The following is a 72,089-nucleotide window of genomic DNA, read 5'->3' on the forward strand; positions in this document are numbered from 1 at the left end:
CGAGCGCGCACTGGGCGTGCACTTGGAGCAGAACACTGTCAAACATGCGCGGCCACATGCGCGACCACCTGCCCAGGTGCTCGACCGCGCACGTCTGGTCCGAAAAATTTCCCAAGCCTATTTTTGTAATTTTGGAGGCGACTCCTCTTGACCTATATGAAGCCCAGCTCGTCTAAAAGAGGGTATCTGGGATTTGGAGAGTAACTTTTGGGAAAGAAGAAGGAAGGAAACAACGGAAACGCAAAATACTTGATCCAATTCATTCAATACGGAAGTTTGTTTGGATTTGGGAATTGTAATGTCCTCTTGTTCTCCTAATACTCTTGTGATGAATACTTATTCCATTATGGAGTAATCTTGCCTAGGGTTATTGACAGATTGATGTTTGGCTATAATTCCATATTTTTAGTACATTACTTAACTTATATTTTAGGTGCTTTAATACTAAACTATACTATATTTATGCTTAATTGAGTCTATTTTATGTGTAGGTACATTGGAGATGAAATTGGAGCAAAGTGAATAGTTGAAGTGTAAATCATGCTCGAAAACAATAGGAAAGAAGAAAGAAAGAATTGAGCAGAGGGAAAATAAAGCAGCAGGCGAAGCAAGCCCAGTGGCTCGCATTAGAGCAGGCGAGGCGAGCTCTTTAGCTCGCGTAGAAGCACGCGACGCAAGGGTTATGGCGAGATTGAAGCGCGCGACAGGGCTTGCACCGCACATTCTGAGGCGAGGTGAAGCTCGCGTTTTGCCTCGCAAGGCGAGATTCGTAGCGAGCCTTATCCGGATTTTAAAAGCCTATTTCGTCTCCTTGTTGGACTTGGACTTGGGCTATGTTGTTTAGGTCTTTTCCTACACATATAAATAGTCATTAAACACCACTTTTGAGGGAGTTTTTGCGACCTGAGGCAAGAATAGCTCGTGGAACAATTTTTGGGGGAAAGAATCATCGAGTTCTAAATTCCTTCATCTTTTCTTTGTAATTTATTTATGCAAAATACTTGGAAATTTGTTACTATGAATATGAATAGGTAAACTTCTAATCTAGGGTTTTGATGGAACTTATTGGAGGATGATTTTCCTATTACGTTTAATATAGAGTTGTCGTAGTTTTTTTTCTATTTGTTCAACTACGTTTATATTGTGGTTGATTGTATAGCTCTCAATTGACTGTGCCTATTTAGTGTGTATTGCTCGGAAGAGAATGCATATTTAGATAGTTTTTGAATAACATTACTCCTAACGTATGTGAGGGATCAATACGGAGGGTTTAAAGGTGGGATTAGGAATAACGAAACCTTGGTGCAATCTGAGTGAGCCGTGACTTAGTGCCAGCTAGCGTAGTTCGGAAGAATATGTCTAGTAAATTGTGGTAGTTACTCAGAAGAGAATTACGACACTCAAAGCGCTCATGATCGGTAGAGAAAACTTAGATAAAATTATAGAAAACGTGGCGAAAAGGATTCCGACAATAGGGGAAATCATAACCTTAGATCATTCCAAATATTGTCTACAAGCTGTTCGTCGTTAGTTATTAATTACTGTATTTTCATTACTTTATCTTTAGTTAGTTAACATCCAATTTGTTATTTAGTATTTCTAAAGATTAATTGCGTGAATTTGTGTGAGTCTAGTAGATGTGCTTAGTAGGTTAATTCCCTGTGGGATTCGACTCCGGACTTGTTAACCAGATTATATTTGCGACGACCGCTTAGTCCTTTTTATAAGGCAAAGTTGGGCGTGATCAAATTTTGGCGCCGTTGCCGGGAAATTAACGATGTTATTAATTGCAGCTAAAAGAAGTGCTAGAATTCTTAGTGTAGCCAATTTTCTTCATTTTAAACTAAATACATTGAAATTCTAACGTTTGTAGTCTTGGGTGTTATAAGTGCTTGCCTAGAAACTCCTCAAGAACTGGTGAATTGTTCGAAGCATTATCAGATCGTGAGAAAGTTTTCAAGGCGTTGAATCGTGCAAACAAGAAGGACAAACAACAATAGAACTCAACAAAACGAATCGAACTAGACATGGATGACGTAATAGAAAACCCAAACAACAAAAATAATGCGAATGACCCGAACAATTAGGGTGTGGTGCCTCTTGTGCCAGAAGCATCCTTGTATGATTGGGCACAATCCACCTCCGAAAATTTGGCAACCGCAATTATAGTCCCTCAAATACTAGCGGAATCATTTCAAATCACAAATAACATGATACATTTGTTGTAGAACAAAGGACTGTTCTCAGGGTCTTATATTGAAGATCCTCGGTAGCATCTGAAAAATTTCCTGTCGATATGTGTCACGCAAAGGCAACCAAATGTGACGCCGGAAGCAATAAGGCTATTGTTGTTTCCATTCTCAGTGACGGGAGAGGCTCAGACTTGGCTCAATTCACTCCCAATAAACTCCATCACTACTTGTGAGGAATTAGTCAAGCAATTTTTGAACAAGTTCTACCCACCTAATAAGACTGCCAAATAAGTTGATGAGATATTGAGCTTCAGGCAGAAACCAACTGAAACACTGCAAGAAACGCGGGAGAGGTTCAAAGGTATGCTGGTTAAGTGTCCACATCATGGCATTCCAGATAAGATGTTGGGGCAAAGGTTCTACATGGGATTGGCAGACATCTTGAAGGCCAATGTTGATGCTTCAGCAGGTGGAGCATTTTTGAGCAAATCATTCAGAGAATGCAAGATCTTACTTGATAAAATGGCTCAAAACTCAGGATGGATGACAAGAGACTATACAATCACTCCTATCGTTCACTCAGTAGCTTTGGACCCAAACAACTCCATAGCCGAGAATATGGCCACTCTGATGATGCAAATGAGTATCCTCACCAAAAAGATTGATGAATAAGACAAGAAGCAGGTACACATAGTTGATGTGGGGGCTTATGTACACCATGCATTAACCAACCATATGTATGCTCGTGGAGTGCTGAAAGTGACAACCAGAACTATCAGGAAAATATGAACTATGTGGCTAACTATGGAGGACAGAGGCAAGGTGGTCAGAATTGGGGGCAACAAAATAATCAATATAGACCAGCACAACATCAGTACAATAATAGCAACAATCCCGGGGCTATGTGACCATAGGGTCAAGTTGTGCCTTACCAAAGGCAACAGGGATACAACCAGTAAAATTAGCAGCCAACTTATCAACAGCCACAACAACAACAGATAGTGCGACAAGATGATGGGTTGTTTGAAATTAAAGGAATGTTGCAACAACTCATTGGGTCCAGCGGGAAAATGGAAGAAAAGGCCCACCAGATGCAAGAAAAGGTAGTATCGCACGACTCAACTATCAAAGGCATTGAGATTCAACTAGGACAGATATCGATGGCTCTGAATAATCGTCCCCAAGGGACGTTACATACGGACACCCATGTCAATCCAAACGAGCAGGGCCAGAAGCAGCTTATGGCGGTGAGTCTAAGATATGGTAGAGATCTAGATCTAGAGCAAGAAATTGCTCGCTAAAGCCGACCAACTGAAACACTTGTGCCAGTACCCTTTGAGGTAGATGATTCAACATGGTTAACTGAGGTAACGATACAACATACACAAGAGAGCACAAGCAAAGAAAAAGAGGTTGCGAAGGAGATTGAGGTAGTGCAAGAAACGAAAGTAGAAGTAGTGCCCGAGCAGGATCAAACTAAAATCATAGGAAGGAAGCGACCTCTAGCACCCTTCCCACAGAGATTGGCCAAATATTAGAAGGATGAGCAGTATAAGAAATTCATGGAGATGTTGAAGCAAATCCAGGTGAATATTCCACTGATTGACGCCTTAAGGGAGATGCCTGGGTATACTAAAATGATAAAGGATTTGATGTCTCACAAGTTCGACTTCCAAGACTTGGCCACTGTTACACTAACCCGGACTTGTAGTGCTGTTGTGACGAGACCCATAGCCTAGAAGTTGTCAAACCCAGGGAGTTTCACAATCCCATGCACAATAGACAGCTCTGCTTTTGCTAAAGCATTTTGTGATTTAGGGGAAAACATAAACTTGATGCCCTTGGCTATCTATAAAAGGTTAGGCATTAGAAGAGCAAGACCCACATCCATGTTACTACAGTTAGCCGACCGGATAGTGAAAAGGCCATCAAGTATCCTTGATGATGTACTAGTGTAGGTTGGAAGGTTTGTGTTTCCAGCATTTTTTGTCATTCTGGACTGCCGGGTTGACGAGGAGATTCCCATAATTTTGGGAAGACTATTCTTGGCCACCAGGAGAGCTCTAATTGATTGTGAAACTGGAGAGCAAAAAATGAGACTGAACGATGAAGAGATAACGTTCAATGTGCAGAAGTCTATGCGGCGACCAAGTGAATTACCTAACTGCTCTCTGATAGAAGCCGTGGATGTAATTTTGGAGGAGGAAGGTGAGGCTCTGAACGCTAAAGACCCCTTAGCAGCCTGTCTCATGAACTTAGAAGAAGTAAATGGAGAGGACTTGGCGGAGTTGGTGCTGGCTCTTGAAGGCCAAGGATTCTGGAAAAGAGAGCTCGAATTTGAGTTTTTGCACTTAGAAGAAAGAAAGACTCCTCCAGCTAAGCCATCGATTGAAGAGCCACCACAGTTGGAACTGAAATCGCTACCACCTCACCTCAGGTATGCTTTCTTGGGACCTAAATCAACTTTACCTGTTATTATCTCATCTGGTTTGTTAGATGTGCAGGCAGAACAACTTTTGCAGGTATTAATAGAGTGCAAAACTGCAATTGATTGGACCATTACAGACATTAAGGGTATTTGCTCGGCCTTTTGTATGCATAAGATTTTACTGCAAGATGGGCACAAACCTTCTAGAGAACATCAAAGAAGGCTTAACCCCAATATGAAAGAAGTCGTGAAAAAGGAGGTGATAAAGTGGTTAGATGCGAGAATCATTTTCCCCATCTCCGACAGTAACTGGGTTAGCCCAGTTCAATGTGTTCCAAAGAAAGGTGGAATGACTGTAGTGCAAAATGAGAACAACGAGCTGATCTCAACAAGAACAGTCACGGGATGGTGAATTTGTATGGACTACGGAAGATTGAACAAGGCCACCTGAAAAGACCATTTTCCCCCGCCGTTCATTGATCAGATGTTAGATAGATTGACTGCGAGGTCCTACTTTTGCTTTCTAGATGGATACTCGGGATACAATTAGATCTCTATTGCCCAGAAGATAGAGAGAATACGTCATTCACCTGTCCATATGACGTCTACGCTTTTCGAAGAATGTTGTTCAGCCTATGCAACATTCTAAAGGTGCATGATGGCCATCTTCACAGCTATGGTAGAAGACATAATGGAAGTCTTCATGGATGATTTCTTAGTGGTGGGAGACTCGTTCGATGACTGCCTTAAGAATCTGAAAAGATTGCTGAAAAGATGTGTGGAGACTAATCTAGTACTTAACTGGAAAAAGTGTCATTTCATAGTACAGGAAGGGATAGTCTTGGGGAACCAAGTGTCAAGTAAGGGCCTTGAGGTGGATCGTGCAAAGGTTGATGTGATAGAAAAGTTACCACCACCTACTTCCGTCAAAGCAATAAGAAGCTTCCTTGGCCACGCCAGTTTTTACAAACGGTTTATAAAAGATTTCTCCAAAATTGCTAACCCCTTGTGTAAACTGCTTGAAAAATATCACCCTTTTGTGTTTTCTGATGACTGCGGGGTAGCGTTTAAGGAGTTGAAGAAGAAACTAGTGACTGTCGACTGGGGACAACCTTTCAAGCTGATGTGTGATGCAAGTGACTATGCTGTGGGAGCAGTTCTTGGGCAGCGAAAAGATAAAGTCATGCATTTGATCTACTATACAAGCAGAACCTTGAGCGGTGCCCAACTGAATTACACAGTGACAGAGAAAGAGATGCTAGCTGTAGTGTTTGCATTTGATAAATTCAGGTCATACCTGATAGGCTCGAAGGTAATTATTTATACTGACCATGCTGCCCTCAGGTACCTAATTGAGAAAACAGAGTCAAAGTCGTGCTTAATTCGATAGGTGCTACTGCTACAAGAATTCGACTTGGAAATCCGTGACCGAAAGGGAACAGAAAACCAAGTTGCTGATCATTTGTCCAGGCTTGAAGGAGCGAAAAAGAAGGTTGAGGTGGAATAGATCATGGAGACTTTCCCAGATGAACAACTTTTAGCCACGAGCCTTGAGGCTACGCCATTGTATGCGGATATTGCAAATTACCTGGCAAGCGATATTGCTCCCTATGACTTGTCTTCTGTGCAAAAGAAAACATTTTTTCGTGATTGTCGCATGTATTTCTGGGATGAACCATATTTGTTTAGGATTTGTCTTGATAACATGATCCGGAGATTCATTCCCGAGATAGAACAATCTTCTGTTTTGCAGGCATGTCATGCTTCACCGTATGGAGGTCATTTTGGAGGAGTAAGGACAGCTGCTAAAGTGTTGGAGTCGGGCTTTTATTGGCCGACGCTGTTTAAAGATGCACACTTCTGGGTGAAAAGTTATGATGAGTGTCAACGGACGGGGAATATTTCCCGTCTACATGAGATGCCCATGAACCCAATTCAAGAGGTTGAAGTATTTGATGTATGGGGAATCAATTTTATAGGACCATTTGTTAACTCATTTAATAACAAGTACATACTTGTAGCGGTGGACTATGTCTCGAAATGGATAGAAGCCGTGGCACTTCCAACAAATGATGCGAAGGCAGTTATTGGTTTCTTGAGAAAAAATATCTTCACCCGATTTGGTACTCCAAGAGCGATCATCAGTGATGGAGGCACTCACTTCTGCAACCGAGCCTTTGCAAAGTTGTTGGAGAAATATGGCGTTCTCCATAAAGTTGCTACTCCGTATCACCCACAAACAAGTGGACAAGTGGAGGTGTCAAAGAGAGAAATCAAGAGTATTTTGACCAAAACTGTAAATGCTACTCTGACTGATTAGGCGAGAAAATTGGATGATGTGCTATGGGCTTACCGCACTGCAATCAAAACTCCAATTGGTATGTCACCATATAAATTGGTGTTTGGAAAGGCATGTTACTTACCGGTGGATTTAGAGCATAGAGCCTTATGGGCGTTACGACAATTAAATCTGGACTTGGAGGGTGTTGGAACTAGTAGATTCATAGAGCTGCATGAACATGGCGAGTTCCGTTACCATGCTTTTGAGAGTACAAGGTTATATAAGGAAAGAATGAAACTGGTGCATGACAAAAACATTCTTGAGCAAAATTTTAAACCGGGAGATGTGGTATTAATATTCAATTCGAGATTGAGGTTGTTTTTGGGTAAATTGAAGTCAAGATGGTCAGGACCATTCCGTGTGCTAGAGATTCATCCCACCGGAGTCGTAGAGATTGCATCAGAAGATGGCTCTCGCAAGTTTAGAGTCAGTGGTCACAGGTTGAAATATTACTTGGGCATGGATGAGACGAAAGTAGTATCGGTGACTGATTTGCAAGAGCCAAAAATTTTGAGTGAGCCTTAAGTTTGATTGTCTGCGTCGTGCCGTGACGTTAAATCAGGCGCTTCATGGGAGGCAACCCATTGTAATGTTGTATTCGTCGTGTCGTGATGTTAACTAAGGCGCTCGTTGGGAGGCAACCCAATTCGTAGTTGATTATTGGCATAACTAGAATTTTTTCTTTTTGTTTGTAGGCACTAACATATTTGTAGGCAGTACCAGTGGACCGTGCACTAGACCTCGCGGCGCTAGGTCCTCATCGCGCTTGTCCAGGTAGAAAGTCTCGCGTCGCCAGGTTTGTATTTCGCGTTGGAGCTCGCTTCGCTAGGGGTATAGCGAGGTGCATCTCACGAAAACCCTCACATCGCACGCCCCATAACTCGTGTTAGAGATCACTTCGCAAGGGATATAGCGAGTCAGTAGCCTCGCGTCGCCAGGTAAGTATTCTTTTTTTTGGGGTTTTCTTTTAATTCCTTTTGTTTTGTTTCTTTTAACCCCTTCCCTTAAAACCTAAACTAAATGCCTCAACCACACTGCCTCATAACAATCTCACACGCTCACACCTAAAGAACACACTGCCAAAACCCTCTCCCTCACAAACCCATTGAAGACAAGTATTCTTCTACTCCTTCCTTCACTTGCAACATCAATTCAAGGGCAATACCTCCTCCTAAACATCTAAGGTATGGTTTCTACCTCCATTCTTTGACAATTTCGAATCGGGTAAATGCATGAAATCAGATAAAAATTTTGGGGTTGTTCTTCATAGTATCAATGTGTTTGTGTGTCCCAAACCCATAAACCCCATAGGAATGGTGTTGTTGTTGTGTGCAAAAGTGGTAGCATGGAATTCTCAAGCCGATTTGGGAGGGTGAGACAATCCATCATTCCAAAAAGCACTCCCATGGGACTAATGCATGCTAAGTGTTTGTCAAAATGCCGCAAGGGCATTCCTTGTCCCCATTGGAGCTCGAGTCTCCGGGATTGTAATATTAGTGCTATGTCGTCGTGCACCACTTTAAAATTTTAAGTGTGGGGTGACTCACCGGTATCCCGATGCTTCGAAATTGGAGGAAACATCCTTGTGTCATTTCTTGATTCTCTTGCTGAAATAACGAGGTGAAGTCTGAGTAACCTTGAAAATTGTTGAACATCATATGATGAACTCTTAAATATGGGGTCGCAAGACCATGTTTTGAAATGTTGCAATGAGTCTTAAACTGACTAATGCTCACTTGTGTAGGTACGAACATGCCTCCAAGGAAGGACACCGGTAAAGGTAAGGGCACAACCACTGCTCCGTCCAAGGCTAAGGCTCCCTCCGCGCATCCACCGAAAAAGAGAAAGGAGGGGGGGGGGAGCCACTTCAAGTCAGGTTGAAAGACTGCAAGTAGTGGCAGCTATAGCAACCACTCGTCCACAACCTCAGGGACAACAGGAGTATGGAATCAAGAGCATACCCCCACATGTTAAGGACTGGTATAAGCATTGTCGGCCGAGACATATACATCCGGATCTGCTATTCATGAGCGTCGGCTACAGACCAAGTACCAAGCAATCTAGAGAGGTATTAATGATTTGGGGTTGAGCTATGTGTTTAAAAATATCGGGGATATCAATGTCAATATGGTTTGGGAATTTTATGTCGGTTTTGATCCAAAGGACCCTGAGCAGCTGGTACCTATTCGGGGAAGGTTGATCGATTTTTCAGCCTTGGCAATATATAATTTCTTAGGTGCTCCGGATGTTCCTCGGGAACCCTTGGACAACTTCATCGCCCGTCCTACATATCGAGAACTGAGACACACTCTTTGTGGTGTGAATTCTGTGGTGGCTTGGGTTCGGGACAAGAAAACCAATCGCCATAAGTAATTCCCTAAGAAGAAAATAAGGGCAGATGCTCAAGTGTGGTTGAAATTGATTAATACACGGCTCCTACCTTACAACCATGACACTTTTATTAGCCATGAGAGGACGTGCGTGTTATATTCCTCATGACTGGCCAGAGGGTGAATGTGGGCCACTTGATCCGCTACCAGATGACTCTAGTTAGAACTAGCAAGAGAATTGATTGAATGCCCTTTGCAAACATGTTAACTCAGTACTTGAGACAAGAAGAGGTTGAGGAGGAGACAACTTTCGATCACATCATTGCTCAGCCCCTACGACTAATGGAGATTACAAGCATCCGAGTTCAGGAGGAGAATGTTATGCCATCAATGACAGGTGCCGAGCGCAATGCTCGCGATGACAGTTTTATGGCCTATTTATATGGGATGATGGACTTGCAGCTTCGGATTGGGGGATGACCGGCCACTACAGAGGAGAGGGCCATCTTGGAGGAGCGTTTCCCGCTCAATACTCATACTCAGCAGTTGGTTGGGCTTGGTGATGGCTACAGACTCCCATAGGATGAGGATGCCAACACACCAGAGAAGTCTGAGCCCGAACCGGAGCAGTCAGAGGATGATGATGATGATGATGAGGAGGAGGAGGAGGAAGCATAAGATGAGTAGTGGGCAACCTTCGAGGATGAAGGCGATGACGAGGCTTGATCAGGGAGATTTCATACACCCTACTCATTTTGTTTTGCTTTGTCAGTTTGTGTATGCACTGAGGACATTGCATGATATAAGGGTGGGGTGGTAACTTGTAAATATTAGTCTTGTTTTATTTTAGTTAGTGTCGTCTTAACCTTTAAAAAAAAGTAGAAAAATGGGACTCTTCCCTACGATGGATCTCCTAGACAGTTTTCTTGAGGGAATTAAGTCTAAAGAAAAAAAAATTGTAGGTAGTGTAGTAATTCTCTCTTGGTTTTTCTTTGTGCCGCAGTTCTTTTTCAAGGGTTTTGGTAGAACCGGGTGTAGTTAGTTTTATTTTTTTAGGAGTTGGAGCCATTGTGAGATGAATTGAATCGAAGCAATATCTCTTGACTTTGTTATGCCTCAAGAATAGTGAGTACTTTGGTTGTGACGCTTAGGCTCAGTTTTTGACTCTTGTTTAAGTACCTTAAATTGTATAATCTTAAATTTTCTTAATTGCTTTGACTAGAGTGTCTTGATGAATCCAATCCTCAGTGAGTTATGTGCCATGTATGTGAGAGATTTGTGTGTTATTCTGTGCATTACATTTGATGTCTAGAACTTGCCCCGTGTGTTTTCAAAGCGAAATAGTAGTCTTGTTTAGTCTTGAAAGTGATATAGGCATTTCTTTGTTGAGCCAGATATATATAGATTACTCGCCTAATTTCTATGTAACGTAGTTAACCCCTTTGATCCTGTAATCCTGTTTCTTTGGCAACCACATTACAAGCCTTACCCCTTTGTTTGAATTAACCATCTATCTGAACCTTTTCGCCTCTCATTAGCACTTGAATTATTATGAACTTTGTAAAAGTTAAAGTGTGGGGTGGTTGGTTTGGCTTTCGAGTGGAACTAATGAAATAAGGAGAAAGGTGCACTGTTTTGAAAAAATAAAAGCCACTTGAATTGAAAATAAAATAGTTGTATTGCTGTGAAAAATATTCCTTGATAGTGGTGACTCTTGATATAATTGTGCTTATAGAAGTATGGAGTTAATATACATTGATGTGAAGGTGGAGTTATGGTTTGACATTAGTATGGGCTTGAATGTTAAAGTATATGTATTAAAGTGCTTAGGGAGGTGTAGTCACTCTTATATCCAAATGTATCCTACCCGACCCGCAACCTACACTACAACCAATTAAAGTCCTACTTGATCCTAGACTGAATGAGCTCGATTAGTAGAGTAGTACACTATGGGCAAGCCTATGGTGTATCTTTTGTAGCATATGAATGTTATTTCTGAGAGAGAGTGAATTCTTTCTATCTTGAGTTCCTAATTGTTCTTAAATTTTATTGTGTGTGGAACTAATCTCTTTTGTTGTGTGAGGGCACTTGATTCATGAAGGAAAGGTAATGTCATTGACCTATGTGTTAGAGTAACTGAGTGAGTTGTGAATAATGCGTGGTACTTGTGAGTCAAATCTTGAGGTGAAGATGTTACACCCTTGTGCTTAGTCTATTTTAAAGATTCTTGGTGTGACGAGTTAAGAGAATTGCTTAAAAAGGTCGTGTCTATAAGGTGTAGTTTGATTGCTCGAGGAAGAGCAACGTTTAAGTGTGGGGTAGTGATGTTTGGCTATAATTTCATATTTTTAGTACATTACTTATCTTACATTTTAGATGCTTTAATGCTAAACTATACTATATTTGCACTTAATTGAGTCTATTTTATGTGTAGGTACATTGGAGATGAAATTGGAGCAAATTGAATAGTTGAAGGGTAAATCATGCTCGAAAACAATAGGAAAAAAGAAAGAAAGAATTGAGTAGAGGGAAAATGAAGAAGCAGGCGAAGCAAGCCAGTGGCTCGCGTTAGAGCAGGCGAGGTGAGCTCTTTAGCTCACGTAGAAGTGCGCGACGCAAGGGTTATGGCGAGATTGAAGCATGCGGCAGGGCTTGCGTTGCAGAGTCTGAGGCGAAGTGAAGCTCGCGTTTTGCCTCGCAAGGCGAGATCCGTAGCGAGCCTGATCCGGATTTTAAAAGCCTATTTCGTCTCCTTGTTGGACTTGGGCTATGTCATATAGGTCTTTTCCTACACATATAAATAGTCATTAAACACCACTTTTGAGAGAGTTTTTGTGATCTGAGGCAAGAATAGCTCGTGGAACAACTTTTGGGGGAAAGAATCATCGAGTTCTACATTCCTTCATCTTTTCTTTGTAATTTATTTATGCAAAATACTTGGGAATTTGTTACTATGAATATGAGTAGCTAAACTTCTAATCTAGGGTTTTGATGGAACCTATTGGGGGATGATTTTCCTATTACGTTTAATATAGATTCGCCGTAGATTTTTCTCTATTTGTTCAACTACGTTTATATTGTGGTTAATTGAAGAGCTCTCAATCGATTGTGCATATTTAGTGTGTATTGCTCGGAAGAGAATGCATATTTAGGTAGTTGTTGAACAACATCACTCCTAACGTATGTGAGGGATCAATACAGGGGGTTTAAAAGTGGGATTAGGAATAACTAAACCTTGGTGCATCTAAGTGAGCCGTGACTTAGTATCAGCTAGCGTAGTTCGGAAGAATAAGAAAATTACGACACTCAAAGTGCTCATGATCGGTAGAGAAACTTAGGCAAATTTATAGGAAACGTGGCGAAAAGGATTCCGACAATAGGGAAAATTATAACCTTAGATCGTTCCAAATCTTGTCTACAACCTGTTCGTCATTAGTTATTAATTACTGCATTTTCATTACTTGATCTTTAGTTAGTAAACATCCAATTTGTTATTTAGTATTTCTAAAGATTGATTACTTGAACTTATGCAAATCTAGTAGCTGTGCTTAGTAGGTTAATTTCCCGTGGGATTCGACTCCGGACTTGTTAACCGGATTATATTACAATGACCGCTTAGTCCTTTTTAATAGGCAAAGTTGGGCGTGATCATGTATGTTGTGATTTGACTATTATTTTGGGTTTTACTTTCTGTTAATTGCCCGGATTCATTAAATGAGTTATTAATTGAATTGCAAGGCCTATTGTGGTTTTACTTTAATCGAAAGAGAAGTGTTGCTGCAATTTGCAATGTGCCATATTGTTTAGGTTGATTTTACGCCTTTTCTAGGTAATAAAAAGAGCTTAGAGAGTTATCAATTAACCAAGTTCAGAAGAATAATCGATTTCTTCGAAGGATCATTCATTCACTGTGTTTGGGCATATGTTCATAGGACCTGCTATTAGGTGGATTAAGGGAACTCTCATTCATTCGCAAGAAGAGTTTGAATCCCTAAGGTAGCCTAATCATCTGTTGAAATCGAATGAGATGAACTTTACCCAGAGTTACCCGGAATAATAGTTGATCACATATCTTGTCACAACCCTTACTTCTCACCATGTTATTAAATCACTGCTCCTTAATCATTAAAGTGTCATTAGTTTCTTACAATAGATAATCTTAGTTTTATTTGTAGTCGATAATAACATTAATCAAAAATTTATTTTCCTGGATAGTGTTGAGCTGAAGATTTATTAGAACATTATTTAAACCTATTCCTGTGGAGACGATTCAATACTATACTATCTTTGACTAGCGAGCCTTAGTTTTATATACCGGTTTTGCACTCGTCAAATTTTGGTCCATTATTTTTTGCTCGAACTATACATACATATATGATTAATGTTTAAATGCACACATATAAATAAGATCAATTTCTTTCTGATACCCATTAATTCTAAATCTTGAATTCATCTATGTTGATATCACTACTATTTTAGGTCACAATTTAACGCCCTTGCCAGACAAAATCCTATAATTTGGATCAGAAACCCTAATTGAGGTTTTTGTTCTCCATACAAGTATTTTTTCTGAGGGACTGCACTTAATTTAAAAACAAATAAAAACACAATGAATCTATTTCTTTCTACCATATACAATGTATCTACTAAAATTCTGCCGATTCTAGTTCACTCATTTCATTTAAGACATGAAAAAGAAAAAAAATTCATTTTATTTCGTCAATTGTGGCTAAGAAAGCATAAGTCAAGTTCATTCAAATTAGTTAATAATTAATTGTTTTGACGTATAATTTTTACGTAAATGATAAGTAGAAAAGAGATAGGAACTAGAATAAATAGTGAAGTAGCAATAAATGCAAGAATATTTACTTTCATAGTCTCATCGGTTTTTTATTTCACAATAACTCAGAATTTAATCCATATAGATGATAAATCTTTAGCTGGTAAATTCGATGAATGAATATTTACCTCTCAATGATCTTGAATCGGATCAATATCATGAATAACAATATCTGAACTATCAAGATGTATGCAACTAATTAACACAACATTGAATTAGGTTCCATTTTTATTTTATTTTTGTGGTGGCAAGCAATTAAAAGTTAGTATAAGGTAGCAATAGAAACCATCATGTCGTGTCTTAAAACTTTGTGAGCATCTAACACTTGAAATGTTTATTAGGTACATGTGGAGTTGGTTAGCTGTCTGTATGGCAAAAGAGTGTGTAGACACCGTCAAAGGATGTGGTGTAGCGGATGAGGCTGCTCTTCCCTTAATTAGAGGTCTCGGGTTCGAGTCTTGGGTATGGAAAAATCCTTGGTAGGGAACGCTTCCCCCGAATGAGGCCCTATGCGACGCGAATCTGGATATAGTTGAGCTCCAATACGGATACATGGTGGGAAACAAAAAAAAAGTGTGTAGACAACTTAGTCGTGGGATGTATCTGTAAGATAGTTTGTTATTTTGGAGTTGGAAGTGGAATTGTTCCCATATCTGAAGAGAGAAGGCTCTTTTGGAGCCTTTTAAGCACTTGTCCCTTTCATGTCTTTGATTTAGGACGTGCAATTATGTACACTATATATTTATATATTATCAAGGACTTGGACATGGGAAAGAAAAATCAATTTATTTGAATTTTAAATTCAAAAGTCCAATAAATACACAAGAATTTCCAACGAAGTGGGATAGAAAATTATTATTGCAGGATTTGTTGTATATTTCCCTAAATTAGTATACCGATAACTCTTGATATGGTGAAATTTCAAACAATCGCTTTGATGGAAGAGAGACAAGATGATATTCTTGCTGTCTGCTCTCAATATCTACTATGTTCTTGATGCCTGAGCCCTGCGATACTATGTTCAAGGAATTAAAGCTCGTGTGCTATTTGCGTGTGTGAAGGAAGCTCGTGTAACCCTGAAACAATAGAACACCTATATTTTGAATGTCCATTTTCAGAAACATATCTACAGATCACTAGGACTAGGAGTAAAACGTATCTTTTCATGCTCATCAAGTTCCAGATGGAAAGTTTAACATACACCCACCCCACCTTAGGCAAGAAGCAAAAACAGAAATGAATTTGGTTAACAAATGAATGTTAATAGAGCCAAGCACGGGATAATATATAAAGTTGATACTAGAAAATGACTGGTCCTGTACAAATGTTTTCACTATATTTTCTTCTTAGACTGATGAAGGAAAAGTAGTACTGTCAAATTCTACACTAGACAGGCATCTTTCCTTTCACCAACTTAGCGAAGAGCTGGAACAACTTACATATTTTTACCCAAATCCTGACAAAAAAGTTGAGACAAGATAATCATACATATTAAGTGCTGATCATGTACCTTTGACTTGTATTAGAGCTCTGCATTTAAGGAGGAAAAATAACTTTTACACATCTCAGCAAACATATCAAAGCTCAACAGTGAACTTGTGGACAACCTCCTCCTCCTTGCTCAACTCACTCGAAAAAGGAAAAGAACAAGATTATATGAATTGCTATTGAGATGAAGCTTCAAGCAATACATGCACTACAAAATCTTCAACCAAGATTGGTTCATATTCCGAAAGACTATGCACATACACGCTGACATAGCTACGTTTCTCTTAGTTGTTTGTCCCGATTTTCTTACCATATTTAGTTTTTCTATTGTGAGCACCTAATTTTTTCCCCCACATAAGAAATTACTTACTAAAAATAGTCCAAAAATAATTTTAATTATTTTTATAGAATTTTAGAAGTTTTTCTTTTATTTGTTTTGCATTTATTCGCATTGTTCATGTATATTTAGAAATGTTTTAAATCATAAAAATCATCAAAAAATAGTTTATCTTTCATTTAGTGTGTTAATTGCATTTAGGAATTAATCATAGGTTAAGAACATAATTAAAATAAAAGTCATTTGATTAATTGTCCGGCCTCCTAACCTTGACTTTCAGGCACCCAAACGACGTAGTATCATATCAATACTACGTCGTTTCTTCTTCTTCGCTTACAAATAAGAGTTCTAGGCTTTTATTTGGTTTTTGCGCTGCTGTTTCCCTGCTTTAGGTATGTAAATCCTCACCTGTCCTTTTATTTCGAATTTATGGATAAAACTTTGTTGTATTCCTGCTGATTTAGATCTGGCTTGCCTAAGCCTCAAATTCTGTTTGTTTCTCTCTTTTCTGATCAATACCTAATGCTGAATGTGCTTCCATTAAAGGTTCAAGTGTTAGTGAGCTATCGATTATAATTGAGTAATTTGAAAGTTTGTTTGGTGCTTTTGTGAATCTATGAAGGCTGGTTGAAGTTAGCATATTTGAAAGGATATTTGTGTTGGAGGTCGGGTCTGGCAGATTTAAACATCATTCAAGTTGTTTCAGTCATTCAGCTATTCCCTGTGGTTATTGTAGAAGTTGTTGGATTTTGGAATTCATCTTATAATGACATGAGGGTTCATAATTAATTATTTGCAATGTTACAGCCTGTATTTCTAATTTCAGTAGCTATTGATCTCAAATTTGCAATTAATTAAAACTTCCTCCCTATGAGTAGTATATCGTGATTTATGAATGCACTGTTCAATTAATTTAGTTCAAGCTAATATCACTGCTTCAGATGGAGTGTTAATGCAACGAATTAGTCCTATAATATGTTTATTCATATCTTGATATTTGAACCTTGTATAATTGTTGCTAATTGTTGTTACTTAATTACTAGTTTTCAAACTCACTCTTGGTTTGTCCATGGTAAGAATTTGGTAAATACCTATCATGTTCGGTCATTTGGTCGTAAACAGCGTGTTGGATATATCTATCTGTTGCGCCTAATTTTATATGGGTTATGGAAATCTTAGAATTATCCGGACCACAAAAGATGAGCCTTGGCTTAATCTCTTGAAATAATATGACTGCTACGTCCTCTTTTATTAATGAAACTTCTTAAAATGCTAGCTTTCATTTAGGTTCAAGTAATGGAGTCCGTTGGGAATCTCAAACACCTTACTAAGCCTTGAACATTTCTGGTGATTTGGTCATCACATTTAGTCCATAATCTTAACTTTCACATGCGATCCCAAATAATAGAAAAAATGCTTATCAGCACTTTTTATCAAACATTTCAGCACTTTCATCCAAATTGGTGAATCGGAATGACGTCCAAGCCCAACAAGTAAAACACCCGTATTCCCTGGGGACAATCATCAGCAAATCGGTTCGCCGCTATAGATGGAGCGGGAAGTGATAGAAGCAGAGCTAGTACTGCCAACTCACATGACATTCAAGAAGATTCAGATGTACGACAAGTACCCTAAAGGACAGGCTAGAGGCCGTCATTGGAAGCATCTCAAGCAGATCATTCAAGCTGAAAATTACGAAAATTATCCTCCTGACTTACCTACTTGTGAGTCTCAATCTTTCACCTATACCCTATTTTTTGCTGTCAATTAAGCTTTTGCAACAAATATCTAAGGTTGAAATCTCATACTTGAATTGTTTTTCAAAGGTTGATTTCATTAATTGAAATCTCCAATCTCTTAGTTCAAGTAGGTTGTTGTGTTATAATGTACTGACTCAAAAATGCTAACATACCTAACGTTTATGATTAGCAAAACTTTTTTGCGCTGCTGCATTTTCATTTTCCGTCATTAAGCGAAATTGTTTTGAGTTTATTTCGTGGGCATTATGAGATTTGTGGCATAAGCAGACTAGGATTACATCGTAAATTTAATCTGGAATCATGCATTTTGCGTTTCAATTCCTTTGCCTGTAATGTAGAATAGGGCTGTGTTCTAGTTTTTTGCAAGATATAGCTATACTTATTCAGTTTGGTTCATTTGCTGAGTCTTAATTCTGTTGGTATCCAAATATTTTAGTTTGCTTAAAGAAAAAACTGATGTGTAACCAAACTTTTGTTGGTTCGGTTTGATTCAATCTTGAGGTTGATCGGTTAACTTGGTTTGAAAATTTGGTTTATTGTATCCAATGAGCATATAGACAAGAATTAGATGTAGCATAAACTACTTTTGATGAAAACATCTTAGATCCAAATTGAAATGCCCAAACAATTTCACATCGAATTCTTGTTGTGCCTAACTTGATAGAAAGTTAAGTTCAATTTCGTACTTATTCGATCACGACAATCAAATTACTAAACCATTCATTGATACTTCTTTTCCCACCCAAAGGTTGTTAATGATACTTGATGGCAGTATTGTTATATCTGCGAGAGAGAGATATTTGGGGTGGTGGTGGCGGTAGTGTGACGGATCTTCTACTTCTTTTGAAGATGGCAGACAAAGACAGAGTGTAGAGAACAAGGAAAAAGGCGGCCTAAGTTGATTTTGTGCGGAACATATAATATGAGACCTCGATGTCACACGTCATGCATTTATTGGGCATGCTTGACTTCTTGATTGTTATTCATATCATTAATTCTCCAATGGGTGTGCTTGACTTTTTGAGCTTTTATCTATATTGTTAATAATTTCAACACTCCTCTTTAAGGTGGAGAATAGAATTTTTATATACTCCAAGTTTGTCATAAATATACTGATTGTGTGGTCCTCTCACGGCATTTGTGATGTTTACTAGTTGGTTATTTTTTCCAAATTAAAGAATGCTAGTTGGTCCAGTGTGCTGACAAATTCTATCATATCTTCCTTGGAAAGAGCTTTCTTTCAAACGACAATCTATTTTTATACTCTGAGTTACTTCACAAACACTATGGTGGAAGCTATATGGAGTGCTATGATTATCTCACTATATTTTTTTATCTCCAAATATCAATTCTTGAGGCAATTGTTTTATTTGTATGAGTTCCCAAGTACTTGCAGTGATGGTTCGACATTTAGCAACTGCTCTAAGATCAAGTAACAATGTTCTGGTTTCTAGTTTTCATGATACAAGATTTTCATTAAAATAAACATAGTCTTCAGAGATAGATGACTGATCAACTGGTCTGTGATCCAATCTAAATTAGAATATTCTATAGTTTGATTGTTTCTTTTTTTAGTAAACCTTGACTTGGTGAATGTCTAATATATAGCACTTGGAGCATTGAAGATAACCCCATGTCCACATTTATGTACTTGACAGTCACAATGTGCTGAAGCCACTAATATATATGAGACATATGGATGGATAGGCTACCTCCATCCTTGACCAAAGGTAGGGAGCGCTCCCCCTTTAATGGGTTTGACGTCACAGGAATCCAGATTATTCAGGGCCCCAATGTGGGTACCAGACATTGGGTAGGAATCCAAAAAAAAAAATACATAGGGCAAAGGATGAAATGGAAATTTCAAAGTGGTTTGAAAGCATCGTGGAGTTCATGTAGGAGTCTACTTGACCCAATGGTAGACCTTTGATAAAAAGAAGATAGAGGACTCTTTCTGCTCTGATACCAACTTGAGAATTTATTAAGAAAGACATAAGAGCGCTTGACATTAGACACAAGAGTAAGTTTTTCGCTCAGTTCAGTGGCCTATTCTTGAGAACCGCAACTGAACCTCCTAACCAAGGTCAGTCCGGTGCACTAAGCTCCCACTATGCGCGGGGTCCGGGGAAGGGCCGGACCATAAGGGTCTATCGTACGCAGCCTTATCCTGCATTTTTTGTAAGAGGATGTTTCCACGGCTCGAACCCGTGACCTCCTGGTCACATAGCAGTAACTTTACCAGTTACTCCAAGGCTCCTGCTAACCAAGTTTCTTAGAAATGTCAAAAGAAACTGACCGAAACCATATTAATAGAACCACTACAGCTGGAATGAATGCTTCTATCTGACTTTTTGGAATAATGAATGCCTCTGACTGATTGCATCATTTCCTTGACTCAATACACTGCATTTCAACTTCTGCAAGATCTAGGAGTTGAACAACTTCCTGTTCAGTTCTGGATGTTGGTTAATTTTCTTTACTAGTGCATATTGAGTTGCAAATCATGTCATCAGATTTTATTCCCCGTTGCAACCACTTTTTCCTGAGCATGTAGTAGTAGCTCTTACCCAATTTGTTTGAAGAGCTTTCAGGCAGATATTGCTTCTACTTACAGTGATCTGGCATTTTTTTGGTTGCTAGTAGTTGACAAAGCATATGTGGTTGCCAAGATCTATCAATAATTAGGTTGTGAAGGTAATGATTCCCTAGAAAACTCTACAATATGGATGCATTTTCCTGGCATTGCACCTTTGTTGTCGTTGTGGAGTCTGATGAAGATTGCCTTGAAATTTGCTGCATTTTCCAGCAACATCACTAAACATTTGCTAACAGTCTAAACCCCAGACTTTTGACTATCAGTTAGAAAGTGATTAAAGAACAGTCCATTTTATTTTGAATTAAATTGCAGATGGGGAAATGATATCTTTCTTGTTTATATGCTGAACTGTTATCATCAATCATCATACAAGTTGAACATTCAAAATATGCTTTCATGAGCAACAGTCTATTTATTTCCCAGTGTAGGGACATTATTTTGCAGATATTCCTTTTAATCATTCGTAGCTAAATGAGTATTTCAAAGTTTTGACTTTGTTTGCTCAATCCCTGTAGATGTTAACATTGAATCACCACCTTCTATGCATCCATGCAAAAAGATATGCGACGTAACAGGATTCAAGGTACCTTTGCCCCAGAGTGCCTTGAATGATATGGTCTAAATTTCTGCTTGCTTTCCTGTGCTGTCTTACTGTCACATCTCTGAATAGGGGTTGTGTGCATTCTTAGTCCTTTATGCCATCAGAAATTATTTTCCAGCACAAATATTTTTGGATGGTAAAAAATTCTTATGTTTGACATGCAGGCACCATATTTTGACCCACGAACTAAACTCCGTTATGCTAACACCGAGGTTTTCAAGATAATAAGATCGCTTCCTAATGACTATGTTCAGAGGTATTTGGCTCTCAGAAATGCAGTTGTTATTTTGAAATAGGTGCAGTACGAGAAATAGATAGTTGTTAACTTAGGTGGAAAGTAGAGTACGTTTGAAGTTCTAGTTTCTGAATGCTCAGTGCATAAGTGTATTTTTAGATTTGTACTAAAAGAAGAAATCAAAAGGCCTAGTTTTGTTAGATCTCTTAAATTTGTTTGCGATTGTGGCGTTTTATTTGTGTTGAAATCAATCTTGTTTCTTAGAGGATTATATGGAGTATTACTAGAAGGTCCATCTATTTCTTTTTGGTCGTGATGTTTGATGGCAATGTCACTCGTGCAACTCTTAATGAGGTTAACAGAGTTTCTGCTTTAGAGCAAGTTTCTCCCTTTGTTCTCGCCCTAAACTATCTCCCTTAGACTCTTGTGTATTCGGTTCTTCAATTAGAAGTTCAACATTCATTTTTTGTATGATCCCATAAGTAATATTCATGATGTGAAATTATGAGTGGATTTGTAATTAATATTCGGTTCTTCAATTAGAATCTTATTCTGTATAACAACACAGGTGGCCTAGCATAATCTGAATGATGTATTTGGTCTGAAATTTGGGAAACTTGAAATTAACATCAGGCGCCACCTCAGAAAGATATGAATCCACCAGATTTGCCACCCTTGTTATTGAAGCCAAAGACTGATTGCCTTCTACCAAATTGATTTTCTTCCATTATACATGGAGATGCAGCAGCAGAAGCCTGGTCTAATAACAAGAAATGGTCCAGAATACGCTGAAAACAGTCTATATCATATAAAGTCTCAACTGAGTAGCCACTATTTGGTATCAGCAAATCATCAAGTGTAGCTTGCAACATCATAGCAGTACGGAGCAACCTCAGAAGAAACCTAGTCTCTGTTACTCCTTTCTGTTTTGGTAATAACTCCACGATCTCTTCAAGAAGCGCCCTCTGATCTGCCTCTGATGGCGTGGATGCGGGTTTAGCATGGCTAGTGTCCTTGAGGGATATGTTTCTTTGCATAAAACACGAGGGCGCCTGATATATTTTCAGGCCTCAATCATCAGCCTGAATTAAACGTTTGTAGAGGGATATGTTTCTTTGCATAAAACGTAAGCTGAGGAATGACACATCTTTGTACCACCAATCATCTGTCATCGGCTGTGGCTTCGTTCCAGTACTTATACCATTCCATACATCAGAACCCGTGTTATTATCATTACCATTCTCCAATTACAGGCCAATTAAGTAACTTCGAATCGCTACAAGCTTTCATCGCCAACGAGATTATGCGTCTCGACACAATATGAAGCTCTTCAGCATGCGGTAAAACTTCTTCACAGGTTTCTAGTGTTTTTACTGTGTCTGACCAATTTCCAAATACATCATTCAGAAAAGCTTCAGTTTGTGTAACTAGATTTCCTTCCCTTATTCGTTGGTCATTTGTAAAAACTCAGATGCACATCTAAGACTCGCTACATTTAGAGGTGTAAGTTCAAATCTAACACCATTACAAAATTTGGCTACTAACTCAAATGCTTTAGCTCCACCAGGTATATCAGTAAGCTGCAGAACGCATTCCGATCCATCCTCTTTTGTCGATTCGCTCATAAGCTTTTCTAGAAGTCCACTTCTTGAGAGCAAAGGGAACTGCACCACAATTAAGTGAGTTGTTTTAGATTTTGTTTGTGAATACAACAACAACGAAGACATATCCTATATATTCATACAATGTGGGGGTCTGGGGAAGGTAATTTGTGTGCAGAACTTACCTCTACCTTGTAGAGGTAGAGAGGCTGTTTCCGATATACCCCCGGCTCAAGAAAAGCGATTCACAACAGGTTTGAAAAAGAAAAACAGCAATGAAGAAGCCAAGTTGAAAATAATGAAGGCAAGAACAGTAACTGTGGCAGTATTTTCAAAAATTAAATAGCCATGTGTCTTTCTATTTTACAAATGTCCTACCTATTTCCAAGTGGCTATGAATATCTACCATGTGACCTTTTGCATGAAGATATGAGGCCAAATTGCTAAGCCAAAAACAAGTGGCAATCATCTTTCATGCAATTAAACACTTGGCAATTTAAGAAATCCCTAGTATCTCTATAAATAGCCTTCTTGCTTTGTTACACTTTTCTTAGCTAATCATTGCTTTTTTCTTTGGCTAATCATTACTATAATTATTATTCTCACTATTGACCAAATCATTATCTGTTGAAATTATTTCTTCCCTCCGGCTTATTCCAAAATTTGTTGGTATTATTTAATTTTGCTGATTCCTATATCCTCTAAATAAATAGAGATGAGCTTGTTTAATCCTGGAAAAATATTTCACATTGCTGAAATAGTTTCTTAGGACAGTGCCCAGCACGACTCAAGCCAATTCATGTATCTGCTTAAAAATAATATTATTGTAGTATTATTATCGTTATTTTTCGGTATCATTTTCCTACAATCTAAGAAACTATGTCAAGTAATACCACTACGAAAATTTTTGATAGTGCTACCAATTTTGGTGTTGACTCTACTGCTACTATTCCAGTTGTCCTTCCAGATATCCACGGTGTTGCAAATACGTTATTGCATCCACAACTTTGGCAGACACTAATGTCAAAATACAGGTATGTGAATAGACATGGTTACATATCCAATGCTAATATTAAAACCTTCAAGAAAAATGCACCTCAATGTAATAGAAGAGTTGGGATAAATGATAATCTCGCTAAGTCAAAATTAAATTTGACTAAAGCAGATAATATAATTGTTACGGTCATTTTCCAAATTAATAATGTGGCCAATGTGAGAGATTGGGTAATAGACTCAAGTGCTAGTAGGCACATTTGTGCAGACAAAAATTACACCCAAGTTGAGGAAGGAGAAGAAACTACTTATCTTTGTGACTCAAGAACAACTCGCGTTCTTGGGAAAGGAAAAATTCTTCTCAAACTCACATATGGTATAACTCTAGCATTGAGTGATGTATTACATGTCCCTAATATCCCAACCAATTTGGTTTCTATGGGGTTATTAGAAAAAGTTGGAGTAAAGGTTTTCTTTGAAAATAATGAGGCCGTATTGACCAAAAATGATATTTTTGTGGGCAATGGATATTATAACCATGGTTTATTTCTGCTTAATATTTCTAATACTAGCAATGAAAATGCATCTTCTTCTGCTTATATGATTGAATCTGTTTCTTTATGACATGCTAGACTAGGACATACTAATGTCGCGTATATAAAAAAAATGCAGTCACTAGGATTAATATCTGGTTTAGACTCAAATAATATTGACAAGTGTGAAATATGTGCTGAAGCTAAAAGTACTAGAAACACTTGTTTTTCTATAAATAGAGAAACTGAATTGTTATCCTTGATTCATACTGATTTAGGCGATTTAAAGCAGACTATGACTAGAGGTGGTAAAAGATATTATGTGACTTTTATTGATGATTTTTTTTAGATATACTAAGTTGTATTTGCTTAGAAATAAAGATGATGCTTTTAATGCTTTTATTTCTTATAAAACTGAGGTTGAAGATCAACTTAGTAGAAAAATTAAGAGAATTAGATGTGATAGAGGTGGAGAATATTTGTCTTTAAATAATTTTTGTGAAAAGAATGGAATTATTCATGTAGTAACTCCACCTTATTCATCTGAGTCAAATGGAGTAGCTGAAAGGATAAATAGAACATTGAAAGAGATGATGAACTCTATGTTAGTTAGTTCTAATGCTCCTGATAATTTGTGGGGTGAAGCTATTTTATCTGCATGTCACTTACAAAATAGAATACTACATAGAAGAACTGGCAAAACTCCGTATGAATTGTGGAGGGGTTATAAACCTAACTTGAAATATTTAAAAGTGTGGGGGTGTCTTGCTAAAGTTCTTTTGCTTGAACCTAAAAAGAGAAAAATAGGTTCTAAAACTGCTCATTGTATGCTTATTGGATATGCTGAACATAGTGTTGCATATAGATTTATTGTTTTAAAAAGTGATGTGCTTGATTGCAATATTATAATTGAGACAAAGAATGTTGAGTTCTTTGAATATATTTGTCCATTGTCTGATAAAATTTCTCATATATTTGTTAAAATAAATAGTAAAATTACCTCTAATGAGGAACTGAGAAGGAGCAAAAGGCTTAGGAAAGAATATTTTTCTTATGGAAATAATTTTCTAACTTTTCTTGTCGATAATGAACCATCAAATTATTTTGAAGCTATATCTTCTTCAGATGCTAAATATTGGAAAGAGGCAATAAAAGTTGAAATCAATTCTATTTTGAAAAATAACACATGGATTTTAACTGATTTACCTCCTGGTGCAAAGCCTATTGATTGTAAATGAATTTTCAAAAAGAAATTTAATCCTGATGGATCTTTAGATAAATATAAAGCTCGGTTAAAAGCAAAATGATTTTCTCAAAAATAAAATATAGATTATTTTGATACATTTGCACAAGTGACTAGAATTTCTTCTATTCGAGTTTTAATTCCCTTAGCTTCAATCCGTAAGCTTTTTATCCACTAAATGGATGTCAAAACTGCTTTTCTAAATGGTGATTTAAAAAAAGAAATTTATATAGTTCAACCTGAAGGCTGTGTCATTCCTGGACAAGAAAATAAAGTTTGTAAATTAATTAAATCTCTTTATGGCCTTAAACAAGCTCCTAAGTAGTGATATGAGAAATTTGAACAAGTCTTACCGAGAGACAATTTTTCTTTAGTGAAGGTGGATAAATATGTTTATACTAAAGTGGTAGACAATGATTATGTGATAATATGTCTATATGTTGATGACATGCTTATATTTGGTACAAGCTTAAATATTGTGCAAAGTACTAAATTATTTTTGTCTGCTAATTTTGATATGAAATATCTGGGTGAAGTAAATACAATATTGGGAGTTAAAGTTATATGGAGTGAAGATGGAATAATGTTGTCACAAGAACATTATGCTGAGAGACTTCTTAAGAAGTTTGAATATTTTAATGTCATATCTGTGAGCGCTCCTTTTGATGCTAACTCTCAGTTGAAAAAGAATAATGGTGACCCAGTTGTTCAGTCTAAATATGCGCAGATTATTGGGAGTCTGATGCATTTAATGAATTTTACAAGGCCTGATATAGCTTATGCTGTATGTAAACTGAGTAGATATACTCATAATCCCAACATAGAGCATTGATCTGCATTAGATAGACTAATGAAATATTTGAGAGGAACCATGAATTATGGTATCCTATATAGTGGATTTTATTCTACTTTAGAAGGATACAATGATGCAAACTGGATCTCTGATTCAGATGAGATAAAATTTACTAGTGGTTATGTATTCACCCTTGGTGGTGGTGCAATATCGTGGAAATCAACTAAACAGACGATTATTGCTAGATCGATTATGGAATCAGAGTTTGTAGCTCTGGAATTAGCTGGTTCTGAGGCTGAGTGGCTAAGAAACTTCTTAGCTAATATCCCTTTAATAAAGGACGTATTGTCTCCTGTGTCTATGTTTGTGATTGTCAAGCGGTAATAGTTATTGCAAAGAATAAATCTTATAATTGTAAAAGTAGACACATGAAATTGAGACATGATAACAACTGTTTAGAGATGCAATAATTTTCATTGACTATGTGAAGTGAGAGATAAATTTGGCCGATCCTGTGACTAAACCTGTGGGAAGAAAATTAATTCTTCAAACCTCAAAAGAGATGGGGTTAAGGCAGACATGCTGTCAATAGAGATGGTAACCCAATCTATGTGATTGGAGATCCCATGAAGTAGGTTCATATAGGTAATAACAAATCGATATTGGCACTGAAGCACTAAAAGAGAGTGCTTGACTGCTACCAATTGAGAGGTTGAGTTATAACTCTTAATGAAATTCATAGTCCGTATGAATGGTGTATTTAAAAGCGGTATACACTTGATGAGTTCACCTATATCAGAGTGAAGTGGGCCGCTCCTATGAGATTTTGGCATAGTCTCTAGAGCTCTCATGAATAACCAGGCACGCGCATGGCCTATTGGGCGCAAAACAGCATTGAACGGCAAAATTAACATGGGTTAAAATGTGATTGATAAAATCTCTGACTTATAATAAGAATTATTGGTTCATACAAATACTATACTTCACCAGTAATTCTGTGAGTTAAATTTTATTGGTCTAAATTTGGTTCATAGTCCAGAAGATACCAAACCTATTACATTTGGACCATCCAAATCCAACAAGTTGTTAATTATTTCATTCCTTTATCTTTTTCCTATAAGTTTTTGAAAATATGTGGGAATTGTGGCGGTATTTTCAAAAATTAAACAGCCATGTGTCTTTTTATTTTACAAGTGTCCTACCTATTTTCAAGTGGCTATGAATATCTACCATGTGGCCTTTTGCATGTAGATATGAAGCCAAATGGCTAAGCAAAAAATAAGTGGCAATCATCTTTCATGCAATTAAACACTTGGAAATTTAAGAAGATTCTAGTATCTCTATAAATAGCCTTCTTGTTCATCCGTAAGAGATATCAACAAAAATTGGTCTTCGTTACACTTTTCTTAGCTAATCATTGCTTTCTTCTTTGGCTAATCATTACTATAATTATTATTCCCACTATTGGCCAAATCATTATCTGTTGAAATTATTTCTTCCCTCCGGTTTATTCCAAAACTTATTGGTATTATTTAATTTTGTTGATTCTTGTATCCTCTAAATAAATAGAGATGGGTTTGTTTAATCCTAGAAAAATATTTCACATTGCTGAAATAGTTTCTTAGGATAGTGCCCATCACGACTCAAGCCAATTTTTGTATCTGCTTAAAAATAATATTATTGTAGTATTATTATCGTTATTTTACAGTGTCATTTCCCTACAGTAACAAAAATAAAATAACAATGCAATAAGAAAATCGACACAAGGGAAACTCAGGTAGTAATAGAGATCGAAGCCTAAGATTAAACACATAATACAAACCATATATTTTGTTTGTGAATATCATCTTGAATTAACCATAGATTACAAAAAGGAAGAATTAAGACAAGTATATGTTGATTTCCGGAATGGCGTTAAGTGCATCAGCAAAGAAGATACTACGAGAAATGCTAACAACAACAACAACAACAACAACAACAACAACAACAACAACAACAATAACTATGCCTTAGTCCCAAACTAAATTGAACTTAAAGAGAATAAGAAATCAAAGTGTAATGACCGAACCAGTCATTTTTATTTTTAGAACCCCGTTTCCTAAAATAAAACTCTCCGAATGTGCTTTTATTAATTTATGACTTGCGGGGATGGTTGGTTCGGGATTTAAAAGTGTTTGGGTTGAAATCAGAACACTTGGTTCCTTAAGTTAGCCTTAAAAGTCCAAGTTTGAATTCGATCAACATTTTGAGAAAACGATATCGGAATCGGGATTTGACGGTTCCAATAGGTTCGTATGATGATTTCAGACTTGGGTGTATGTTTGAATCGGGTTTCGGATAACCCGGGAGCGTTTTGACGCTTAATAGTGAAAATCAACTATTTGAAGGTTAAAAGTTCTTTAAATTTGGTTTGGAGTAGGTTTTTGAGTAATTGAAGTCCGTTTGGAATTCTGAATTTGGGAATAATTCCGTATAGTAATTTAATATTTGTTGCACTTACTGGGTACATATTGTTTACGTACTCATACTACATTTGCTGCACTTTTTGTGCAGGATCTGAGACAGATACTAGTGGAGGACCTATCATCGCACATCTTCATTATCCAGGGGCGTAGTGGTGAGATGCCTTGCCATCCTACAGCTACCAGTGCCTCTTCTTGTATTATTTTTATTCTGTCTATTTTCATTTCAGGCAGTATTTAGAGTTTTGTATAATCTACTAGATGGTCATACACTTGTGACACCAGGTCTTGGCACACACATTAGTAGAATTTGGTGTCTTATTATTTTTTTTGGATTTAAATTTAATTTATATATGTTTAATTTATTAGTTGGCTTGCCTATAGGTGAAATTGGGTCATAACAACATGGTATCAGAGCACTAGGTTCACGTAGGTCTCACAAGTTGTGAGCAGGCCTAATAGAGTCTTGCGGATTGGTACGGAGACGTCTGTACTTATCTTCGAGAGGCTATAGGGTGTTAGGAAACTACCTTTCTTCATATTCCACCGTGAAATTGATGTAGTACTAAATATCCTTCTCTTATTCTCTCACAGATGGTGAGAACACGCTCTAATGAGGTTCCAGACCAGGGAGGAGCTAATCCCCCAGTTGCTAGAGGCCGAGGGAGGACTCCAGCCCAGTTGCTAGAGGCCGAGGGAGGGCTCCAGCCCATGGTAGAGGTAGAGGACGTCTCAGCAGAGGATCCCATTATTGAGGAGCAGGGTGAAGTGCCTGTGGCAGAGCCAACTCCGGTGGATTTCACATCTGCACCGGGATTTCAGGATGTTATGGGTCGTATGCTGCGATTCATGGACACTATGACTCAGGCCGGTTTATTTCCGGTAGACCCAGCCATATTTCAGGCAGGCGGAGGAGCACAGACTCTGACTGCACAGGCTCATGGACAGGCAGCTGCTGTATATCAGACCCAGGGTACACTACCTGTGGGTGGAGCCCAGCCAGTGACAGCAGCTACACCTGAGCTCAGGCTAGCTGCAGCCGCTGATTCACAAAAACTATTGAACAGATGGACTAGACTACATCCTCCTGCCTTTGGGGGTGAGCTACACGAGGATCCCTAGGATTTCATTGATCGGTGCAAGGATATACTGTACAACATGAGGATATTGGAGTCTCATGGGGTAGACTTTGCTACTTTTCAGCCAGAGGGCAGAGCCCGTAGATGGTGGCAGTCTTATGTTCTTGGCAGACCGACAGATTTTCCTCCCATGACTTGGGACAGATTCACCCGTATCTTCCTGGACATGTATATTTCACCCTCCCAAAGGGAATAATTAGGGTTTCAGTTTGAGCAACTCCAGGAGGGTCAGATGTCAGTGACCGATTACGAGGCGATGTTCTCTGAATTATCTCTCCATGCACTTATGATACTCCCTAATGAGGCGGAGAGAGTACGGAGGTTTGTAGCTGGTTTACATACTGGCATTCAGGCCACTATGGCTCGAGAGGTTGAGATGGGTACTTCTTATAAGCTAGTCGTGGAGATAGCCCAGAGGATTGAGGGTGTACGTCAGCGTAGCCGAGAGCAGGTTACGAGAGATAAGCAGGTTAGGTATTCTGGAGAGTTCAGAGGTGCTCCGTCTGGGAGCAGAGGTCAGTTCGTGAGGGGGCAGTCCAGCAGACCCCCATATCCAGCACCACCGCCTCCTCGAGGTGCTCCAATACGACCTTTTTTCAGTGCTATACTAGAGAGTTCTTATCGTCCACCAGCTATTCAGAGTTCTTCCAGTGGGTATTTAGGTCCCCACGGCCAGACTTCTAGTCAGTGGCTTATTATACCGCAAAGTTGTTATGAGTGCGGGGATCCCAGTCACATACAAAGATTCTACCCCAGGTTGCGGGGTAGACCAGTGCATCAGGGTCAGCAACCTATGCTTACCGGACCAGTTGATCCACCAGTAGTCCGACACCAAGAGGTGGAGGACAGTTGGGTAGAGGCCGTCCTAGAGGTGGAGGTCAGCCAGGTGGATGCCAGCCAGTTTGCGCTCCAGCTCGGTTCTATGCTTTTTCGGCCATACCAGATGCAGAGGCCTCAGATACCGTGATTGCAGGTATTATTTCTGTTTGCAGTAAAGATGCCTCAGTATTATGTGATCCGGGATCTACGCATTCATATGCGTCCTCTCTATTCGCTCCATTCCTGGGTGTTTCTCGTGAGTCCTTGAGTACTCCTGTTTATGTGTCCACTCCTGTGGGCAATTCTGTTGTTGTGAACCGGATCTACCGGTCTTGTATTATTATATTCTGTGGTTATGAAACTAGAGCAGATCTCTTATTGCTCGAGATGACCAATTTTGAAACTATTCTAGGTATGGACTGGTTATCTCCATATCATGCTATTCTAGATTTTCATGCCAAGACTGTTACCTTAGCTATTCCAGCATTGCCTAAGCTGGAGTGGAAGGGTTCGTCTGTTAGTTCATTTAATCGGGTTATTTCTTTTATAAAGGCTCAACATATGGTTGAGAAGGGTTGTTTGGCTTATCTAGCTTATGTTCAGGATAATACTGCAGAGACTCCGTATATTGATTCAGTGCCTGTAGTCTGGAAGTTCTCTGATGTATTTCCTTCAGATCTTCCAGGTATGCCACCTAATCGCGATATTGATTTTTGTATTGACTTGGCTTCAGATACCCAGCCTATATCTATTCCACCGTATCACATGGCCCCAAAAGAATTGAAAGAATTGAAAGAACAACTTGAAGAGTTACTAGCCAAAGGGTTCGTCAGACCAAGTGTATCGCCTTGGGGTGCACCGGTATTATTTGTAAAGAAGAAGGATGGCACAATGCGAATGTGTTTTGATTATCGCCAATTGAACAAAGTCACTATTAAGAACAAGTATCTGTTGCCGTGTATTGATGATATATTTGACCAGTTGCAGGGTGCTAGGGTATTCTCTAAGATCGACTTGAGGTTAGGGTACCATCAGTTGAAGATTCTGAATTCGGATGTTCCGAAGACTGCTTTCCGGACTAGATATGATCATTATGAGTTTTTGGTGATGTCTTTCGGTTTAACTAACGCCTCGACAGCGTTTATGGATCTCATGAATAGGATATTCAGGCCATATATTGATTCGTTTGTCATTGTCTTCATTGATGACATTTTGATCTACTCGCGCAGTAAGGAGGAGCATGAGCAACATATGAGAGTGGTGCTTCAGATATTGCGGGAACAAAAGCTATATGCTAAGTTCTCTAAGTGTGAGTTTTGGCTAGAGTCTGTAGCATTTTTGGGACATATTGTATCGGGCGAGGGCATTAAAATTAATCCCAAAAAGATTGAGCAGTTCAGAATTGGCATCGTCCCACTCCGGCGACTGAGATCAGGAATTTTCTGGGTTTAGCAGGTTATTATCGTCGATTCGTGGAAGATTTTTTATCTATTGCAGCACCTTTGACTAAATTAACCCAGAAGGGTGCTCCGTTCCGATGGTGCGATGATTGTGAGGCGAGCTTTCAGAAGCTCAAGACAGCATTGACTACAACACCAGTATTAGTATTGCCTTCCGGTTCGGGGATGTACACAGTATATTGTGACGCTTCACGCGTTGGTTTGAGTTGTGTATTAATGCAGGAAGGGCGAGTTATTGCATATGCTTCACGTCAGTTGAAGTCCCACGAGAAGAATTATTCGGTACATGATTTGGAGTTAGCTGCGATTGTTCACGCTCTTAAGATTTGGAGGCATTATATTTATAGGGTGTCTTGTGAAGTTTACACTGATCATCGCAATTTGCAGCATTTGTTCAAGCAGAGGGACCTAAATTTGAGACAGCGCAGATGGCTTGAGTTACTAAAAGATTATGATATTACTATCCTGTATCATCCCGGCAAAGTAAATGTGATTGCAGATGCCTTGAGTAGTAAGGCGGAGAGTATGAATAGTTTGGCTTTCATTTCAGCTGAGGAGAGGCCATTAGCTTTGGATATTCCGTCCTTGGCCAATAGTATTATATCCATATTTCTTTTTCCTGTACATAATATTCTTATTTTTTGTTATTTTTAGTAGAGTTTAAATAATTGATTCAGTATTCCCAAGTGTATTAGTGTGTTAATAAATATAAAATTCCAGCTTACTTTTGTATTAGCTGATTAGTGGTCAAAGATATACATACCATTAGATGTTTGATTTAACTTTCATATATTCTAGTTGAAGAATGAAAGGAACGAAGATATGGGGGCGTTTTGGTTTTGGTTTTGATTATGTAACCTAATGTTGATTATATGGATATCTTATTAGTAGATAATAAGTTGATAAATAACCAGTACCTATCAAATACTATCCAATAATTTGTTGAAAGTCTTTTTTTCAGTTGATTAAGCTAACATCAACAGTGAATTTATGAAACTTATGCGTAAACTCTGTCAGGCGTTGTAAATCAGGACTTCCAAGTGACATTACAATTGAAATTGGAGAAATGTCCTTTTATCTACACAAGGTACACTCTTTGTGTCATGACCCAATTTTACCTATAGGTCGTGATGGCGTCCAACACTATAACTAGGCAAGCCAACTAATAAATTAAATATATATCAATAAAATTTAAATCCAAGAAAAATAATAAGACACTGAATTCTACCAATGTGTATGCCAAGACCTGGTGTCATAAGTGTATGGGCATCTAGTAGATTATACAAAACTCCACATACTGCCTGAAATGAAAATAGACAGAATAAAAATATACCCCCTAACTCCCATCTGATATGATGGAGTAATGGAATAGAAATAGACCAACTAATAATTTTGTGGAAGTGCAATCTAGATATGATGGAAGTGCCAAGACCTCTATCTAATATGATGGAGTAAAATTAGAAATAGAAAACCAATAATTTTGTGGAAGTGCAATCTAGATAGTTCAATCATGCGCAATGGAATATATACCCCCTAACTCCCATCTTAGCTTCCTGTGAATTCGACCCTGACTCTTAGTTGGATTTCTATAATTGCAAATGACCGTTTCATACCTCTTTTGAGGTGTGCATTTGGACGCGATCAGTATGATCCTACTACGTCTGAGGCCTGTGAGGGGGAGGATGAGGGCGTAGACTGGCTTGAAGAGGGCGCCTGGTACGATACCGCTTATCCTGAGGGCGAAGGCGACGATGATGGGGGGGGATCGAGATGGCAAAGGTATCGGTGGCCAAGGTGGTGAAGGCACTGAAGATCGTGATGGTGGCGATCAATAGTTTTATTTTTGCCTTGTAAATTTTTGTCTATTTTTATCGGCGTCTTCATGGGCCTTTGTAAAATGTTTAAGTATGAAATATCAAAGTTATTCTATGCATCTTTTTCCTTTCATGTGGTTTACTTTTTGTACTTGTATGTTTTTAGTTCTATTGTTTGCCTGTTTTGCTCTTTTCCCTTATTGGTATTGTCTTAGATGGCCGTGGCCTTGGAGCCGATTACATATTTTTTTTTGTGTGTTGAGAAGTGGCCGAGGGCCGATAGGTGTTTGCTCGGGTGGGGTCGAGCAGAACATTTCATTAGATTGTGGCCGAGGGCCGGTAGGTGTTTGTTCGATCGAGGTCGAACATAACCTTTCATTAAATTGTGGTTGATGATCGATAGGTGTTTGTTCGATCGGGGTCGAACATAACCTTTCATTAAACTACGGCCGAGGTCCGATAGGTGTTTGTTCGAGCGGGGTTGAACACAACCTTTCATTAGATTGCGGCCGAGGGCCGATGGGTGTTTGTTCGATTGGGGTCGAACATAACCTTTGATAAACTACGGCCGAGGAACGATAGGTGTTTGTTCGATCAGGGTCGAACACAATCTTTCATTAGATTGCAGCCGAGGGCCGATAGGTGTTTGTTCGAGTGGGGTCGAACATAACCTTTTATTAAATCGCGGTCGAGGGTCGGTATGTGTTTGTTCTAGCAGGGTCGAACATAACCTTAATACGAAAAAGGTGTCTTGATAAACGTAAAGTTTATTTCTTTGACATTGTTGCATACTTGGAGAAATTTACAGATTTTTGAGTATTGGCTGGCGTTCCAGTCCCAGTCTATCTAGTCCCTTCATTGGTCGATCTGGAGAGTATTGAGAGGTTGAGCAATGAAATAGCAACCACGGCCCTACCTTCGCGTACTTCGACTCAAAGTGTTCCCTTCGCCGCCTCGTTAAAAACCTCCTTGAGAAAACCCAAATGGGACAAAACTCAATTGAGAGAAAAAGGAGTACGTCTTGGTAGACGTTTTTTCTCTCAGAAGTTGAAGTATTTGAGGTAGCTGATATTCCAATTGTTTGATAGTAGCTTTCCTTCCATTGTCTCTAGTTGGAACAAACCCTTATTTGCTTCTGCTGTGATTTTGTACGGACCATCCTAATTTGTTCCCAACTTGCCTTCCCTGGGATCTTTGCTCGCTTGAGTTTTAGCTTTCAGTACATAGTCCCCGACTTTGAGAGGTTTGAGCCTTGCTTTCTTGTTGGAATAGTGTTTTACTTGTTGTTTTTGGGCGACCATACTTATGTAGTATAAGGCCCCATAAAATCTTTCCTAAAAACTCGGATTCCGTGATGCCATAGTAGGCGTATAAGTAAATAATAGTAGAAATTCTTCGCGGTGAGATTGTGAACCGCAGTTCAGACTTTTTGGATTGAACAGTGTGCTAGGGAGTTGAAGGAAAATGTTGGGCAGAAGTAGACATTTCTGCGGCCCATTCTGCAGCCGCAGAACCACTCTGCGGACCGCAGACTAGTCGCAGAGTGGGACAGTTTTTTGGGGAATTTTTGTTGTCAATTTCGCGGCCATTATACAACCGCATAACCGTTTCGCGAGCCGCATTCTTGTCGCATATCCCGCCTTGGGATTTTTCGGAGGGAGGTTTTGCGGTGCACTATGTGACCGCAGAACTGTTCCGCGGTGCACTATGTGACCGCAGAACCATTCTGCGGTGCATTATGTGACCGCAGAACAGGTTTGCAGGCCACATAGTGACCGCAGACCGGTCAGTTTATTTTTCAGTTTTGGCACCCCAATTTCGCTGTCATTTCGCGGACCGCATAACCATTATGCGGTCGCAGAACCTATTCCGAAGCTTTATTTTTGAGGTTTTTAAACCAGACCCTATTTCGTTAAAACACCTACCTTGGACTATTTGATCATATTTTCTGATATTTTTAGAGTGAGAAAGAGGGTCCTAGAGGGAGAAAGTAATCTTATTGCTCTTCAATTCTCACTTAAAACCTTAAAGATTATCAAGAGAGGCACTTAGGTCTTCTTTCTAAGAGGTAAGATTCTATCACCCAAACTCTTAATTTCAAAATGTAACTAGAATGGGCCATTAGTAAGGTAATTCATGGGGATGAGAGTGCTTACCTAGCATGCATTTATCCTTGTAGTACGTGAGAAGATTGTGAGCTAAAAGTGATAGAGAATGGGTTGGTTAATGATGGATTCTTCCACAAAAAGGGCCTTAAAACATTGATGCACACCTAGTGTTTGATAATATGCTCAAATGAGCTAAAACCATGTTCATCTTCCTAATTTTGGTCTAACTTGTTATATTTTTAAAATAGATTGAAATTGCTAAGAATTCCGGGTCATTTTAGAGTTTGAGAAGCTCAATTGAGGTATGGTGGCTAAACCCCCCTTCTTCTTAGAATCGAATCCCATGGTGTTCATGTAATTGGAGTAAGTCCTTGATCATTATTGAATTGGCTATTCCTAATGTGGTTGTGTTGAAGGATGTTTGTTCAATGTTTATTCTAAATGCTTCATCATGTTATCTTGTCATTGAGGATGTTTTTACAAATGTGGAATATGTGTTAGGAATGTTAAGACTTCATGTCAAGATCGAAATAAAGGTTGTTATGCCAAATTGTATGAAAAGCCTCTATGTGCCTAAGATTCCCAAATTGCTCATATGTGAATCTAATGTCTTGAATGGGAAGCCTTATTGTTGTGGATAATGATAATGATATTTGAATGTGAAAAAAGGGACTGAAACTATGAAATACGACCAAGTACCGAGAATGACTTTGTAATCGTAATCACTAGTGCCAATGAATTGAAAGTATATGAAATAAGTACGATGTGAGATGATTGACTGAAAAAGGTAAAGTCTCAAATGAGATGGCCTAGCCGATCGGGCCGAGATCGGACTCCGTGTAAGAATACGGTGGTATTGTGGATGAAATTGTGAAAATGGTTGATGTCTCAAATGAGATGGCCTAGCCGATCAGGCCGTGATCGGACGCCATGCCGCACACATGGTGGTACTGTGCTGGAAATTATAACAAAATTGTGGTAATGTCTCAAATGAGACGACCTAGCCGATCGGGTCGAGATCGGACTCCGTGTAAGAATACAGAGGTATTGTGAATTGTGAAATATCGGTACTAAAGATCACCCAACCTAATAATATGAAAATTGACTTGAAAATGTATATGATCCTTAACTTGTTGTTCTAATATTATTTGAAGCCCTTATTGAATTCTTGATTGTTCCTCTTGTATTATTATTCATTCTATTGAGTTGGTGTTTAGCTTTACATACTAGTATTATTCGACGGTACTAACATCCTTTTTGCCGGGGGCGCTGTATATTTAAATGGATGCAGGTGGTTACATAGCAGACAATGTTGATCACAGATAGTGCTGCATCCTCTTCTCAGCGGACTTGGTGAGCCCCATTTCATTCCGGGGTCATGTATTGTACCTTTTGTTTATATTGTGGTCACTTTTTGAGGTATAGTCGGGGCCTTCTTGCCGACACCATGTTTACTCCTTTTTGTATCTTTAGAGGCTCTGTAGATACTATGTGGGTTGTATATGGGTATTGGGAATGTTAAACAAGTATATATTGTATTTTATCACTTGTTCCACTCAAACTATAAGAATCCATGTATTTTGAGACTTAAAGGCAAAATAGCTAAGAAAATGGGTTAATGTTGTATGTATGAACTTCCTTCTGTCTAATTAATGAAATCGTGTCTTTTCTTGATAATGGGTGAGTTGGGTAGAAAGTATCTAACAGGCTTGCTCGACCGGATTCACTCGGTTGAGCGTCGGCTGCGCCTCCCGAGGATGGGGCGTGACATGTAGGCCATATCTCTTCGTCGAGTTCCCGCCTTCTGCTTTCGTTGTTACACGTGCCGCTCTCATGGGAGTACCTTAGGCTGAGTTGTTCGACCTCGACTAGTATTACTGCCTTGGTCCCGTAGACCAAAGAGTAGGGTGTCTCTCCTGTGCTCGTTTTCGGAGTTGTTCGGTAGGCCCATATTACTTCTGGTAGTATTTTCGGCCACAGTCCCTTGGCATCTTCGAGCTTTTTCTTCATGATGTTCAGTATTAACTTGTTGGAGGACTCTGCTTACCCATTACTCGTGGGGTGATATGGGGTCGAGAGTATCCTCTTGATATGCCATTTCTCGAAGAATTCGGCGGTTTTTTTCCCTATGAACTGAGGTCCATTATCACAACTGATTTCTTTGGAAAGGCCGAACCGACAGATAATGTTTCTCCATATAAAGGTGATTACCTCATGTTCCCGTATTTGGGAAAATTCTCTTGCTTCCACCCACTTAGAGAAATAGTTTGTTAAAACCAAAAGGAATCGTACATTACCTCGCCCTGCTGGGAGGGGGCCCACAATGTCCATTCCCCATTTGATGAACGACCAAGGGGAGGTGACCGAGTAGAGGTGCTTGCCCGCTTGGTGAATCATTGGGGCGTACTTTTAGCATTGCTCGTATTTTCTCACGAAATCTGGGGTATCTTTTTCATGGTGGGCCAGTAGTATCCCGCCTGTATGAGGCATCTGCCCAATGCTCGATTGCCGAAGTGAGCTCCGCAATGGCCTTCATGGACTTCTCCGAGGACGCTCTAGGTTTGGTTCGTTTCCAAGCACTTTTCCAAAGGGCAGCCGTAAGTCCTCTTGTAGATGTCGTTATGGAGGAGGTTGTATTTGGCCGCCTGCATTCTTAGTTTTTGGCCTCTTTTTTTGTCGTCTGGGAGTGTGTCGTTTTGCAAATATGCGATAATACGATTATACCAGTCCCAAGTTAAGTTTATGATTCTTACCTCGATTTGGTCTAGTGATGAGTTGAGGAGGTGGACTACATTTTTATCTTCGGTCATGTTTTTGGTCGCTGCGGCTAGTTTGGTGAGGCCATCTGCCTCGGCATTCTGTGGTCGTGGGATTTGATTGGGAGGACATTCGTCTAACTCAGGCAGTAGTTTTCAGATTTCGGTTTGGTGTTTTTGCAATCTTTGTCCCTTGATTTGGACAGTCCCTGTGACTTGGTTGACTACAAGCTAGGAGTCACATCACAATTTAACCTTTTCACTCCATATTTGAGTGCTAGCCTTAAACCTGCAATTACGACCTCATACTCGGCCTCATTGTTAGTCATATTCGGGCACCTTATGGACTGGCGAATCACTTCGCATGTTGGGACCTCGAGTACGAGTCCCAGTCCGAACCCTGACGCGTTGGATGCATCATCGGTGTATAGGACCCAGAGGTCTTGTGTTTGGAGGGAATTTTGGATGGCTTCCCTTTCGACTTCAGGCATTATTTTTGCGCTGAAGTCAGCGATGAAGTCGACGAGCACTTATAACTTTATCGCCGTTCGCGGCTGGTATATGATGTCATGCTCACTTAGCTCGATGGCCCATTTGGCCAGCCTTCCCGATAGCTCGGGTTTATGCAAAATGATCCTCAGGGGGAAGGTTGTGACAATCGAGATGGGGTGACATTGGAAATATGGTCTAAGCTTCCGTGAAGCTACGTCCAAGGCTAGAGCCAAGTTTTCGAGGTGTGGGTATCTCGTCTCGACGACGACGAGCATTTTGCTAATGTAATAAATGGGAGATTGCGTACCTTTATTTTCGTGGATCAAGACTGTGCTTACTACTACTTCGGATACGGCTAGATAGACGAGGAGCGCCTCTCCAGGTTTGAGTTTCGAAAGCAAGGGCGGTGATGACAGGTATACCTTTAGTTCTCGTAGATCCTGGATGCACTCGGTAGTCCATTCAAGGCCATTATCTTTCTTGAGTACGCCAAATAATTTATGGAATTTATCCGACGGCCGCGAGATAAAACTTGATAAGGCGGCGATGCGACTAGTCAACCTCTAGACTTATTTTTTGGTGGTCAAGAGTGTTGGTTTCCCTTTGATAGCTTTGATTTGGTTGGGGTTGACCTGGATCCCTCGCTGTGACACCAAGAAAGCCAAGAATTTTCCCTAGCCTATGCCAAACGTGTATTTCTCCGGGTTCATCTTCATTTGGTATCCTCTGAGTATGTCGAAAGTTTCCTTCAAATGATCGATATGATCCTCTGCCCTTTTGGATTTGACCAGCATATCGTCTAAGTATACCTCCATGGTTTTGCCAAGCTGGTCTTTGAACATCCTCGTTACCAATCTTTGATACGTAGCCCCGCATTATTTGGCCCAAATGACATGACCTTATAGCAATACGTTCCTTGATGGGTGATGAACATGGTCTTTTCCTGATCTTCCTCTTCCATCAGGATCTGGTTATAACCCGAGTAAGCGCCCAAGAAACTTAATAATTCGTGACCGGTCGTCGCGTCGATGAGTTGGTCGATATGAGGTAATAGGAATGAATCCTTCGGACATGCTTTGTTCAGATCTATGAAGTCCATGCACATCCGCCATTTCCCATTTTTCTTTTTGACCATTACTACGTTGGTGATCCACTTGGGGTACTTAGACTCCCTGATGAAGCCATTCTCTAACAGTTTTTCCACCTCCTCGCACACTGTGTCGTTAATTGCGGAGTTGAATTTATGCCTGGCATGTCTCACTGGGGGTGGAGTGGATTGACATTTAATTTGTGCGTGGCGATTTCCTTTGGGATGCTCAGCATATTTGCATGGCTGAAAGTAACCAAATCTGCGTTAGCTGTTAAGAATTGACTGAATTTACCTAATTCCTGAAGTTTGCAACTGATATAGGCCTTCTTGCTATGGTCGTTAGGGTCCAATTGAATGGGGTCAAGGTCTTCTATGGTCGATCATGCAGCTTCAATCATGTCGGGGTCTTTGATATCGTCCCCGATCTCGTCGTGCTCCGACCTCGACCCTGCTGATTAATATGCCTCTTTTTCTTTGTCCTTTCTTTGTTGGGTGGCCGTGCTGTCTAAGGTAATGTGGTATCATACCCGGGATATGCGCTGTTCTCCGCGTATACTGAATATTCTCCATGGAGTTAGGAATCTAAATTACTTGGTATAAGCTGGAAGGGATAACTCTTATGGGATATATCTATGGTCGATCCACTATGGCATTGTATGCGGTGGCCTGATCCATGATGTGGAATATTTTCTCTAGAGTTACACCGCCGGTCAAGACGAGGAGTGTAATTTCCCCCGATGTTCGCTCAACTACATTGTTAAAACCGGTTAGTGTGATGCAACGCGACACTATCTTATCCTCGAGCCTCATTTGGGTAAGGAATCAGGGATAGATAATGCGCGCACCGCTTCCATAGTCCACCATGGTGCGCTTGACATAAGTATCTAAAATGCGTAAAGTAATAACAAGGGCATTATTATGAGGGAAAGTCAAACTGTCTGCATCTGACTCATCGAAGATGATACTCTCGTCAAGTCCGTCATACTGTTCGCAGGTGATCGACCGCTTGAGTTTGTGAGTGGTGGTGAACTTTACGTCGTTGACAAAGGTATCGTCACCGCTGCTGATGATCATGTTGATGGTACGAGCTGGTGATGGCAGTTTTGGAGGGCCATGATGTTCATGCCCTCTGGCGAAGTTGGTCCTCTCTTTATCGCTTAACTATTCTTTGAGGTGCCCTTGCCGTAACATGTTTACAACTTTCTGTCTGAGGGCGATGCAATCTTTGGTTTAGTACCCACGTTACTGGTGGAACTCACAGAGGGTGTCATGGTTGAACCGGACGAGGAAGTCCCTTAGTCCCCCACCCAAGGATTGCCTGATAGCAAATATGTCGTTTGCTCTTGCCTTGGCCTTCTTGGCTCCGGCATGAGCGGCTACGAACTTATCAACCATTTCTTCAAAAGTTTCTATGGAGCGGGTTGGTAGCTGCGAATACCATGTTAATGCCCTTCCTGTGAGGGTTTTACCAAATTTCTTCAGCAGAATGGAGGACACTTATTCTTTGGCGAGGTCGTTGCCTTTCACAGCGGTGACGTAGTGAATTACATGATCTTTAGGATCGGTCATTTTGTCGTATATCCTGAGGTAGGGTGGCATTTTGAGGGTCTTTGGTATGGCATGCGGGGCTGCATCATCACTGTACGACTACTCTATGAACCTGCCGACATCCCATTTTGGTGGCAACTTAGGAGCGCTTGGTATCTTATCAACCCGTCCTTGGTATTCTTTCATCTGGTCTCGAAGTGCCTTATTTGCATTCTCCATTTCTTCCATTCTTTTTAGAATGGCAGCGAGGGCGTTATCACGTGCACTATCAGTAACCACTACAAGAAAAAGATGTTTTAGGGACCAACATTTAGGGACGATGTATGAATCTGGTCCCTATAAGTAACTAGTAAGGACGAGAATATACACCGGTCCTTAAATCTCTATTTTTTTGTTAAAATATTAAATAGAAATAAAATTTGTTCTAATGTATGGTCCTTAAAATAAAAATTTACCGGGAGAAAGTGACGCCATACCAATATTGGAATAAAACATAATAAAATTTACTTAAAAAACTCTAACTTTTATCAAACCTAAATCTACCGTCAAGTCTCATCTCCCTCGCTCCTCATAGAAGTAAAAACCCTAAATCCCCTAAATTTCCATATTTCTCTCAAAGGCATTTTCTTGGTATGTTAAGAAATTTTTTTCTTGGTATGTTAAGAAACATTTTTCTTTTGTCTCTCTTACGATGGGTTTGCTAAACTCATTTTTTGCAGGTTTGGGGGGAATATCAAGCTGAAAATCTGCTACTCATCTCACCACAAGTAAGCACACTTTCTTTCTCTATATATCTTCTGAGTTAACCTTTGTTTATTATTTCTCAACAACCCATTTTTGCAGGTTTGTGAAATCTTAATTTTTTAATTTTTTTTGTTGGTAGAAATTGGTTGCTGCGCAACAAATATTTTTACAATCAATTTCTTTTCTAGATTATATTTGATTGGGTGTCCCTTTGTGAATTGTTTGTAAAAGCCTATGCTTTGTTTGGTTTTTTTCCCTTCAAATTTGTTCTTCCTCTGCTATATTCTCTGTTCTTATATTTGAAACTTACGCTTAGAAGAATTTTTGGTTTTATTCAAGTTGGAGTAAGGATTTGTCTGCAATTGTTTATTTTCCATAAAAAAAATTATCTTTACTTCATTTTGTTTAGATTGTTTGTGAGTGTATTTCTATGTTTCAGTCCCTTTAATAGGAATTTAGTATTAGATTTTAGAGAATCTTTTCTCTTTAGCAGTAAATATTTGAATACAGTACCCGATGCCTAGTGTTGTGCTTCTCTTTTAATTGGAATGATGTGTTCTATCTTGTTGTAAAACTATCCTAGATGAAAAGTTTTATTGCTGTTGCAAATATGAATGACATTGCTGCTACTAGTAAAATCTCTCTTGCAACTAATGTGTTACTTGGCTTAAAAGTTGTGTTTTAGCTGCAACTAATAGTGAGACTGCTGCAACTAGTCTCAACTAGTAAATATCACTATTACAACCTCTAAGACTTCTCTCAATGTGCGAACATCTAATAATTAGACCACGGCAACTAGTAAGATCATCTTAATATAATTTACAGTTGTTGGTTTACATTTGTGTTTTAGCTTTTCACTGTAAGTGCTATATAAAATTTTTGGTCTTTATTGGATTGAAGAGGTACAAATTGCTTAATGTGTTAGTAAGTTTCAAAACTTGTTTAATGTAATATTTAGCCAGTTTTTTTCGACTTCTCTAACTTTTAGTCAGCTAGTCTAGCATGCATTGGTTTACTTTTAGAATTCTTGGCAATTACTTTTTATTGTATTCAACTTCTGGAGTATTTGTGGCTCATTTATAACCCAACAAAGTGAGAATTAGAAACTTTATTTTCTATCAATTTCTGGAGTATCCGTGCTTCTCTTTTAAGTAGAACGGTGTGTTCTATCTTGTTGTAAAACAGTCCTAGATGAAATGTTATATTGCTGAAAGTAGTAAAATCCCTCTAGTCTTTTAGCTTTTCACTATAAGTGCTATATTGAATTTTTGGTCTTTTTTGGATTGAAGAGGTATAAATTGCTTAATGTGTTAGTAAGTTTCATGCTACTATAACAGCTAAAGAAGAGCTTTTTAAAGCTGAAAAATCTCCCAGTAGTATTCCATTTAACTTGTTGATCAATGAGCTGAATCAACAAGGAATACCATTGACAGCAAAATGCAGCTCAAACCCCACCCATGATGCTTCTTAAATCCTGCACCAATTGTCTTTTCTTAATTTCAATTTCCCCCATGCTCACCCAGCGTGTGTTACCAAAGAGTTCCACCCAATCGACGTGGAATGAAATAGGTCAATTCCACTATATGCAAATAATATGGAGGGAGACAATCTGCCTCACTAGAAGATGAGTTCAATGCATATATTTAAGAATGCTTGTTTTACTATATTTGCTGGTGTAAATTTCTTTTTCTAATTGATGTACCTTTGTGAAATCAATGGAGTTCATGGACTATTTACATGTAAAAAATATTTGTGGAGTCGCTAGAATTCATCAACTTATTTGTATGGTGTTGCATTTAAAAGTGGGTTGGTACTGTATGGTGTTACTTGCTACTTGTATGGTGTTGTATTGATTTTGTTTTTGCTGTGAGCTTTTTCATGAATGTCTGAGTGGCGACAATTTATTGAGAGGATTGATATAATCGACCTCAATTTGTTTGGAATTAAGGCTTAGTCTATTATTGATGGCGAGCTCTGCACTAAAGAGCTTTCTCGTGTATTTACTATGTAGTATATGACAATTGCTGCAATTAGTGGTTTCATCTGCTGGTACTTCAAGAAAATAAAATATGCTATAGCTTCCTCCACATTGCAATGGTCTTATTTTTTCATGTTTAGCGATACAAGAAACTTCCACAATTGCTGTGATAAGAGCTTTTGATAAGTTACCCACAAGTGCATCATTTCTGCATGAATACCTACCAAGTTAGATGCATAAAAGCTATCAAACTTCAGTAAAAATAAAATTCCTTATAGCTTTACTGCTTTGATGTTTCAGATGTGCCTTGTGGATATACACTATTGTTTAGATTTTCATTAAGTACATATAAACTATTGTCTAGATGTTCAACTTGAAACAAAATTTGTTGTTCTTGGTTGAGGATTATCCTTCTAGGTTTTCATAAATGACACAACAGTTATATAACATAGTTTTTTTAATTCATTTTTTTTATATTCATGCAGCCTCGTTTACATTGCTATTTTATTTTTGAAGTGTATATATACTACACTTGGTGAATTTGGACACTTTTCAAGGTGAGAGGTCAAATTATTATTAGAGTAAAATTGAAAAAATTATTTAATATAATTTTCTAGTGATATTTACAATTTCTTATTAAAAGGATTTTTTGAATATTTTTACAGGTTTTGGAGGCTAAAGTTTACAAATATAGATGCGGGTTTTGAAGACATACAATCAGTAGACTTTTGCTTTGCTAGGAACGTTGGACAAAATATCATATTAAGTTTAGGGATGTTAGCTAAAACTTTAGCTGAAGGGTAGTCCAAAAAATATTTCACCATGGTTGTACAGTGCCACTAATTTTGTCAGTAATTATTATATATGAAACCTTATCTATCATTATATTATCTTTTTGTGATTAAATTTTCTATTTGTAGAATGAATATATCAGATTTGAAAATTTATGAAAAATTAGAATTTTGACCACACATGCTTGGTCCTAAATAAGATTAAGGATCAGATCTTCTTGTCCTTAGAGCGTTTTATGACCGGTAAACTCGTCGCTAAATGTTTAAAGGCACTAAATATTATATGACATTGATTTGCAGTAAACACCATATTTCTGGTCCTTAAAAGCAGATTCCAACTAGTTGTTAATACCTTTCAAGGACCAAGATTAGTCTGGTCGCCAAACACATTTAGGGACCAGATGTAAAACCCATCGTTAATAACCTTTAACGGCGGAGGATCTAGCGACCGGTGACGACCAGTTTTAACCGGTCGCTATAGATATTCTAGGACCAGAAATAAGCTTTTAGGGACCATTATTCTCGTCCCTAAAAGTCATTTTCTTGTAGTGAACATTGTAAGTTATACCTGTCGTTGGAGGGAGGGGTTGGTTGCACTACTCGTTTGTTTGTTGTATCGCGCAAGTCCCCGCGGCTTCTGCAGTCGCGCCTGGAGCGGATTTGTTGAGGATGCTTGTTAATGAGTCAGTTAGCCATGCTTCGAGGAGTTTTTTCACAGCTGGGGGTGTCCCTTCCTCTGTACACGTGGAGGTCCCTCTCCCATTGAGTTTTGTTATGCTGCAGTGTGGGGGCGGTGCCTGCTCTCGCCTAGGGGACGCAGTGGGCGTCGTGTCCTCACTTGCCGTTTCACAGCTTTCGTTGATGACGTTTAAGAGGTTGGTTAGGAAGCCACATGTTATCCTCGTCCTTTCCACTCGGTTACCTGCCATATAGGGTTTTGCACACACAAAGAAGGGAGATCTCGGGATTTTTTGATGTTAGTGACTTGCATCAATTGTAGATCTAGAAGAAACTAAAAAATTACCTAAGAAATTCCCACAGACGACGCCAAATTGTTTGACCAAAAAATATAAAACTTGGTTCAAATAATTAAATTTGTAGAAATAAGGGCTAATCTTCGCAAACAATAATATCCCTAGACGGAATTTTTAAAGAAACAACAAATATTACGTAGATCTGGTCGAATAGTGGCGATAACATGCAATAAATACTCTAGAAACCAGATGTAATAAAATAGCATTTAATGATAAAGAACATCATTAAATGGCATTTTAGTTTTTGATTAAACATTTAACTGAATTTTTGAAGATGAATTTCAAATTTGAAAAAGTAGTTTTTACCTCTTTTGCAAGTAAATAATATTTCTCTCTCACAAAATTGCAATATTTTTTCAACTAAAATACATGTCTAAACATAACTTTAATTTTTAAATATTTTTTTTCAATTTAACTTCAAAAAATATTTTTTTTCAATTTAACTTCAAAAAATATTTTTTTTTCAAATCTCTGATCTTTATGTTCAAACGCCTACTAAAGATTCCACAAAATATCACTCACCGGGCGTGTTTCATTTTCTTTTTCGAAATATTCATTTTTAGTTACTTTGAAATTGTTCAATTCATGGCAAGGTTTCTATTAAGCTATTAACATACATCTACAAGTACAACGATGAAATTAACTACAAATATATGTAATCTTAGTTTTGCATATTGATCAAAATCCAAAATCAAGTATTATGACACCTCTGATTTTCACTTTATTAAAACTTAATGATCCTTTTTATAAACGGGTCGATTAGGTCAGTTACAATCATTTGTAGCACTAAATTGTCAAATGTCTTTGAAGGGAGTTAAATGCTAGTAGTAATGCAGTTTATTTTTTTTCTCCCCGGGGGAGAGACTACAATTCAGTAAATATTATATTTGTTACTTCTAGCCGTAAAAAAATAGTTATTCACTCAACCACTTAAACTAAACAATAAATATAACTAGTGGATGCATAATTTGTATATAATCAGTGTATAATCTTTGTATACTACAGTCAGACATTTCTATAACAGTTATTACTATAAACGCCAATCTTTTTATGAAACTAATTTTCATGCTATATGATAATATATGTTTTCTATAACAGCAAAAAAATTTAAGAATAAATAAGCTTGTTTATATAGAGGTTTAATTGTGGCTAGAAAAAGTAAATAGTAAATCCGATAGAACTATTCGGATAAAGATCCCTTACCAGCATTACTAAAAATGAATTGATTTTGGCACCTAAAGTATAGCACGTAGACTAAATCCACACCTAGCTAGTGAGAAGTAAGAGGAAAGTGAGGACAGTTTCAGCAACTCAGTAACCGATTTTCTCTCTTTTATCACTTAAGACTCGGGACTTATTCACTCACAAACTTTACTTCTACTTACAACAAACTACACCAAATTCCTATTTCCTTCTTATTTCTAAATATAGTTTTTACTGTATTTGTCTTATAACCTGTTTGGTCAAGTTTCTTAAGAGGGTATTTTTTTTTTTTCAAAAATATTTTTTTTCCTAACTTGAGGTGTTTGGCCAAGCTTTTTTGGGGAAAAAAAAATACTTTTGGGAAGAAGCAGAAGGAGAAGCAGAAAAAAATAGTTTCTTTCCAAAAGCAGAAGCAGAAGCAGAAGCAGAAGTAGTTTTGACTTTTTTTCTTACCAAGAATACCCTTAACAAAATATAGTGTATACCAAAATAACCATTAAACTTAATACTTAGGATATTAATGTATACATATTTTTTATTACTTTTAGGATAACTTTCTAATATATAGTGACTTTAGGGGTGAATGCTTTTATATTTGTTGAATAATTTTTAATACATTTAACTTATATTAAAGGAATTAAGTACTTTTAAATTTTATTTTCATATTTTACTTAAATAAAATAAAAAAATTTAATTATTGCCTGTAATAACAAAATTTTGAGATTATTTATTTACTTATAATATTAAATATTAAGTAAATATATTCATGTCCTTATTCGTAATTTGATACTTAAAAGCACTTTCTGAAAAGTTTGGCCAAACACAAATTATTGCTCAAAAGTGCTTTTCAGAGTGATTAGCCAAACACAAACTGCTTCTGTCCAAAAGTACTTTTTAAAAAAGCATTACTCAAAATAAATTGATTTCTCCTTCTTAGCCAAAGATTCATGCAAACAAAATGGCACTTCTGAAGCTTGGTTCTACATCCGAAGCCTTCTGTTGTGAAGGCCAGATTTGGTAATATTTTGCTGTAATTTATTATGGGGAGTTTTTTGCAATCTTGGTTATATGTAACATGTTTAGACTACTACTTGTTACGTTCCTCTTTTTTATACCAGTAATATTACAGTCAAACATCTCTATAACAGTCTTATTTGTTTCGAATATTTTTAGATGTTATAGCGAAGTATTATTATAGAAAACATATATTATAACATAACATAAAAATTGATTTCGAAAAATTTGGCTTTTATAGAAAAGTGTTGTTATATAGGGATGTTGTTATAGAGAGGTTTAACTGTGGTATGTATTCTCATATTTTTCTATTCTTAGGATTCAATTACTACATGTTCTTTCTTTCGTTTCAGTCATCTTATTGTCTTGCTCTTGTTACTGCTTATTTTTCATGGCTTCTACACTATCATTTTTTTCCCTTACCGTTGTGCTTATATGTTCCTTGAGCTGAAGGTCTATTAAAAATATCCTCTCTATTTCCACATTATAGGGGTAAGGTCTGCGTATACACCATCCTCCCCAGAGTTTGTCCTGTTGAGATTATATTGGATATGTTATTGTTGTTGTTGGTTATATATAACATGTTAGTCTATCCATCCTTATTATTTGAAATCTTGTTTTTTCACACAACTTAGATAAAATGGCAGGTTCCTCTGTGTTTTCTTAACGCTACATTTTAAGAAGTAATTTATGAGGGAAATATTCTTGAGTTACATGAGCTTATATGCATAGGTGGTTCAATCCATGTATTGTCAAAACCGTTTTCAACCTTCGTACGATTGGTGAAGATGGACCGAAGAGTATCTTCGTAATATCGAGGTAAGATTTGAAGAAGGCACGAACAAATTTCGAGTTTCAGAGTCAGATTAAATACCGAGCTCGACGCCATTACCGAGCTCGAGTCCAAATCAAACTATACTGAGAAGCGACGGAATCGAGCTTAAGAGCCAGAGGCCAACCAATACCGAGCCTAAGTCAATACCGAACCCTGAGTCGGCATCGAGCTCAAACCCGCATCGAGCTCTAAAACTGGAAACCGGCCAATACCGACCAATACCGAATCCGATCAAGATCGAGCTCATAGACAAGAGCCGTTACAGCCGCACTAAGGGAGAGAATCTCAGCGGGAATTAGGAAAAAACTGATTTATCATAGGTTTCCCACTATGTATTTTTAATTATATCTAAAGTAGGATCCCCCCACTATAAAAGAAATGACTATATTTCTGTAAAAGCATCAAGTTTTGCATACATTGTAACTAAGATATCATACACTCCCATATTGAAGAATTATCCTTTTTTTAGCTTCATAAATTGATTCATCTTGTTTAATCCATAAATCATCCTCATTTCAACCCGATTATTTTTCATCTTTTATAGTCAATATTCGATATTTCTATTTACTCTTACGATTTGTGTCAAGTTATACCACATACCCTTAGAACTACGTACAAATTCAACTCTATCCGTTTTTCGGGTAAACAATCCATTCCATTTTATGGAAGGGAACCTTGGAGCAACAGTCAAGTTGTTTCCGTGCGACCTATAGGTCACAGGTTCGAATCGTGGAATCAGCCAATGATGCTTGTATCATGGTAGGTTACTTACATTACACCCTCTTGAGGAGCTGCCTTTTCCTGGACCTTGCGGGAATATAGGATGCTTTGTGCACCGGACTGCTTTTTTTCCAAGAGTATGAGAGTCAGATCACTAAATTTTTTATGTGAACATCTCCAGTATTATATTCATATTTCTTTTTCCTGTTCATAATATTCTTATTTTTTGTTATTTTTTAGTAGAGTTTAAATAATTGATTCAGTACTCCCAAGTGTATTAGTGTGTTAATCTGAGTAATATAAAATTCCAGCTTACTTTTGTATTAGCTGATTAGTGGTCAAAGATATACATACCATTAGATGTTTGATTTAACTTTCATATATTCTAGTTGAAGAATGAAAGGAACGAAGATACGGGGGCGTTTTGGTTTTGATTATGTAACCTAATGTTGATTATATGGATATCTTATTAGTAGATAATAAGTTGATAAATAACCAGTACCTATCAAATACTATCCAATAATTTGTTGAAAGTCTTTTTTTCAGTTGATTAAGCTAACATCAACAGTGAATTTATGAAACTTATGCGTAAACTTAGCGTTGTAAATCAGGACCTCCAAGTGACATTACAATTGAAATTGGAGAAATGTCCTTTTATCTACACAAGGTACACTCTTTGTGTCACGACCCAATTTCATTTGTAGGTCGTGATGGCGTCCAATACTATAGCTAGGCAAGCCAACTAATAAATTAAATATATATTAATAAAATTTAAATCCAAGAAAAATAATAAGACACTGAATTCTACCAATGTGTGTGCCAAGACCTGGTGTATGAGCATCTAGTAGATTATACAAAACTCCATATACTGTCTGAAATGAAAATAGACAGAATAAAAACAATACAAGAAGAGGCACTGGTAGTTGCAGGATGGCAAGGCAACTCACCACTACGCCCCTGGATAACGAGGATGTACGATGATAGGTCCTCCACTAGTATCTGTCTCAGATCCTGCACAAAAAGTGCAGCAAGTGTAGCATGAGTATGTAAACAACGTGTACTCAGTAAGTATCAAGCCTAATCTAGAAGTGGTAGAGACGAGATGACCGACTTTGATACTCACTAAGGGTCAACAATAATAAATAGAATAAATTATAATTGTTCAAATCAGCATGATTTACAGAGTTAACAATAATTTTATTCAATTAGCAGAAATAATAAAAATCCTTCAAATGCAACAATTTCCAATCTATTAATTAAATCTTTCAATTTCAAGAAAAAAATTTTATTTATCAAATAGCTTTACAAGTTGCAATTCAATCTCAATAAATTTTCAATTTATCAAATAGCTTTACAAGTTGTAACAAACTGTCTAAGTATCGTGTAATTATTATTACTATTAAGCACGATTTCTGCCGAGGTCGTACGGCCCGATCCAGAGTTTCGTGTACACTGCCGAGGGACGTGCGACACAATCCATAGATGCATCTATCCTGCTGAGGCGTTCGGCCCGCTCCACAAGAAAGGAGGACATTTTCTTATGTACCTCCGGAATGAGAGTATTTATTGAAAAATTTATTCGAGAGGATAACAATTTATCTCGACAATTAATTAATCTAAACAAAAACTAAGCATATAAAAATTTCATCTTTTACTACCTTTCATAACAATTCACAATATATACATTAAATAATTTAATTAATAAAGAATAAAATTTACACAAGTAATTCATGCTCTAAGTCCTAAACTATCCGGCTTTTAGCATTAATAGTAGCTACGCACGGACTCTAGTCACCTCGTGCGTACGTAGGCCCCGTAATTAGCGACAATTATTTACTTTAATTACCTATGGGATAATTTCTCCCTCACAAGATTAGACAAGAGACTTACCTTGTCTCAAAGTCCACTTTCCGATTACCGCGTCGCGTAAAATTCTCGATTCGACGCCGAAAAATTTGAAGCTATCCAAATATTATACACAATAATTAATATATGTTCAATAATTCGAAATTCATCTATTAAATAAATTACCCTATCCAAAATGGTAAAATTTCTAAAATTCACCCCGGGCTCACGTGCTCGGATTCCGAAAATTTTCGGATAAAAACATTACCCATAATCTCAAGAACTCAAATATATAATTTCTATCCAATTCCATAACCATTTTCGTGGTTAAAATCTCATTTTTATAAAAATTTAGGTTTTTCACCTACACCCTTGATTTCTAAGATTTACTAGTTATAATCTACCCAAAATCGATGTATTTAACTCGAGGTGTGTAGAATTAACTTACCTCCAAATTGCTAGTTGAAATTTCCTCTCAAAGAGCTCTGAAATCGCCCAAACATGGAAGAAAAATGAATAAAAATGGACTGAGCTCGTCCATTTTAAGGTTCTGCCCAACAATGATTTTCGCACATGCGGAGCTGTGACTGCATATGCGGTCCCGCTTCTGCGGCTACGCCCATCGCACCTGCGCCCTTTCCGCTTTTGCGGTCATGGTCTTCGCACCTGCGGGCTCACAGGTGCGCTTCCTTGGTTGCTTCTGCGGCCAGTGGCAACCTTTCCCTTTTTCGCATCTGCGGCTTGGAGCTCGCTTCTGCGAGTTCGCATCTGCGGCTTCCCAAGCGCAGATGCGGTTGTAGCAGAAACTGAAAGCTTCGGCTTTTGGCTCCAAATTTCCAACTTGGTCCGAGCCTCGTCCGGTAAACACTCGGGGCCCCCGGGGCCCCGCCGAACATACCAACAAGTTTGAAATCATAAAGCGGACTAGCTCGAACTCTCGGAACGTGTAAAACAATATCAAATCTAAGAATCATACCCCAAACCAAATTGATTCAAACTTAAGAACTTCAAGTTCTTCAATTTACTACCAACGCGCCGAAACATACTTAAACTACTCGGAATGACACGAAACTTTGTGTGCAAGTCTTAAATTACCATATGAAACTATTCCCAAACTCGGAATTCCAAACGGACTTCAATTACTCAAAAACCTACTCCAAACCAAATTTAAAGAACTTTAAACCTTCAAATAGTTGATTTTCACTATTAAGTGCCAAAACGCTCCATGGTTATCCAAAACCCGATTCAAATATACACCCAAGTCTGAAATCATCATACGAACCTATTGGAACCGTCAAATCCCGATTCCGAGGTCGTTTTCTCAAAATGTTGATCGAAGTCAAGACTAGAGATAATTATTTTTGGGGTTTTCCAAATTGATAAAAAGCCTAGGGTTGTGACCATTACCTAGGTGTTTGCCTAATGAGATAAGGACTTTAATGCTTGTTCTGTTGACTGGGGTATATTATAGCTATCAACCACTCAATACCTCTCGGTCAGAGAATGGTTTTGTCCAATTTGGCTTTCTCAAGACCAAATGGGTGTCACACAAAACAGTTGATAAAATCTGAAGTCGGGTTATTACTATCTCTAGGTTGAACTCTTTAATTGGGTAAATCAATCTCTCAATTGACCCAATTCATTGTCAACCAAGTTATCCTAGACTAGGTCTCTCTTTCTCAAGAAGAGACTAAGTCAAATAGGCATGAACTAATATTTGTAATCATTAATTCCTCAAATTAAATCATGAACTAAGCTAAATAATAAATACTCAATCATAAACAAGCACTAAATTGAATACCCATAAGGTTTACACATTAGGGTTGTGTCACAACCCTAGTAAAAATCTAGCTACTCATACTTAGGTATGAAGAAAATGAAGAAGAAAGACTAATTAAACTTATAATGAAAGTTTAAAATAATTAAATCTATTGTAAAATACACCAAAGCAAAGTAAACTTCTAAAAATGGCAAAGAAAAATGGCTACAGTAATTGCTGATGTTCAAAATTTGACCTAATTTCGTGAAACTCTTCTATTTATACAAGTCTGAAAATTTCAGACAAAAATGCCCCTCGGAAGATTCTGCGGCCGCACAATTCCATGCACGGTTCGCAGATTTCTTCATCTTGGCAGAAAGTGGAGTTTTGCGGCCGCACATTTCTGAACTGTGGCCGCGAGGTAATCTTCTGCGGTCCGCACAATTAGGTCTACGGTCGCAAGCCAATCTTATGCGGTCCGCAACAGAGACTCGGGACTTGGAAATTTGCATACTCTCTAATCTTGAATCCTAGCCCAGCTTTTGCGGCTGCACAATTCATGTGCTGTCCGCAATTTACACAAATATCTGCTGAGTTTTCCTTCTTTGTTTGCAGCCGCAAATGGAATTCTACGGTACGCAATTTCTTCTGCGGCCGTAGAATTCCTTCTGCCACCGCACATTGTTTGCTTCTGTGCCCTTTGTTGCCTTGTACTTGGACTACTCCTCTTTGAGTCAGATTTCATCTCAGGAGCCCAACTTCCAGTATTCCTGCAATTTTGTACAATTTCATTAGTTTCGGGAGCATAATTCAATGCTTTTAAACTAAAACAAAAGTTAAAAAGCGCTAATAAGTAGTCAAAATCTCCATTTATCAACTCCCTAAAACTTAAGTCTTTGCTTGTCCTCAAGCAAGTAAATTAGTTCCCACCTCCAAAAGTTAAGGATCATTTCAGCGAGTCGAAGGTGAGCCATCCGCATATCAGTTGGGACCAACAATTACCCAAACTACTTATGTATTATCAACAAGGCGACAAGTTAAACATTTGTGCACATATAGTTCTAGGGTGACATTTGAGCATCAAAAGTTGACTTTACTCATCAAGGACTCTTTCTCTATCATGTAGGTCATGGTGGATTCCAAACTCTCCACTTTTACTTTCCAGTTGCCTGGTTCACTTAAGAATTTTAGCACTCAATCCAAAGATTTATGAAAGATTCACTCATCTCTCTCAAGAAAATATCGCAAGTACGGCTTCAAGTACCATATGCTCGCCCCTCATGTAGATCATCACTAATGTAAACTCACTCGGCTTGAAATCAAATAGGAATTCTTTCGGGATGTAATGAAGGATTTTGGATTTGAGTTGAATATACTCACGGATCCCTACGATGTGAGGGAGGAGCCGACCAACCCAGTCAGAAATGTCTTCGACCAAATGAGGAGGCGGGTCTTGGCTGCACAAGAAAAATGCAAGAAGTCAAAGACCACGACCAAGCACGGGAGAAAAAAACAGACACCTACATATGAGGAAATTAGGTACTTACGAGTACAATTCCACGCCTCAGGAAAACCATTGACGTTGGCCACCATGTCCTCGGTTCTGATGAAGAAGAAGTTGAACCAGAATTGGCGGTTAGCTTTATCATCCATCTTCACCACCAAGCACTTGCCTCCTCGATGGTGAAGGTTCAACATCGCCCCCCTATAAAAGTTGGAGGCGGACAGATGTATTAAATGCTGAAGAGTCAGTTCGACCTCGGTTAGCTCGGTAAATTTAGTAAGCATCCGTATAGGCGTAGAAGGTGCAGTACCCAGGACGGTGGACCTGCACCATATCCCACCCAGTTGGGATTAATTTGATGTGATCGGGAAGGCCGAACTTGGACTTAAGCTCTCCCAATTCCTTCTCCATCATCAGTGATCGAAAGGCTCCAGGGTCAACATCAGGTGATTTGGATAAATTAGATCTAGTATCAGGGTTGCGAGGAATTATCTCATCCACCAACGGGAAACTTCCTTCCTCGGCGACGGTGGGAACATTCTCCTCGTGGGGAGGGAACACCATCGCGAAAGGGATAGCATCACTTCCCTCACTAGACTCAAAAGGCATGTTAGGCATGTTTTGAAAAGAGAGAGAGAAGTATCGAGCGATGAAGAACTGAGAGCAATACAAATCACTAGAATAGAGAGGAGAGGTTTTAAGCAAGGAAAGAGCAAGAGAGTAATATAGGGTTTCTAAACAACAAAAATCTCAAAACATCAAAATCGCACCCAAATACCTCTATTTATAAGGACCTTGGTACCAGGATTGAATACGGTTCATCATTACTAGCACCGGAACCAAACCGGCAGGATCAATCAGGGGTCACACGCGAAATGAAGCAACGCATCAGGAATATGTGTCATAATGACGCATGGAGTCATCCTAATTCATGGACAGCATAACTCCAACGAATAGACCGAGAAAATCGAAGCGTTTGAAATGAGAGGCCCACATAGGGCCACGTTGCCAGTTCGTCGCAATCACTATGACTAGCACAACTCGCTCGATTGTTTCGACCACAACAAACAAAATCCACTCATCGACCCCGCCTGAAACCGGTCTCAATAAGCGGAGGCATTAACTGCATGTGCCAAAATTTATATTTAGAATATTTGAGCTAAGATAGCATTAAGGGAAGAGTTCCCAAGTCGTCGTTCGTCTAAATGACCCAAGAAGCAGCGAAGTCTATAGTCGAAGAGTTAACGAGAGTCGTAGTTGAGGTGTCAACAATGGTCGAGGTCAAGGTCGAGTACCGTTGACATAGCTGTAATGACTAGCTTTCAAGATAGGATATTAAAGAGAATATTCTAGTGGATATTCTCTACACTTGTACTATTCGGGTATCTTAGAAACATGTCCCATATAAACAGGAAAAGAGACAATGATAGGGGACATGTGATATTCATTTGTAAAAAACACACTTTGACTTAAACATTTGGCTCTCACTTGCTAAGATACAAACATAATCTTTTCACTGAGATTCTTGTCCATACTTTTTCATCAGATCCGAGAATAACTTGAATATTCAAGAATTTGTCTATCATTCATCATTGTGAGGAGGAACATTCACTTATGCCTTCCTTTCCTGGGTGACCCATCCACTCTATTTACTTAAATGACATTTATTGTTATTCTTTACCATTAAATGCTAGTTTATTACATCTGGTTTCTAGAGTATTTATTGCATGTTATCTCTATTATTCGACCAGATCTACGTAATATATGTTGTTTCTTTAAAAACTCCATCTAGGGATATTATTGTTCTTTAAGATTAGCCTTTATTTCTACATTTAAGTATTTGAACCAAGTTCTATACTTTTTGGTCAAACAAAATGTCCCAAATAAGTTCTAACGCACCAATCTCTAGTCAATAATCATAAACTTATCAAAACTAGCCAAGCACATATAAAAATTAAAAATCCAAATAAATAAGGTTCTTTCTCTCCAAGAATTACATGCAAAGATCTCCTTCCATATTTTTAAGCGTGATTGGCAACATTAGATCCAAGACGGGAAAAAAATCATGGATAAGGTAGCAAACAAAGTGATGAAATACAAAAAATTCCAAAAATATATATATATATATATATATATATATATATATATATATATATACATATACAAGATTCCAAAAATCTAAGCAAAAAAAACCTTTTTCAATGGGTATGGTTGAAATTCATTGAAAACATATAGATGAGTCAATATATAAATTTTTAGGAAGATTGGAGGTGATCGATTGATTTGGTATCAAAATTCGTAGTTAAAATCGAGCCAAAAAATTCTTCTACGACACATGTATCAAACATGTATGACGCAGGTATCACACATAGGTATACATGGATATACATGTGATACACATTTGATACAAATATGATACATATGTGATACACAAATGATAAACATATTATTCTTTTCATGTTTCATCTTCTACTTCGAATTTTCAATTCAAACCACCTCAAAACTTCGCCAAATCATCCCAAAACTGAGATTCAAACTCATTATGATGTACCCAATCTATTCTAATAGCACCCACTCAAAAGAAAGCAAAAAATTGACTTTTTTTTTTGCTACAAATAGCTAATTGGCTAATATTGGTAACAATTGACTAATATTAGTAATATTTAATAAATTGTATAATTTTTATAATAAGCTACTTATAATGGACATAACTGGTAGTTTTTCTTTATTTAGTAGGCTAAAATATTAAAACTCGTTCCATTTTGGAAAATAAGAAAAAAAAAACATTTGCCATATCTAAAGCAAAATGGACTAGAATAGGTTGAAGTATGTCCGTACTCCGTCCACAGTTTTAAGGGAAGTGTAATTTGGGTTTCAAACAATTGAACCAGGCTGTCCACAGTTTTTAACAATGACATTTTTATTTGTTTTCAAGGAATGTGGACTTGGTCTCCAAATTTTGGCCCTAACACTTGAGCTCAATGGTGGACCTATTCCACTATCAAAATTGGATCAAATCTTCTATTCTTTATGTTCTATATCAAATTTTCTAACTTAAAAACTTAATATATTATTGTTTGGATATGATGGAAACTACATAGAAATCATGCGGTAGTTGAAGAAGCCATGGCAATATGTCACTAAATTCTGATGACAACATCATTTAGGCCAACTAAAAATAACCAAAGTCTTATTCTCCTCATTTCTTTCAATTAATTTTACAAAACATGGGTCCAATCCACGCATTCTGTACGTGTATTTGCATTCTTCCCTCTTACTTCTTTTTTATTGTTTTTCTTTTTTGGTTTTGTTTATACTAATTCCTTATATTCAACGAAGTAGAATTATTTTTTCCGTACGAAATGGAACTAGACAAACATGACTATTACCACAAATCTCTTTTAGTATCAATCGTCAACTATCAATGTCGTGACATAGAACTAAAATTATTCATCCAAAATTAATCTTCTTACTAGCATTTTCTTTTTCTTATTCTAAACAGAAGACGAAACAAGTTTTATGACACTTTCCTTCTCCTTTTCAAGCAACCAAATGGTTACTTAGGTTTTACTAACTTCAAGTACTACCCAAGAGTTATGATTAAGATAGTAATAAGAGGTATCGGATTCAAGTCTCATAAATGAAAAAAAAATTTGGTAGAAAGAGCAACCTCTTTTAATAGGCTTTGTTCAATGAAATTTGAATTAATCGAACCTATACTAGATACGGAATAAAAAATAAGAAAAAACTTGAAGTGGCTCTTTCTAATTGGAAAAGGGGTGGGTACAAAAACGACAGAGATTCTGAAAGGTGTTGCAGTCGTTGGATTAACAAAGTGGCCAAAGAGGTTGCATCAAATACACCATCTACCCAACATTTCACGACAAGTGTTTCATACTTTTGTCAAAATAGTAGTAAGAAGATGGGCCAATCAATGTCCCCATCTCTAATCGCTTAGTGACAAGACTATTTCACGCTTCATGTATCCTTCTCGTTAATGAGTAAAAATTATTACTAACGGAATTCAAAATATAATGAAGTAAAACACTAAAGATTATTAGGTTGTGTCAAAAGAATTCAACGTCTATTATGCATACATAAATATAATTTTAATTTTATATATACAATATAATTTTTTGAAGAATAGGGTTCGAATGAACCCCTTACATCCCTAGTTCCGCCCATGATGACATGTAATATAAGAATATTATGTTCAATTGGTTAATTTGGAGAACACGTTTTTTTTACCCTTTCACAATACGTGAGTTCGATATAATATGTACATTTAGGACCCGTTTGGCAATAAATTTTGTTAAAATAAATTTGGGTTTTATTTGGCAAATACATGTTTGGCCATAAAATTTGCCTACATTTTGGCAAAATCCCAAATCCCAAATTTCAAAACCAGCTCAAATTTTTTGGGCCAAAATATCATTATTACGTTTTTAAAAATTGCCACAAACTTTTGTATTTTATAAAAGAACTCATCATTTATTATTTTGTAACAATGTTGCTTCGTCTTCTCGGTCACCTAATAATGTATCATGTAGTTCATTATAAAAATAATAATTTTGTATCAAATTTATTTATGTTTAGGATTATGATTTGCGTTAATATAATGAATGTTATTGATAATGGTATTGTTGGGTATTTGTGATAGTTTTTAGAACTTGTGGGTATAAGTCATGTTTCATATTTTTCCAAAATAAAATTGAAAAATATGTTTTGAAAACTGATGTCCAAACACATTTTCATCTTCAAACCAAACTTCACCAAAATTAAATTTTTTAAAATAAATTTAAGAATAAATGGACAAACACTAGCTTAGTACTTTGAGGCGTGTTACTTAGTTGGAGAATTTTCACTTAATCCAAAAAGTACTAATTCGGTTTGTTGCCTCTAGTTGTTAGCCGAGGCTAAAGTCCATAGACTTTAATAGGCATAGAGTACTTTTACAAATTACGATGTTGCAAATAAAGTAAACGCTATATTCACGTTTATTTTCTTTTTCAAATTGACATTCAATTGTTTCAAACTTTAGAAAAAGCAAAAGAAGAGTGCATTTTTGACGCAAATCTTGTCCATTTAGTTCCTTTTCGTTACTTTTAAGGACTAGCCGTGGGTAATATAATTTCATCTTCCAAATGATTCTGTTTTTCTTATTTTTCTTCTTCTTTTGTAGCTTTATGTGTCCCTCATGAAAATTCATCTAGAAATAATGATCGAGAATAACATGCCTAATATAATCACACAAGTAGAGTTTGAGGAAAGTACTTAGTGTGTATGCAGACCTTATTTCTCACTTGTGAAGGTAGAGAGGTTATTTCCGATAGACTATAATTATCGGCCCAACGAAGGCATAATCACAACAATTTTGGAAAAAACATACGGTAGTGAAGAAGCCATGAAAAGAGAAACAGTAACCATTGCCAGAAAAATAAGAAAATCGAAGCAAAAAAAATAATATGCAATAATAATAATCTAAAAATAGGAAATACGAGAATAACAATACTACATGTATGGAAAAGCAATATAGGTATGAAAAAAAAATACGCTCGATTACTTACTAACCTACAATCCTAATCCCCGACGTCCACACCCTCCTATCTAGGGTCATGTCCTCGATTGGTAAGCTGAAAATGTGTCATGTCCTATTTAATCACCTTTCTCCAATATGTCTTCGGCCTATTTCTACCTCTCCTAAGTTACCATAGTCAACCTCTCACACTTCCTCATTGGGGCATCTGTGCATCTCCTCTTCATATTTCCGAATCATCTTAGTCTCGCTTTCCGTATCTTATTTCGCAACTCAAAATTCATATGCATTAAAAATAAAACAAAAACACAGCGTATTTGGTCTTTCGATACAATGATCATATAATTTAATTTGGTATTTTTTTTATGATTGGATTAATGTAAATAGAAAAAGAGGAGTAATAATTATTTGCATTGTTTTGGTAATAACCTGTAAAATTACCATTAACAACAAACTTTATACATCTCAAGAGCATCTAGTGTCATTAGCCACCTTCTATGAAGGGTTCTATGACCATCCGGACCTCAAATTATCAAGAAAACCTCAAACTAATTACATAGCTTTTGAATCAAACTATAACATCTACTAGCTTTTTAGGGGGTTGCATTAATCCTATCCTTTCTCTTATCTCCTTCTGAATCTGTGCTATAGCAAAATTTGTATTTCTAAAAATTGTCAACTTTCGTGTTTGCCATGTATGGTAAATCATCGCACCTCATATTGCTGCCATCACCTCTTTCTTGAATTGCCTCCGATATCTTCTTTTATCCATTGAATACATTGCATCACTCATTTTTTCTGTATTGGTATCCCTGCCCAAGTCGACAGTGCATTGCTTACTTCTGTGATCCATCTACATTCAACAAACAAATAGTGTTGAGTTTCCCTGAGTCCTTCCTCACATAAGCAACAGCTATCACTTGCTACTTGTATATTGAGCATGTGTAGTCTTTCCTTTGTAAGTAGCTTCTCCTGGACTACAATCCACACAATAACTCTCTTTCTTGGCAGCATTAGTGAGCTCCAAATAAGGTCAGCTTCTTTAACTCTTACTAGGCTCCCCTTTAAAGCATTATAACTTCTAGATACTGAGTACACTCCATTATCAGTCAATTGGTACACTCCTCTATGATACCAGTTTATCATTTGTGTTTTCAAAGCATTCGATTTCTTCCAATACCAGCTACAGTCTGTAGGTGGCATGTGCTCCCATATGTTGCCTCTGTATTTTATATAAACTCCATGTACCCATTTTACCCATAACAGGTCCTGTTTATCAGCTAACTGCCATAACAATTTCCCTACTGATGCATTGTTCCACTCCCTGCAACTCTTTCAGATTACAGGCTTTCTCCCAGGATACCAGAGCTAACTTCCTCTTCTCCTCAGAGCTCCTCCACAGGTAGTCCCTTCACTTCTTATCTACCCTTTTTAGCACACTCTGGGGTAATATAAACACAGCACCCCAAAAATTATATATTGAAAATAGCAGTGCATTGATTATTTGTAATCTACCAGCATATGATAATTATATGGAGTATGCATTTTTTTCCTGTCAGTGATTTTATCCACCAACTGGTGACATTCCATCTTGCTCCATTTTTTAAAGATAGTGGCAATCCTAGATACCTCATAGGCAGACTTCCTAAAGAGAACCCTATTTTGTTCAGTATACTCTGCTTGACCTCCTCATCTACACCAACAATAAAGATACTAGACTTATCCAGATTGGCAATTAGGCTTGATACTTTACTGAAATGTTGCAATGCTTCCATAACCCTAGAAATTGATTTCATATCTCTTTTGCAAAATATCATCAAATCATTAGCAAAAATTAAGTTAGTTAGCTTAGTGCTCTTGTACATTGGATGGAATTTGAAGTATGGCAAATCACTCATTATCCTTAGAGTTCTTGATAGATACTCCATAACTAGGACAAACAACAAAGGTGACATGGGATCACCTTGCCTAAGTCCTCTCCTTCCTTTAAAATACCCATACCCCTCACCATTGATCTTAATAAAGAACTTAGTTGATGAAACACAAGTCATTACCATCTGGAAAAAAGAGACTGGAAAACCACAATCCCTTAGAACTTCTTCTAAGAACTCCCAGTTTACCATGTCATAGGCTTTCATTAAGTCAATCTTCATTAGGCACCTAGGTGAGGTTTTCCTATTATAGTGCCTGAGTAGGTCATGACATATCAATATTTTGTGTATTAGGGATCTACCTTCTACAAATGATATTTGATTTTCAGCCACTACTTGTACAATAGCCTTCTTGAGTCTAGCACATATTATTTTGGAGATGCATTATTACAACACACTACATCAGCTTATGGGCCTAAATTGGCTGGCATACTGTGGTGCAAGGACTTTAGGAATCAGGGATATAATAGTAGTGTTAAGCTGTTGTAACAACTTGCCATTTTTAAAATATTCTAAGACTTCTCTGTTTACATCCTGGACAATCCTCCATGCCTTTTTGAAAAAATCACTTCCATAGCCATCTGGTCCAGGGCGTTTTGTGTTGCCAGTGCTGAACATTGCTTGCTTCACTTCCTTTCCTGAATAACTCCTTACCAATTCCATTTGATAGCCCATGGATAACATGCAGCCATATCTCATAACACTTGGCCAAGATTTGCTTCTATGCCTTTTCTTTTTCCCCAAAAGTTCTTCATAGTATTCTACAAACACCTTTGCAATCTCATCTTGCTCTGTATGTAATCTGTCATTCTTGTCTTTCAATTGATTAATAGCCTATTGTAGCCTCCTATGTTTAATTACGGAGAAAAAAATACCTGGTATTATCATCTCCTAGCTTAATCCATGATACTTTGCTCTTTTGTTGTAAAAACACTTCAGTTAGATAGAAAGATCTCCTGAATTTCTGGTGCAATTCTCTTTCCTTCTGCTGCAATTCTACATTATTTGGATTGCTATGCATCTATTGTTGTATGATAGCTAATGCTGCTATGCCCTCATTGGCTTCAGATATAATGTTCCTAAAGTGTTGTCCATTAAGTTGTCTCATCTTCCCTTTCAACCCCTTGAGTTTCTTTACTACTTTAAACATTTCACAGCCTTCCACCTGCTGTTCCCACCCTTCCTTGATAATGCTATTGAACTATGGGTGTGTGGACTACATATTGCAGTATTTGAAAGGCCTTCTTGCTCTCCTAGGTGTGCTGATTTGTGCTATCTTCATTAGACTATGGTCACTGATTCCTTCTATTAGGAAAGTGGCATTGAAATCTGGCATCTGATTTAACCATTCATTATTGATAAATACCCAATCAATTTTGGAGAACGCCTTATTATCCCCTTGCTTATCATTCCATGTATATTCGCTTCCCTGATGAGGCAATTCTATCCATCCACATACTTTCACACATTCCTGAAAATCCACTACCTCTGCTAAGCTAACTGGATTCCCTCCTACTCTGTCATCAATATTCAAAACTGCATTGAAGTCTCCGATTATCACCCAAGGTCTTTGGTTCCCTCTGCCTACATTCTCCACTTAAGTCTACAAAGTTCTCCTTTCCTCCTTGATGTTGTGAGCATACACCATGGTTAGTAAGAATTCCTTCTGGATAGGTGATACTATGGACTTGACAAGTAAGTGCTTGAGCTGTACCACTTATTATATTCACTTGGAAGTAATCTGGTCTCCAAGTTATCTATACTCGGCCAATATAATGGTAGTCAAGATTATTTATGTATTGCCATCCTCCAAACATATTATTTGCCATTCTTTCAATATTTTTCATCTTTATTTTTGTTTCAAGTAAACCTACTAATCCTACATTTTCTCTGCTGCATAGGAGCCTTACTTTCTTTTGCTTGTTAAGGACATTCAATCTCCTAATATTCAAACTCAACATATTATCCATTTCCAGAGAGAGGTACAGTCTTACCTCCTCTATTTTTAACTTGGTTTGCTATGTATTTGTCTATTTAGTTCTAGCTTATCCAGAGCTTGAAATGAGTTTTTTTTACAGAGTCTCTTGTTGTTGCTACCTCCTAGTTTGTTTGTTTGTATTCTGACGTGTTACCCATCCTTCCTTGTTCTTTCTATTTTCCCCTTTCCCATTAGGTTCCTTCACTACTTGAACCCGAGCCTTCTTCCCTCCCAGTTCTGTCTCTACTTGTGTCTTCACCATTTTGCTTGTTTCCTGCTCTTTTTGTTGTACAAGAGCTTGTGTCCCTTTTTTCTTTCTACAATCTTCCTCATTGTGTCCATACTTGTGGAAATATTTGCATAGTATTGGCTTCCAATCATAATTGATTTTCTGTTCAATCAACATTCCTTTTTCATTCCTAAAAAATACCTTATCAGGCAATTTGGTATCTACCTCTACTTCAATCAATAACCTTGCAAAATTCAAACTTACCTTCTTCTCAGTATTTTGGTCCACCATTAATGATTTTCTAATTAAACTACCAATCTTACTAAGTCCTTTTGGACTTCAATACTTGAAGTCCAACCCTGGTAGTTTTACCCATATTGGGACAGTGTAGAGTTCCTTCCTTGTGAATTTCATATCCGGATTCCAAGCCATCACTATAAAAGTCTCATTATCAAAATGGTAAATCCCCCTTTGTATTGCTTCATTCTTTCCATTCACTGAATCAAATCGCACTAAAATGATTCCATTCTTCATCATTGATACCTTATTAATTCCAAGCTTTTCCCATAATCTTTGTATGTATCCATTCAGAGAAGGGAGGATGAGCCCCCAGCACATAACAAACAATAGCATTCTTCCAATACTCAGAACTAATGTGCAATTTCACAAATAGGTGATTCACCAATTACTGTAGGTGAAACAAATTCCAATTTGAAACCAGCATTAGATACCTTCGAGATGTTAAAATTGTGCCAAATTGATGCCCTCGTTTCATTTTCAGCTTCAACTTCTACTTCATCAGCCCATGATATTCTGCCTTTGCTACTCGATGCCTGTATCATCTCCTTCCAGTCCAATTGTAGTGGAGTTTCTACTGTTTCATCAATGTTCGTTTTTACTGTTTCATCAATTTCAGTTGGTGTTTTTTTTCCAATTTGCTACTTGGTTCCACAGCTAATTTTGCTTGGTATCCCTTCTTTTTTGTTGCGCGAGGCCATACACATTCGATTCCTGTGCCATTACTGCCTTTGTAAGCACATAAATTTTGACTCGCGCAACTTTTAAAAGTAGTATTTTAAAAATATTTATTTATTTCCATTTTAATAGGATTTCAGTCAGCTTTTAGTTTTAATTTTAAAACATAAGTTTTAAAAACACAAAAATGGTTTTATAATGTTTCTTTTCTTATTATATATATATATATATATATATATATATATATATATATATATATATATATATATATATATATATATATATATATATACACACACACACACACACACATTAGCTTATTAGTATTTTATAATATTTATAATACTTAAAAAATACCAAAAATATTTTTATTTTAATATATAGATCACAAAAATCTTATTTTATTCAATAAGAAAGAATTAAGTTTGGGCCAATTGGGAGCTCATTTCAAATTTTAGTGGCCCAGCAAGACAAAGGCTCATTCTTCCCAATCTCTTTTAGCCCAAACCTTTTCTCACCCATAAAACCCCTCCTTAATCATAGCCATCGATCTACTTTCATCCAATGGCCAAGGTTCTTTCCCCAAACCATATAAAACCCATATTTTCACAAAACCTAAGGGAGGTCTTAATTATTCGAACGGCTGCCCACTCCCAAAAATCCAATTCCCTTCTGTATCTCTATCTTCCTCAAAAAGAGGAAAAAATTCCAAAAGCTTCTGCCACCACCCTCTCATTCTCTCAACCCAACAACACTCAGCCACACACACACGCAGATACAGTAGAGGGGAAACGGACGAGTAATGGAGACCACCATTTTTATCTCCGAAATCTTACATTGAAGCTCTGTGCTCGAAGTCGAGGTCGCCGACAGGTTTTCCATTCGGGATCACCAGTGCGATTCCGGTCTTAAGTTCGAGTTTCTGTTTCCGTTGGGGTTTTTCGGTCCGGGTTTCCACTCATATACAGCTACTGTAATCGAAAAGATGTCACTCTTTGAGGTCAATTTCTTTCTCTGATAATTTTCCTCTCTATTAATCTCCGATGATTATGAATGCCGTGTGATTATTCTGTTATTTGTCTAAAACTTTCTTAATTTGGTTTATTTATGTTAAAGTTTCCGTTGATGCATTATTTGGGAGCATACATGAATTAATTAGTTTATGAAAATGTGGCTGCAAATGTTTGGATTTTCATTGATTACGATCTGTTTGGTTAAGCCATGACAATGTTTGGATTTAAAAGCAAAAGAGAGGTTTTGGTTTCTTGAGACAAATTGTTCGTGGCAGAGAACTCAAAATTAAATGATTCGAGCTTTGGTTAGTTTCTGGTTTTTTTTTTTTGACCTTGATCGTGACTATGTGTACGGTTCCCGTGGTATAGTCATGATACGTAATCCCAAATTCGAGTATGCGTTTCACATGACTCGACCTCAACTTCAAACAATAATAATAAAAATAAACATGTCGTAAATCGCGGGTGCATTTCATGTGGCACGGTTTGCAACGTGTACTAAAATAGCGAGTGCGTGACATCGTGACTTGTTCAAACAAATTCTATACATATTAAAAGTGGTTTAGAAGATAAAAATGTAATAGGTTTTAAAACATGTATTAAATCAGATAATTAGGCCAATTATTAATAGTTGAGCGACCGTGCTAAAACCACGGAACTCGGGAGTACCTCACACCTTCTCCCGGGTTAACAAAATTTCTTACCCGGTCTTCTGTGTTCGCGGACCGTAAAAATAGAGTCAATTTCCTCGATTTGGGATTTAAAATAAACCGGTGACTTGAGATACCATAAATTATTCCAAGTGGCGACTCTGAAATCAATAAATAATCCCATTTCGATTAATGTCAATTAAATTGGAAAAACTCTCTTATCCCTCCCCATCGAAAAAAAGGAGGTGTGACAGCTCTGGCAACTCTGCTGGGGATAAGAACCCAGAATATCGGGTTCAGGGTTCAGAATTCGAGCTTAGAATAGCTGTTATGATTGGCTTTCATGATTGTCTTATTTTTACGTGTTTGAGCCTAATGTGCTAAATGCTATTTTTTTTTACCGCTTTGATATTGTGTGAATTGTATATAAACTGCTACGAAACCCTTCTTCTCTCTGAGTCTTCTAAATCTTCTAGGAAGCGTGCGCTTCGCGTGGCTTCTTTTCTGTTAGAGTCATATCATAATTTTAGAACGAGGTTCAGACAAGTTGCAAAGCCGGTGAAGCTTCTGTATTCTCGGTACGCTACCCCCCGGCTCGAGTTATCTGCTCGGGTAAGCCGGGTCTAGAACAATACACCCAGAATTTAAACTTAGAATAACACAGCCTCATGCCGGATCCCTAGTAGGTATGTTTGCTTGCATCACGTGCATTTGACTTAGGGGACTCAACACAGGGGTTGGGTCCGTCTAGGATAGGTGTACCCAAAATTAAAGGACCATCCTGATGCATTCTTTACGTGCTACTTGTGCATTAATTTGCTTGGCTTGTATAGAAGAACCAAAGAGTGAGGTAGGATAGAAAAATGCCTGGTTTTGATAATTCCGGTATTCAAAAATCCCGTTACTCTGTCGAAATTTTAAGAATAAAAAGAGAAAAGCATTTCAAAACAAATCATATTTGTCTGTGCATCGAAATTGACCGAACTACGCGGGTTTGATTCTCACCGGATGTGAGATACGTAGGCAACCCTCATCGGGTTCGGCCCCATTTTTGTAAAAATAACCAAAAAATGCGTCATTTTGTCATAAATAAATTTAGGGGATGCCATTTTCTTTCCAAATAGCCAGAAATGTCCCGACGTGACGCCGAAAGGCTTGTTTTGCAAAAATAGCCACCTATGGCTCTTTTTTTAATTTTGACCACTTAGCAAGCATAGTTTTAAAATTTTCATTTCTGAAGGGCTGAAGGGCCGCATTTGCAAAGGTGGCCTTGAGTTGTTTGAGTTTTATTTTGCAAAAAAATAATCTTTCTTTTGGGGTCAAAAATCAAAAAAGAAAAATAAAAAATCACTTATTTTTAACCAGTCTCCTTAAATTAAAATGTGCAGGATGAGCACTGTTGAAAATATACCTTTTTGAGTCGTAGATGAGATTCCACTAGGACTCCACATGTGGTGGAACAACCTGGGGGAGGTCGCCAAGCGTTCTGTGACAAAGGTTTTAGGTGGGCTCACTGGTCTTCTGGAGATTAAATCAAGGGTTGATATAATCGAAGCTCTGATACCGTTTTGGGACCCGACACACAATGTTTTCCACTTTTCTGATTTCGAGTTGACCCCTACACTAGAGGAGATAGCAGGTTATGCTAGTTTTGAAGGGAAGCTAAGGCATCAATATCCAGTAGCACCAAGAACTGTAATCCCTCATAAGTTTTTGGACCTCTTGAGTATTAGCCGGTAGGTTAAAGATGAAAATTTAGCCAGAGGATTCTGCACATTCCGTTTCTTATACAGCCGGTATGGGGACCCCCACGGATTTGAGGATTCGGACACTGGTTTGAATCATCAGGGAAATAAAGACAAATGGGAAACACGTAGGGGTTTGGCCTTTGTGATGGAATTTTTAGGCACTCTGATATGCCCAAGGAGTGACATACATATATAATTGGGACTTGCAGGAGTGGCCGACTTTATGGTCAAAAAGGCCAATGGACTATCATACTGATGATTCTCGCAGAAATTTACCGAGCTTTAATCGCTTGTCGAGCCCGGACAAAGTTTTTTGAGGGTTGCAACTTGCTTTTACAAATGTGGTTAGTAGAACATCTTTGTCATCGCCCAGGTTACATGAACTATGGTCTGACCAGACTCGATTGCATCGAAGAATATGAAAACCGAGTAAACGGTCATGAGTTGCCAGAAGGTACTGAGGCATGGTTTGCGTATTTGGGTTCTTTAAACGCAAATCGAATTGAGTGGACTTTTGGTTAGCTCCCGGTCGATGAAGTTATTTACATGTCCGCCGGAGTGTACTTTCTTTTATTAATGGGTCTTCGGAGTATTCATCCATATGCCCCGCATCGGGTCCTATGTCAATTGGGCAGATACCAAACGGTCCCCTATGACGAAAATTTGAGTCCACAGGTTATTTAACTATGCCCAAAAGCCACATTTCCAGAAGAAAGGGTTCGCCATATTTGGCACCAATGTAGGTTCTTGGAACCACAGACTCAAGTACGAGATTTATCCATGGGTGAAGTAGGATCCAACTACGCCATATGGTATGGTAAAAGAAGTCGGGCCGATCAAGAGCCAGAACAGCCCGCCAAAAGGCCCCATGTCCAACAATTCACCGATGGAGCACGAGAGCAATGGGTTTGGTTAGCTAAAGAAAAGGAATACCGGACTACTATAAACAAACTAGAAGAACAAATTGAAAAAATCAAATTTGATAGTAGTTTGCAGGCAGCTGAAGATGAAGGGGAAAAGAAGAGGTTGGCTAGGGAAAATGAAGCCCTTCGAGCCCAAATCCAGAGAATGAAAATAGCCGCCGAGACACCGGTAAGAAGTGAGAGAGATGAGAAAATTATAACCAACCTAAGGCGGAAAGTGCATGATTATGGTTTTGACTTGACAAAGGCCGAAAGGGACTTGTTAAATGCTCAAGCAAAGTTAGCCAAAAGTGCAGAAGAACATGCTAGATTAGCCCACCGGTTGAAGCAGAAATATGACAAAGGAGTAACAATTTTACAGAAAAAGCTGGTTGCCCTGGAAAATGAAATGGTCAAGCAAATAAAGGATTTCAAGACAGAAAGAGAGCATTGTTATGCATTGATTTATCAATTACAAGAAAGCATGCAGCAGTTACAAGACCAAAACAACACAGATGCACAAGTGTTGGAGGCTCGGGCCCAGCAGATTGGACGTTTACTTCAAGAAAAGGGTGTCATCAGAATGAGGATTAAAGAGATAGCTGATTATGTTGTAATGAAATGCCATGAATGTGAAGACATGACCAGGTCTATGTTTTTTGCTTCTGTGATGACATTTGTTCGCCAGGTGATGGTTGACCTAGACCACTTTCAAGAAGATATTGCCCGTAGGCCCGTGCGGAGACCGGCCGATGTCCCGCAGGCCCCTGGAGTACCAGTGGAGGCTCTTATGTATTTTTGATTGTTCAATTTTTGAGTCTGTATTTTACTTCTTATAGAGTTTTATTCGTCTTTGTCAAGGTTGTGTATTGCTTTATTTCGAGTCTGTAGATTTTCTTTTGTAGTCATCATTACTTTTAAGTCCTTGTTATAGAAAATCCAAAAAGATGTCTTTTATTAATGAAATATTAAAAAACCCAAAAAAAAAACTTCTTTTCTTTCCTTTCGCATTTATATCCCTGAACTACGTAATGATCTGATTCATGTGGTGTCATGATACGTAGGCAATCCCCATAGGATTCGATCATAGTCTTAAAATAAAATAAAAAAAAGAGAAAAGAAAACAAGAAAAAAATAAAGAGAAAAAGAGAGAGGAAAAGAAAAAAGGGAGGGAAGAAAGAAAAGAGGGGCCAAATAAAAGAAAAAAAAGAATGAGAATTAAAAGAGCGAAACACAGCAAAAGGAGAGAGGAAAAATCAGGATTCGAAATTTGGGAAAAGAGTCGGGATGAAACACATAAGCCGTCGCAAAGCATTTAGAAACGTTTAACTGCTCAGGTGCATTGCATCCCCAATATGCGATTTCCTATCTGTTAAATGCTTCAAAACTGACCAAGTTATTGTGTGTGCATAAAAAGACAGGTTCTGTTTAGGTGGTTAGTTTGTTGGCATCCTAGCAAGTCTCCCCTATAATACCAAATCAAAACGCAAGGCAGTCATGACTAGCAAAGAGTCGGACACGGGTATTGTCGACCCGCCGAGGGAGATTGTAGAATCGGAGTCTGATTTGAAAGAGGAGGTCCATAGGTTGAAGCATCAAATGGCTGAAATGTATCAATCCTGGATCAGGGGGCATCCTCCACCTTCATTTCTCGCTAACTACACAGAAACTCCCGCTTTCATCCCACCACTGGCACAAGCC

The 72,089-nt window shown here is 37.9% G+C and overlaps 2 protein-coding genes, 1 long non-coding RNA gene and 1 pseudogene across 6 annotated transcripts in view; 3 read left to right on the forward strand and 1 right to left on the reverse strand.

Moving 5' to 3' along the window:
* The first annotated feature begins 16,209 nt into the window (after nt 1-16,209).
* On the forward strand, nt 16,210-21,419 carry LOC107761098 (protein EIN6 ENHANCER). 4 transcript variants are annotated; one of them, XM_075230608.1, is made up of 4 exons: nt 16,210-16,348; nt 17,403-17,680; nt 20,828-20,895; nt 21,078-21,419. In XM_075230608.1, exons 2-4 carry the CDS (start codon nt 17,506-17,508, stop codon nt 21,207-21,209), a joined length of 375 nt encoding a protein of 124 aa, XP_075086709.1. In that variant the 5' UTR covers nt 16,210-16,348; nt 17,403-17,505; the 3' UTR covers nt 21,210-21,419. The 4 variants fall into 4 exon arrangements, with proteins under 4 accessions (XP_075086709.1, XP_075086711.1, XP_075086705.1 ...); XM_075230610.1 differs by lacking the exon at nt 16,210-16,348 and adding an exon at nt 16,358-16,502; XM_075230604.1 differs by lacking the exon at nt 16,210-16,348 and adding an exon at nt 16,378-16,621.
* Nucleotides 21,163-23,082, reverse strand: LOC107761095 (BTB/POZ domain-containing protein At5g03250-like; annotated as a pseudogene).
* A 19,412-nt stretch (nt 23,083-42,494) lies between these two features.
* LOC107761100 (uncharacterized) lies at nt 42,495-45,609 on the forward strand. The gene is made up of 4 exons (XR_001642525.2): nt 42,495-42,629; nt 42,719-42,766; nt 45,207-45,278; nt 45,387-45,609. It is a non-coding gene; the product is annotated as an uncharacterized LOC107761100 (long non-coding RNA).
* Nucleotides 45,610-66,608: 20,999 nt separating this feature from the next.
* LOC142169417 (uncharacterized) overlaps nt 66,609-72,089 on the forward strand; it is a 9,029-nt gene continuing 3,548 nt past the window's right edge. The window contains exons 1-2 of the mRNA XM_075230616.1: nt 66,609-67,075; nt 69,127-72,089. The exon at nt 69,127-72,089 is cut by the window's right edge and continues 3,548 nt beyond it. The gene's annotated coding sequence lies outside the window, so the exon portion shown is untranslated. The remainder of the gene's footprint in view (nt 67,076-69,126) is intronic.

This window comes from Nicotiana tabacum, chromosome 2 (genome assembly GCF_000715075.1).
Source record: "Nicotiana tabacum cultivar K326 chromosome 2, ASM71507v2, whole genome shotgun sequence".
In the NCBI taxonomy this organism is placed as follows: domain Eukaryota; kingdom Viridiplantae; phylum Streptophyta; class Magnoliopsida; order Solanales; family Solanaceae; genus Nicotiana; species Nicotiana tabacum.

Coding starts and splice junctions, on each gene's coding strand:
- LOC107761098 (XM_075230608.1), top strand. CDS start 17,506: ATGGAGCGGGAAGTGATAGAAGCAGAGCTAGTACTGCCAACTCACATG. Junction 17,681..20,827: donor TCCTCCTGACTTACCTACTT/GTGAGTCTCAAT, acceptor CAATCCCTGTAG/ATGTTAACATTGAATCACCA. Junction 20,896..21,077: donor GCGACGTAACAGGATTCAAG/GTACCTTTGCCC, acceptor TTTGACATGCAG/GCACCATATTTTGACCCACG.